General features: G+C 45.7%; 2 protein-coding genes across 2 annotated transcripts; both read left to right on the forward strand.

The window, feature by feature from the left end:
• Nucleotides 1–16,218: 16,218 nt before the first annotated feature.
• LOC132591733 (uncharacterized protein K02A2.6-like) lies at nt 16,219–20,109 on the forward strand. The gene has a single exon (XM_060271702.1). The coding sequence runs from the start codon at nt 16,588–16,590 to the stop codon at nt 18,913–18,915; it is 2,328 nt and encodes a 775-aa protein (XP_060127685.1). The 5' UTR covers nt 16,219–16,587; the 3' UTR covers nt 18,916–20,109.
• A 4,399-nt stretch (nt 20,110–24,508) lies between these two features.
• On the forward strand, nt 24,509–28,885 carry LOC132591734 (uncharacterized protein K02A2.6-like). Its single transcript, XM_060271703.1, has one exon. The coding sequence runs from the start codon at nt 24,598–24,600 to the stop codon at nt 27,730–27,732; it is 3,135 nt and encodes a 1,044-aa protein (XP_060127686.1). The 5' UTR covers nt 24,509–24,597; the 3' UTR covers nt 27,733–28,885.
• The last annotated feature ends 43,204 nt before the right edge of the window (nt 28,886–72,089 follow it).

Below are 72,089 nucleotides of genomic sequence, written 5' to 3' on the forward strand. Positions count from 1 at the left end.
AGGTAACTCGAGAACTTTCATGACCAGTGGAGGGAACGTAGATTGAGGAGGCACCCCTCTGTTCAATTGTTGTTTGGGCTCCTTGGCCCATAAACACTGCAGTTTCATCCATAGCAATCATGTTGCAAAGTTGGTATTTAGAAAAGTCGATGCCATCAACAAAGGACTTGAATGCAAGTGCTCGCTTAACAACTTCAGCATCTTCCAACCTAAACAGTGTTGTTGATTTTCTGAGAGACAGTTCATATCGCTGAAGGAAGCCATCCAGCCAGTGTTGTGATGCTTTGAATTCAGGGGATACTTCAAATTGTGATGCCATTGCTAGGGCAAATGCTTGAATATCAGCCCTGCGCACAACCAAAGCCTTTGCTCTCCTTTCAGCGATCCACTCACTGATCATGTCTTCCAGCTCAGGAACTGAAGGTTGCCGACCTGCACCACACTTACGCTTCTTAGCATTTCCTATGACCACCTGTAGACTGAGGTTATCGTATTCTGCCCGCCATTTTTGGACCATTCGGATATCCAAATTCTTCTCCTTGCAGAAAGCTGTAAGATTCTTGCCCTGGGAGTCCTCCACAATTCCTTTCTTGTACTCAACTGTATAGCTCCTTCTTTTTGCAGCCATATTGTCTGGGGGTTGTTTCTGGCTGGTTATGGGGGGATAGAGAAAAATGTTAAATGGCTGCTTTTAGGTGTCCAGAAATGGCTAAAAAGATTAAATTTTGGCACCTCAGGACAGGGGACTCAAGAGCATATTGCAATTTTAAGTTTGGCACAATTAAAGTGGATTAAAGAGCTGAGTTGTCCTAGTGCAACAAAACCACTTTGTTGTTTTTATTGGAACTTTGTGTTGTTTGGAAACTTGAAATCCACTGAGAACTGTGGGATGAACAAATTGTCAATGGAAAAACCTGCAAACACCCTCCACAAGCAAGTTGGAATGAATGCTTGCTCAATGAAGTCTGGATGATAAAGACTAAAAGCTTTGAGTTTGAATGCCAACAAACAGGTCATATGGAAAAGCCCTTGGTTGTTTTTTAAAATAAATGGAAGAGGGAGGGGAGGAGAGAAGCTTCCCTGTCCTCCTCCATAAAGATCTGTTTCCTTGGCAGATTTTTAAGGAATCACCCCTCCTTCAGCCACAAACACCAGTGGCTGGGCAGGGATAAGCAGGAGGAAATCTGCCTTCAGGCAAAGCTGCCTTGATAAACGCAAGGAGGGAGAGGGAAAAAAACTTCCCTGTCCTCCATAAGGATCGTTTCCTCGGCAGATTTTTAAGGAATCACCCCTCCTTCAGCCACAAACACCAGTGGCTGGGCAGGGATAAGCAGGAGGAAATCTGCCTTCAGGCAAAGCTGCCTTGATAAACGCAAGGAGGGAGAGGGAAAAAAACTTCCCTGTCCTCCATAAGGATCGTTTCCTCAGCAGATTTTTAAGGAATCACCCCTCCTTCAGCCACAAACACCAGTGGCTGGGCAGGGATAAGCAGGAGGAAATCTGCCTTGAGGCAAAGCTGCCTTGATAAACGCAAGGAGGGAGAGGGAAAAAACTTCCCTGTCCTCCATAAAGATCGTTTCCTCGGCAGATTTTTAAAGAATCACCCCTCCTTCAGCCACAAATCAGCTGGGCAAGGAGGAGCAGGAGCAAAGCGATCCTTGGGGCAATGCTACCTTAAAAAAACGGGAGGAGGGAAAGAAGGAGAGAAGCTTCAAAAGCGCCAAGTTCTCAACAGGGGTTCCTTACAGTTTTTATCTCCTGTATTTATCTCTTTGCACGGGACAGTGCTTCTCGCTCCTTCAGTCGTCTTTGTCGGCAAGTTTCCTCTGAGTCCCGGTGGCGGCAGGGCTCGGGCAAGAGGAGTCTTTTTTTTCCCCCACCTCTCGCTCTCTGGCTCCCTGCACGCTAGAAGCAGGCTGCAGAACTCCGGCAAGAGGCGCCTTTTTCTCCCGCGCCTCTCGCTGGTTTGCTGCTCCCGGCAGGAACAGGAAGTGGCGTCTTTTTTTTCGCGCCTCTCCCTTTTGTTCTCCCCGCGAGTCAGGAGCAGGCGGGGCAGAACTCCGGCAAGAGGCGTCTCCCCCCCCCCCCACGCCTCTACCGGTAGCTGCTTTGCTGGCGATGGGGACAATGGCGGCACTATGGCTTACTTTCAGGGTACGTCTTATTTCTCCTACTTCTAAAAAAACCCTGCTATGTCTTACTTTCTGACTACGTCTTAAAAAAGGGGAAACACGGTACACTTTAGAATTTGCCACCTTAGCTGCCTCACTCTGCCTCATGCAAGGGCCAGCCTTGTGCAAGTGCATGCATGCATGCATGCGTGCATGCATGCATGCACACCCACCCACCCACCCACCCACCCCTCAGTGGATATGAATGAATAAGCTGAGGAGAGGAGGCACTGAACAGGAGAGAGTCCCGCAGTGTGTGCCATAGGCTCTGGCTCCGAGGGGCCGCCCCCTGGCTCCTCACGATGACACGTCACATTGCACATGCGAGGTACGTCACATTGGGGCCCCTCAATCATCCTGAAAAGCTGGTGCCTCTGGTTTGTGCTAAGTCTTTGGGACTGTGCGTGCATAGGGGCTGCCTTCCAAAATGGGCAGGGTAAGTGCTTTCTGCCCAGATTATGCAGCACTAAGACCCTAGAAGGCTCCTTTAACTAGACAAAAGGCTATATCACTTATGCCCCCACCCCTGTCATTCATGCAATACTTGATGGGATAGATAGAGATCAGTGCTTCTAATACTGATCTTAAGGCTCAAGCAGGTTCACATGGGAGAAGGCAGTTCTAAAAGCTTCCAGATCATTGGGATCAAAACTAGCACTTAGCTTGGATACAAACTGATAACCAACTACTGATAACAGCGGCCTAGGATCCCACCTTTGTCACCAGTGAAGTATAGGTGGGTTAAAGCATAACCATAGCTGTCAAGTTCTCCCCCTTTTTAAGGGAAATTCCCTTATGCTGAATAGGCTTCCTCGCGAGAAAGGGGAAAACTTGACAGCTATGAATGACCTGAGGCCTAGCTCAATAGGATTCATTGAACCACCAGGAACAAGAATGACAAACAGGCACTCAACCCAGTATATATACCTTAAGTCTGCCCAGGCAACCGCTCCCCCTGCCGCCAGTGATACGTCACCTTAGGCTGCAACTAGCGAATCACAACACTGGCCTATCGCAGCAGGGATTGGCTGCCTGCCAGCTACCAGAAAATACCACTGGAGCGTTTTAGAATCCTTCCTGTTTTTTGCTATGCAACTGAAGCTCCTGAGCTGCAGGAGACATAATGGCCTAGGCCTGCAATGGCATGCATGCAGAATGGGTGTGGCCAACACTGCCTGCATACATAACATAACACAACACAACATGCTGTATTATTGACATAGTGTGGTTCCGTCTACAGCCCAAGTGCCTGTTTTTATGCTCTGACAGCCTTACAAGGACATTGCATGGAGTCGGTTGGGGTGGTTTAGTTGGAAGAGCATGAGAGTCTTAATCTCAGAGTCATGGGTTCAAGCCCCATGCTGGGCAAAAGATTCCTGCATTGCAAGAGGATGGATTAGATCAGGGATCCCCAAACTTCGGCCCTCCAGTTGTTTTGGCCTACAACTCCCATGATCCCTAGTTAACAGGACCAGTGGTCAGGAATGATGGGAATTGTAGTCCAAAACATCTGGAGGGCCGAAGTTTGGGGATGCCTGGACTAGATAGATGACCCCTGTGGTCCCTTTCAACTCTAAAATCCGAGGATTCCATGAAAAGGGAGCTGCCTCCATAGCTTGTATGGGTGGCAGTTATCTTTTTCTGTATTCAGTTCTCAGGAACGGACTGCGCATTATGATGAACAACCACTTCCTGAATCATATTTATTTATTTTTTCTATCTTTCTTTTACAGAGCAGCTATTACCTTCCCTAAGCCAGTGTTTCTCAACCTTTTTTGGGCCAAGGCACACTTTATTCCATGAAAAAAATCACGAGGCACACCACCATTAAAAAAGTTAAAAAATTTAACTCTGTGCCGCCCTATATTGACTATATAATTATGACTGTATGAAACACTTGCCAATTGCTGTGTTGGTTGCAATCTCCTGTAATAAGGCTTCACAAGCCGCTGATTTCTCTGCCAGCACAATCCTTTGCTCAGCAAGTTTCAGGTTGAGCTCATCCAGCCAGCTTATTTAAGTTTGTCTAAAACCACCCTCCCGTGGTGGTGGCTGTTGAGAGCTGCGCTCGCTCCGCGTCGTGACCCGGCCGGCTTCCTTTCCGGCGGGTCAGTGTTGTTTATTGGCGGCCACCAGGCACATGACAATGCAAATCGCCCTTCTCGTCGCCGCACGTCGCGGCACACCAGCCAGCGTCTCGCGGCACACTAGTGTGCCGCAGAACAGCGGTTGAGAAACGCTGCCCTAAGCAACTGAAAAAAGAACAAAGGTAGCCCTTGGATCACCTCATAAATACATTCATTTGTTTATGAAACAGAGTGAATTTTTAAGCATTTCCCCTAAAGAAAAAACCTGCCCCAAACAGATCCAATTTTCCAAACAATCTGCAAACAGGACAGAGATAGGTAGATACATCCATCTCTAACTTCATTATTGTGTTTCTGGGTATATGAACAATTCATAGGTCCCTACTTTACTGGTGCCTCATAATATTTTCAAGCCTGCCAGATTTTTCTTCTGGTAAATAATGCATTTGTGGTATTTAAACACACGCACAGAATCCAAATAGTACTAAAGGTTTAATAGGGTAAATGCCAGCAAAGGTCTGTCAGACAGAATGGAGGAGAAATCTGAGAAAGGTAAACTCCCCTATTGATCTGTCTGGGCACAATTCTCCTTCCATCTGAAACAGAGGGGAGGGGGGAAGCAGTTCTTTTGAAAATGCCCTGAAATATTCAGAAGTCCTGGTTTTTAGAGGGCAGGCAATAATGAATTTAGGAAGATGTTTCAACAGCAGCCCAATACCACTTCACAATTTTTTTTTAAAAAAAAATGGAGTACTTTGCAATAGATTTCCAATAAAAGGGGCAGATGTTTCCTGTACCACAGCCTGGTTTTTTTTTGCAGCCTTGATTGCCTGTTTAGCTCTTGTAGATCGGATGTAGTGCTTTAAAAAAAGAATACAAGTGTCAAAGGGAAATTGGTTGAGCCTTTCACTCAGCTATGGGTCTAATTTGCGTTTGTGTGTGTAAATTTGAAACAGGGAGATAGATTTAGGTTTCTGCTCCTGTCCTTGAATTCACCTTGGGCAAGCAGGGATAGCTCAGTTGGTAGAGCATGAGACTCTTAATCTCGGGGTCATGGGTTCCTGCATTGCAGGGGGTTGGACTAGCTCACCCTCGTGGTCCTTCCAACTCTACAATTCTATGAGTCTATGACTATATGACCTGTTTCGAAAGCAAAGCAAAGAAAAAAGATCCCAGTGTGCCTATGTAAATATTTTCATTCCTTCACACTGTATTCCTTAATATGTGTTAAAAGCTAAACTGTTATGATGCTGCACACGGCCATGTTTTCAGGAAGCATAATAAACTTAAGTCTTCTTTTTTGTTTGCTGATTCTGAACTCCGCAGCACAGTGTACTTGCAGCATTGTATATTGTTGTGGTTTTTAGTTATACTGCGAATCTGGTTTTATGTCTCTCTCTGCTGGGAATTTTTTTGATGCAATTTTTAAATGACATTTTCAATATTTATCTTTATTTATATTATTTTATGTTTGTGAGACGCCCAGAGATTTATGTTATTAAGAGGCCAGTATAAATACCAAACATACACAAAAGGCCTCAGATCTATGCTATCTAGCAGCTCAGATGAAGTTTATCTGAAGTACAGTGCAATCTCGTGCTTGTTTACTTAGACACACTCTGTTCAGCAAAAATCGTGTCCTCCCTCAAAGAGGGCACGTGTTGTAGTGCGACCTGGCAACTGAACCCTGTGTTTGTGGGTGGGTTCGATTCGATAGTCACAACACCCTATTGGTAGGTCCCTTGATGGTGGGTTGAATCAGGCCAATGGGACGCTAGCCAAACCAATGAAGGGACATGCTATCTCCTGAACCAGAGCCTATCAGCAACCTTACAAGTTGTGACAATTTGCTACGCTGCAGACGAAACCCAAATGGCACCAGCCAATCAGCCAAATGGGGGAAATTCCTGCCGTTCCCCTGTCCCAACAACAGATGACACACGACGGCATAGTAAGGTCAAGCGCACAAGCCCTAAAAATAGTGGGTAGGTGTTCCAATGCACTGACCAAAGGAGGAAGCTCTGAGTCACGCATAGGGGAATGCTCTCTCCATCCCTATGTGAAGGATATTCCATTAAAGGAATCCAGGGACTCAATGGTTTGGTCAACCCTATGAGGGGCTGTGCCCATGCCTGAGTCCAGGGGGACATCTGGGTGGTGGACATAGTATGTCCCTGGCTTTCCACCATTCCAGGTGTTCACCCTTGGCTGACCTAGGCTGGTACCCTGGGTCAGCGCTACCTGCAACGGTGCAAGGCATAGCTGCCAAGTTATCCCTTTTTTTAAGGGAAATTCCCTTCTGCTGAATAGGCTTCCTCGTGAGAAAAGGGAAAACTTGGCAGCTATGGTGCAAGGAGCTAGTCGAACCAGAGCCTATGTAACCACTCACCTGATGTAATCAATAAAGTTGTGGCCTAAATTCTGCCAAAAAACAAATAAGATTTGAGCCTTGTCTGAATTTATTTATAGGGTGAGGTTTAAAGGTCTAAACACGCAAGGGTTACTCCCTAGCAAGTGTGTTTTGGATTGCAGCGTTAATGAGCAAAAGAGCTTAGGCCTTGCTTTATCTTTGTTTTAAAATAAAAAGGTCAGCTGTGAACAGATTTTTTTTTAAGTATAGATGCTGCTGAAGTTTGTCATTTCTAGGTTTGGATGATAGATTATGACAACTCCTAGTAATTACCTCAGAGTGAGTAATATAGCCCCATCTGCTCCCTGGAATCTGAAGTCATGAAAAGGTTCAAATCACCATTTTATTTTATTTTGTTTGGCAGTCAGGGGGTGGGGGTGGGGGTGGAGAGTCATAATTAGTAAAGTTTAGTTTAGTAGACTAAATTTGTTCAACACTTCCAAAAGGAGCCTTGAAGTGACTTACAGAAATAAAGTAAAAACTCAGAAATGCTGTTTATAACAGAATATTGGTAACAAGTATACTAAAAGCATGCGACCACAAAGATAACCAAACTTGCCCAACACACACACAAACAAACAAAACAGTACTAGGAGCCAAACGGTTAATGCTGTTCAAACATATTTGCCTGGCACTAAAAGGATGACAATGTCAGTGCCAGGCAAGCTTCCCTGGGTGCAGCATTCAACAAGCTGGGCTCTACCACAAAGGGCTTTTGTCTTCTTACCACCTCCAAATGTCTCTAGGAGGCAGAGAAGGGTGTCAGGTGTTGATTTCAGGGTCCAAGCAGATTCATGTGAAAAAAGGCAATTGTTGGGGTATTAGGTTTTAAGCTATGTGTGCAAATTGATGCTTACTTTTAAATTCCTGCATGAAGGCCCCTTTTTTTCCCAGCTGGAACTCACCAGAACTCAGTTCTGGCACCTCTCAGGTGAGCACTGAGATGCCGCAACGGCACTTTCCCCCCCTGGCGCCATTGGGCCTGCCCTCACTTAAATAAAGTGCGCCCGCCTCTCAGAACACCACTTCCACGAATTCCCACAAACTACCCCAGATTATCTTGTGGGGGGACTTGTGTGAGGGAAAGCTTAATAATTTGGAGTCTGAGGCAGGATTTGATCAAATAAACAATAAAGATTTTATTTAACAAAGGAAGTTTATGACACAAGTGGGTAAAACATAGGATACTTCAGATTATAATGTTATTTCACTTCAGCACTTTCGGTTGTTGCACAGCTGTTGCCGCTTAATACTTAATACACACCCCTTTGACAACCCTACTCCTGAGGTACTGTAAGTAACAGACCCAAGGGATCTCCACTCCCCTCTTAGCCAGTTTGGGAGTCTTCTCTTTTTGTAGAAGAATCTCTCCCCTCCTGACCGGAATGAGTCCTAAGTAGACTGTATTCTCACAGCTTCTACTTCTCCTGGCTCAGCCTCAGCTTCCCAGTTAATTCCTGGCCTATGACTCTTACAGGACACCACACACTGTCCTTCACACTAAGCTCAGATACTTCTTTCTCTAGGTTGTGACCCATTGGGACTTAGCAGGGAGGCCCTCCTCTCTGTCCCACCTATGGTAGAAATGACATGCATCAGGACAAATAAGGCCTTCTCAGTGGCCACATCAATGTTATGGAACACCTTCCCCTATGAGGTTTAGATGACTCCTGCTTTGATCACTTTTTTGCTGTTTGGTGAAGGTTTGGTATACTTTTAATTAGTGATTGTTATATTGTGGGGTCATGTTTCCGTACTGTGATTTAATAGATGTAAGCTACTTTTTGCAATACATGTAATATTAGAAAGGCAGGACATATATTTTAAAATACAGACAATGACCAATTGACAGGCGGCCGCACCTGCAGTCATCTTTCTAACAACTGATTTTATTATTTTGCTGGTGCTCCAGCGAGGGGGAAGTAAATATCTTCATTTCCCCCTTTATCCTAGGAGAAAAAAGTAAGTAATGGAGTAGCTAATGTTGTTGAAGTACACCTCCCACCCTTACCTTCCAAGTCCCGGACTGCAGAATCCGGGACCGGCAGCCGTGTGACACCAGACGTTGCGTTGACGTAACTTCCAGTGTCGCATTGCCCTTCTATGGGCACCAAAAATGGCCGCCGCTGGCTTCAAAAGTAGCTCTACGCATGACCGGAAGTGCGTCGACGCAGCTTCCGGTGTCGGCCCGCCCATCTATGGGCACCAAAAATGGCCGCTGCCAACACCGGAAGTCGCGTCTACGCACTTCCGGTCATGCGTAGATGCAACTTTTGAAGCCGGCGGCGCCCATTTTTTGTGCCCATAGAAGGGCAAATCAGAAAAAAATGGCCGCCGGCAGGAGAAAATAACGGAGAAAAACGGGAGACGAAGTGATACGGGGGACCACCGGGAAAAGGTAAGTAAAAACGGGGGTTTCCCAGGGGAAACGGGATACTTGGCAGCTATTCTCCCACCAGTACATCCCAGCATGGTCAGTGGTCAAGGACAATGGGAGCTGTAGTCCAAAGACAACTGGAGACCACCACATTGGCTACCCCTGCCCTAGTGCTGGTCCAGTGTTGCTATGGCAGCAAACCAGGCACCAGGTACGCTGGGAAATGTAGTTTTCTCTGATGGACTGTGGATCCATCAGGAGACCAATTAACTCAGTTGGCTCAGAATAAGCTCCTCCTACTTTGGAGGAAATAGTTCTGTTCATTCCAAATAAATTGGAGGTAAACAAGGAGGAGAGGGCAGAATCACCATTAGGAAATTTCAGTGAAGATGAAATCCGTCAATGTATAGTCAAAGCTGGAGTGTAGGGTTCAAAATATAAAAAATGAAAGGCTGTTTTTCCTGTCTAGAGTTCAACAAGCACAGCATTTTCTGTTGGGGGCAAAAGAGTGACAGGCCTAGAGAATAAGCAGGCGACCACCATATTTAATTGTTTCAAAGTCTAAAAATAAACATGAGCAAACATCAAGGGAGTCTAAAATGTTTGTTAAGAAATTCAGGGCAACAAGTGGCATGCCATATAATCTCTGGTTACATTCTACTCTTCAGAGCAGAATGCCCCATTGTAAGAATAGTACAATGTGCTGTGATTCCCTTACAATGGGGGTGTTGTACAACTGTCAGTGAATATTCAGAAGTGTGTGGTTGGTTATCACATAGACATAACAAATATTCATACATATTTATTTAAATGTCCAGTCTGACTTTCCAGAGGGAACAAGCACACACACGTAAGAATGTACAGTATGGGCTGGGAGCAGCGACTGTCTTCAAGGTCTCAGGCAAAAAGGCTTCTCACCCCTGCAATTTGGGATTCCTTTTTGGTGGAGTTGTGTAAGTGCAATGTAGATGTTCAATTTCGTTGTTCTGCAATGGGACAATGACAATAAAGATTATCGTATCGTAGAGACTGAACCTGGGGATTTCCCACATGTGAAGCAGAAACACATCAAACGAACCACAACCTTTCCCCTTTATGTAAAATCTACAATATTATTTTATATCATTTTAAATCAGACTAAAATAAAAGATGTGCTTAAAACCCAGCCACTTACTTAACTCTAGGGCAGGCACCCCCAAACTTCGGCCCTCCAGATGTTTTGGACTACAATTCCCATCATCCCTGACCACTGGTCCGCTTAGCTAGGGATCATGGGAGTTGTAGGCCAAAACATCTGGAGGGCCGCAGTTTGGGGATGCCTGCTCTAGGGCTTACCCACACTTACTTTTGGCCCTGCTCTTTCCCCACTCTTTCCAGCCACAGGTCCATGCTTTAAAGCTGCATGTCCGAGCACCATTTTTCTTGAGGTTTCCCTACGAAAACCCGCTCTTTAGTGTTCAATCGGAGCAAACATGCCGATTGAGCTTTAAAGAGTGGGTTTTCATGGGGAAAGTTCTTGAGCAAAAAGAACTTTAAAGCGTGAACTGTGCCTGAAAATTGCGGAGGAAAGAGTGGATAAATCCCTAGTGACAGAGAACCAGCCAAAATAGAAGTTCAAGCACCATTTTATGGGAACAATAGATGCATTCCCTTTGCATTGTATTAATATTGAATTTCTCTTCTCTCTGCAGTGAATAGCTGGGGAGGGGGGGGGGAATCTGACAGCAGCAATGCTGAGACATAAGTATTATGTTTCCCGTATGCACAGGATAGCTATAGCAACGCTTGTTTCAAATGTCTCTTCTCAATTGTTCTGTTGATGGACAGTGGTACATCAGAGTATGCAAGCCTCTCCCAATGCCTTTGACATTCCCCCAGCGGCCAGTGCCACGAGAGGGAAACAAACACAGTCCTAATAACTTTACATTGGTGTGGATAACTGGCGGGGGGTGGGAGGGAAGGCAAAGGTCATGTTGCCAAAGTCACATTCATTTCATGTTGCGAGTCAGCCCTTTCTGTTGACACAATGGTTAAGCAGCTTGGAGATTAACTGTTTGCTCTGTCCCAAGGAGATGATCTCATCGGAGATAGATTTTGCTATTGTTCCTCCGAGGGATTGACTTCTTTCAAACAGGGAGTTTCAATGCGGCTTGTGCAGCAGAGATAGGCAGTACAAAGCAGGCCCCTGGCAGTTCAAACAGAGCTGGGAATGCTCAAGGCTTTCAAGCACAACGCTGTATGTTTTGGCCCGTGGCCAGATGCATGGAGAGTGTGCAGAATCGCTTGAGAGGAGGAAGGAGGGCAGAGTAAAACCATATGCCTTCAAAACGTCTGGAGTAGAATGTGACGGTGTCTAGAGCTCAGATAAGCAGGGTGGGCAGCAAATAAGACCGACGGTTCCTACATTGGAGCGAATCTTCTTTTAATGTAAGGACCAAAACCTGACACCATTGGCCCTTTCTTTTTGCTACACATGGGCTACTAGTTCACTCAGGCAGGACAATGAGTAGCCAGTACTCAACACATTCTACCTGCAGAAATAGGCAGCGGCTTGGTCCACTGTTATATTGCATCCACTGTATCTAACTATGTAGCTGCCTATAAGCAGTGCTGCACTTGGGTAATTTTAGACTCTGGATTTAATAATCTTTTGGGAGAGGGCTCTTCAAATAGTAGTGGGCATTATTTCAACGTGGCTAAGCCAGGCGTTCTATGTTGGGGTGCCCCATTGCTCCTTCTGCTGTGTGGGCCCTGGACAACTGCCCACAAGTTCTCCCTTGAAGGCCCCACTGCCTGTCAGGCATTCCTCTCCCTCTCTCACATGCAAACAAACAGGCCATATACCCTGGCATAGCAATATTGGTGGGCTTGGAGAAAGTGAAAGGATGCTCCCCTTTGAAATATGACTAAGAACAGCCAAAGAAAGCAGAACTAAGCTAGGACAAGGGGGAGGGGAGCAAAGAATCAGCGTCTCCACACTGCTTGTGCCAAAGGTGACAATGAGCTTTAGATGTCCTTGCACCAGAAATGCCTTTGCTTTGTGTGTTCGCCTTATTTGTGCTCCCTTCCACACGCAGGCCAAAGAACTGAGAGGCAGGATGCATTTCACACAGTAAAAGCCCGCCCCCCGCTTGCCTTCTCATTCTCTTAATAACTCCACACATGCACACCCGTAACCGAGCAACAGAGGATGTGGCACAGGGTGAGGTGTGAGGAAGAGTAAGTTACTTCATTTATTTATTTGTTTGTTTATTAAAGGGCATCCTGGTGCCAGCAGGTGGAGCAGGAAGGAACCGATTGAGATGCTATCTGATGCCCAGTGTTCCTTAAAGGACTCTTTGGCAGAGCAGGCTGTGGAAAGCACATAATGGAGCACATTCTCTCCTTGATGCTCTGTGTAGTGACTGATACGTTGGTGTGCTAATTCCTGGTCCCCTTCTAAACAGAAGCCCTTCAGTTCAAAGTGTTTGAGGGAGCTCTATAGCCATCTCATCTGCCACATCGATGCCAGCTAGTATCATAATCGCCCTGCTCCCTGCAAGGGAAAAATAGTTCTGCAGATTTCACTCTACCTTTTCTTTAGGCTTCAATACAATTTCCCCTTTCTATTGTTGTTGACTACATATTAAAGCAGAAAACAACCATTCAGTCAACAATAAGGTGGGCCTCAATTTAAGAAATGTGTAAGAAATGCATGCTATCTGCATTTTTGCGTGCTCTGCTTCTTTATTTATTTTCTGTTTCCTTTATCAAACACCCACAAAAGACACCCACCCACGCACCCATGAAACTTGTGATATATTCTGTCATAACATTTTGAATCTCAGCGTTATGGGTCAGAGAGTTCTTTAGCATATGCTTCCATTTTTATAACATACTAGCTGGCCCGGTCATGCATTGCTGTGGCTCATCCCTGTGACTCCCCCCACTCTGTCCCAACCCATGACCTATTCTGCCCCCTCCTCCCCCGACCCCCTGGTTCATCCCTGTGACTATCCCCACCCTGTCCCGACCCATGAGGTATCGCGACCCCTACGCCATCCCCCAACACATCCCTGTGACTGGCCCCACCCCCTCCCTGTACCCCCTTCCTCCCCCCACCCCTTGGCTCATCCCTGTGACTCCCCCCCAGCCCCCTCCCTGCACCCCCGGCTCATCCCTGTGACTCCCCCGGTGCCAGTGTATTTGCTTGTATGTCAGGTATTTGGCGTGGGGGGGGGGCAACGGTGGGTCGTGGGGTGGTTTTTGGTGCGGAGTCAGTGTCGGTGTGGTGCGCTCTGTCTGTGACGGTTGGACACGGGGGGCTAGGGCTAGGATCCCTGCGTCGGGCTTTGTGGAGGAATGGCCTTTGTGGCGGTTATAGAATGTTGGCTGGTGACGTCACAATCTTGCCTTGGCCTTGGAGATGCAGCTTCTGGCTTCTATTTCCCAGCATGCACTTTCGTCTGAGTTGTGAGTTCTGGAACACGTGGTTTGGGGGCTTTTACGTGGCCTAGGTGTGACATCTGTCTATGCGAACTGTATATGGTCACTCACATATTCACTTGGGACGTTGTGTCCAAATTTGAACGCAATTGGTCAAGCGGTTTCGGAGAAAAGTGGAGACACACACACATGGTCAGTTTACATTTTTATATATATCGATATCTTAGCCTGCTGTATTTTGCAGGTATTTTTCCTTTAAGATATGGTTATCTTCTGCCTATTCAAGTACATCTGTTAGTAATATAGCATCTGAGCATTACAGATTAATTAAATGTATTCACGAAAGTTCATGTCTGTTTAGTTTAGCTAATTTAAATGGCTTCATTCCAAAAATGGAGCTCTTTTCTGGTGTTTTCTTAGCTTTGTCAACAATGGCCTCATGGGTGTTTACTCATCAAAATGTCCAAACGTACCAGACAAATTTGCTGAATGAAATGATTGAACAGCCTGTGCCAAAGTACAAATTCTGATTTGATGCTTTCTATCTCATGGCCAAGTCCTGTGACGTCATTGTGCCTCAAATCACTAGGACACGAAGCAAGGCAAGTGCTGAGGCAAAACACTGCAGAGAGAAATTTCAGAACCCGCAGATTAGTCACAGGCCAAAAATAGGAGCATAGCTTGCAAATCTGTTTTGTTATAGCTCTACTGAGCCTGACCAGATAATATTTTGCTGAAAAGCAGGATTGATTCACACAGGCATTCTTGGACATCAAATCACCCAATGCCTCTTCACTGGTACTGTGAATTGTCTCATTTGTATTTTAGGTGATGTGATATTGTCTTCATCAAGGGTTAGAGATGCATTTGTGAATTCAGTCTGTGGGTAGTGTTGTGTATTGAGTCAAAGGATTTTATATCTGTATTATTATTGTCTGTATTTGCATTAGGATAAAGTAACTGCCTTTTGGTTCCAGAGGGTACAGCTACTATTGGTTCATTTAAGCTGCTGTATTTGGATCCTCTGTCTTATTGGTTTCCTCCAAAAGGCAGCACTGTGATTGCTTGATATTGTTCCCTCCAAAATGTATCCCTTCCTAGCTAGTCCCCTGTCCCTATAAATGTAGCTTTCCTCTCCTCAGTCTTCAGTCTTGTTCACTTTAATAAAGAGCTGTTACTAGAGAACTGTCTCCAGCATGTTTTGTCAAGAGAGCTGAAATCACAAACCCCACGTCACAACAACTGGCGACGAGGATGGGATCCGGAATGCTGAGGAGCGGTTAAACACAACCCTGCCTCAGAGTCCGGATTGCAGCTGAGAACAAGACTCACTGGCCAGCTGAGAAGACGACCCTGCCCGCTAGGACAATGGAGAGTCCAAGGGTATTGGAGCCCTTCCAGCCATCAGAGCCCCACACCTGGGAAGACTACGTCGAACGCTTCGAGTTCTTTGCAGTGGCTCAAGGGATCACCGATGCCAGCAAAAGAAGGGCCACATTCCTGAGCTACTGTGGGCCCGAGACCTTCAAGCTGGCCAAGGCATTACTTGCTCCAGCGAAGCTGAGTGAGACATCTCTCGAAGATATTCTTGCCTGCCTAACAAGCCACTTGGCGCCTACTGAGACCAAGATGGCCCGGCGGATGGAGTTCCATAAGAGGCAGCAGCATGCTGGGGAGTCTGTATCCACATTTCTGGCTGAACTCCGGAAGCTCGCTCAGCACTGCGGCTTCCAAAATCTGGAAGAGACTCTCCTGGATCGGTTTATTGGTGGTCTGAGCAGCAAGAAAGCCAGAAGACGCATCGTGGCTAAAGAAGAGGTTACCCTTGCTTCAGCCTTGAAAGAGGCCACCGCCACGGAGAATTACGAAAGAGAGGAGCTTGATGCCAGTCGCAAGGCCACTAAGCCACAGATAGAAGTTGCGCATGCCATGGACGAGCTAGAGGCTACTCCGAGCCAGAGCCCAGTCCGTGGGGTCGAGTCGGTGCGTCAGGCCTGCACAGTGCACAGAGATCGCCGAGGCAGTTGCCCAGGTTGTGGCGGAAACCATGAAAGGAAGAGTTGTCGTTTCAGGGATGCTATCTGCCTGACGTGCGGAAAGACGGGTCACATCGCCAGGGTCTGTAGATCGGCGGCGTCGGGAGCGACAGGAGCACCTAGACTGGAGCATCGCAGACCGCCCACAGCAACTCGTTTTCTAAAGGACTGCCACTACGTAACGGAGATCAACGGGAGGGCCGTGCAGTTTCCAGCGCAAGGCAAGGCACACGTCAAGGTGAAGATTGAGGGTCAGCAGTGCGACATGGAGGTGGACTCCGGATCCGCATTCACCATCGTGTCGGACCAGACCGCGAAGACATTCTTCCCCAGGGGTAAGTTGCCCCCTCTGGAGCCCTTTCCGGCAACCTTGCAGTCGTACTCAGCAGGCCGCATCCATGTTATGGGAATGTGTGCCGTGAGAGTACAGTTCCGGGACAAACAGGCTGTACTCAAACTGGTGATTGCGAAGGGCAGTCGCCCCAGTCTCCTGGGCACTGACTGGTTCCCTGCCCTGGGACTGAGTATCTCAGGGCTTAATTCAATCCAAACCTGCCCTGAGATGAGTGAGGTATTATGCAAGGAATTTGCTGGTCTCTTTAATGGAAAACTGGGTTGTTATAAAGGGCCCCCAGTTGACTTCGAGTTGGACCCCGGGGTGGCTCCAATCCGACTCAAACCAAGGCGAGTGCCATTTGCACTGCAACCCAAGATCGAGGCAGAGCTGGATAAATTGGTCAAGCAGGGAGTTCTCTCACCCGTGGACTCTGCTAAGTGGGAGACTCCAATCGTCACACCCCTTAAAGCAAATGGGGAAGTCAGGATATGTGCAGATTACAAATGTACTATCAATAAGGCACTCAGGGGAAACTCATACCCCATTCCAGTCGTATCACATCTGTTGGCTAAACTGGCTGGGGGCAAGGTGTTCGCCAAAATTGACCTGGCACAAGCTTACCAACAGCTGCCAGTAACCCCACAATCAGCGGAAGCACAGACTATTGTCACACATAAAGGGGCGTTCAGAGTTAACAGATTACAGTTCGGAGTTTGTGTGGCCCCAGGGATTTTTCAAGGGCTCATGGAACGCCTGTTAAGAGGTCTGCCGGGGGTCTTGCCATTTTTTGATGATGTTTTGATTGCTGGAAAAGACCCACAGGAACTGGTTGCGCGTGTCCGTGCAGTGTTGCTCAAGTTCAAGGAGGTGGGGTTGCAACTGAAAAAAGAAAAATGCAGTTTTGGGGTGCCAACTGTGGATTTCTTGGGGTTTAAAATTGATGCATCAGGCATCCACCCCACAGATGCTAAGATTAAGGCCATCATCGAGGCACCACGACCACAGAACAAGACGGAGTTGCAGTCATTCCTGGGACTTATTAACTTTTATCATTCGTTCTTACCCCAGAAAGCTTCGGTAGCTGAACCATTACATAGACTATTGCAGAAAAAGAATGTGTGGCGATGGGGGCGGGAGCAGCAGAAGGCTTTTGACTCCTTGCGAGGAATGCTGAGTAGCAGGAGCGTCCTTGCTCATTATGATGAGTCAAAGCCGCTGGTCCTGGCATGTGATGCCTCTCAATACGGTCTGGGGGCTGTGCTGAGTCATAGGGAACCGGATGGGTCGGAAAAGCCCATCTCTTTCTATTCCCGTACGTTGTCGCCCACAGAGCGCAACTATGCTCAAATTGATAAAGAGGCACTGGCTATTGTGTCCGGAATCAAAAGGTTCTATGATTATTTGTACGGTCGCCATTTCTCCATTGAAACGGACCACAAACCACTGTTAGGGTTGTTCAACCCAAACAAACAAACGCCACAAATTCTCTCCCCCAGAATGTTGCGTTGGTCAATATTCCTGAATGGGTTCCAGTACACCTTGACCCATGTGCCGGGGAAACAGTTGTGCCATGCTGATGCGCTGAGTCGATTGCCCCTTCCTGGCGGGAGCAATGAGGATCCTGCTCCGGCGGAGCACATTATGATGCTAGAAACACTTCCGGGGGCTCCTGTAACAGCTACGGATATAGCTGAGAAAACTAGGAAAGATGCTGTTCTCTCCCGTGTGCTCACTTGGGTGGGGAGGGGGTGGCCAGGTGGTCCGCATGAAGAAAAATTCAGGCCTTATGCGACAAGGCAGCACGAATTGTCCATGCATAAGGGTTGTCTCCTATGGGGAGATAGGGTGATAATCCCAGCACCACTGAGAAACAGGGTTCTTGAGACGCTTCACATGGGACACCCGGGAATGGTCAGGATGAAGTCGCTAGCCCGATGTTATGTGTGGTGGCCTGGAATGGACCAGAACATAGAACAATGGGTACGAACATGCAAGGCATGCCAAGAGGTGCGGCCAGAAGTGGCCAGAGCACCAGTCCACTGGTGGGAGCAGTCCAGGACTCCCTGGAGCCGGCTGCACATAGATTTTGCTGGGCCATTCCAAGGGAAGGTCTTTTTGGTTATCGTTGATGCATATTCCAAATGGTTAGAAGTGGCGATGGTCCCTAGCATGGCATCAGCTGCCGTAATCAAGGTGTTGAGGCAGCTGTTTGCTACCCACGGGTTACCTGAGACCATTGTATCAGATAATGGGGCAGCTTTTGTATCCCAAGAATTCAGGGCATTCTTGGCTGATAACTTTATAAGAGGGGTCACATCCGCGCCCTTTCACCCATCCTCCAATGGGCAGGCTGAGCGCATGGTAAGAACAGCCAAAGAATCCATTGCGCGCTTAATGGAGGGTAACTGGTCGGCTCGCATTGCGCGAATGTTATTTTTGCAGCATGCGACGCCGTGTACTGCGACGGGCAAGTCGCCAGCCGAGCTGCTCTTAGGTAGAAGACTGGTAACGGTGCTGGATTATGTCCACCCAGATAAAATGCCAAACCGTAATTCAAGAGCAACCCCCCAGGCTGAGACTGACACAACAAGGTATCTCGCCCCTGAAGATCTGGTCTGGGTGAGGAACTATTCACGAGGTCCGCGGTGGGTGGCCGGTGTGATCACCCGGGCTAGTGGACCTGTGTCCTATTATGTGACCTTGGAAAATGGGCAAGTTTGGAAGAGACATATAGATCAGCTGAGGCGCCGGGCGCTCAGCAGGGAGGAGTCAGATAATTCATCCCTGGCTAATGACGCACAGCTGCAAGACCAGAGTGAAAATGGTCCAGAGGTACAGTCACCAGGGGCTTCAGCAAATGAACCAGGGTCTGCTAGTCCTCATGATGACGAGGTACAGGTCGGGGACCCTGAGATGTCTGGGACTCCATCTGTTCCTGATGAAACCCCTATAGCAGCCCCTCCACCACAGGTAACACCCAATCCAGAACCTGCAACACCTGTTGTCAGGAGATCAGGTAGAAGTTGTAGGACCCCACAGTACCTGAGGGATTACGTCTGCTGTGCTCACTAGGGGGGGAGGGGTGTTGTGTATTGAGTCAAAGGATTTTATATCTGTATTATTATTGTCTGTATTTGCATTAGGATAAAGTAACTGCCTTTTGGTTCCAGAGGGTACAGCTACTATTGGTTCATTTAAGCTGCTGTATTTGGATCCTCTGTCTTATTGGTTTCCTCCAAAAGGCAGCACTGTGATTGCTTGATATTGTTCCCTCCAAAATGTATCCCTTCCTAGCTAGTCCCCTGTCCCTATAAATGTAGCTTTCCTCTCCTCAGTCTTCAGTCTTGTTCACTTTAATAAAGAGCTGTTACTAGAGAACTGTCTCCAGCATGTTTTGTCAAGAGAGCTGAAATCACAAACCCCACGTCACAACAGGTAGAATAAAAGTACCATAGAAGTACAGATTTATAATGGACTTCAAATGCCCCATTGTCAGTGATCTCTAAAGGTAAATCCTTAACAGAAGTTTACCTGACATAACATTCTGTGCACTTATCCACTAAAATATGAAACAAGTTGCCTTGCTGCAGAAGCTGAATAATCGATTTTGGCTTGATTTTAGGTTTGCAAAACTGCTAATTCTCAGCAGTGCAGATCAGTTCTCTTCTTAGTTCTAATACAGTGGCAGGATATTGGGTTGAAGCTAGCAGATCTGGGTGGTAGATTATAATTCTCAGTTTCCTATAAGTAAAATGGGAACATTACTTTCCTATTTTCTGCATACATATTTTTACATCCATGCAAGCAGCATCAGTGTACAAAAGCTCAGCCCCCAAAGGTTCTACCCTACAGAACTCTCAGTTTGACAACAGGGAGATAACAGAAGGAAGAAAGGTTTGGGAAAGGCAATACATCATCCTCAGGTGATCAAAATAATAGGAATTCTGCTTTTTCTATAGCAGCATCTTCATAAAGACCAAATGTCTGTAATATGACATCAGAACTCAAATTTCTTTGTGTGTTTTTGCATCAGGCTGCAATTCTAGACCCAGATACTGGTAGTAATCCTCACTGAACTCAGTAGGGCTGACTTCTGAGTAGACATGTTTAGAATTGTGCTGTGATTCCCTGAAAGATGTTACAGGTAGGTAGCCATGTTGGTCTGACGTTTTCGAAACAAACAAACAAATAAATTCCTTCCAGTAGCACCTTAGAGACCAACTAAGTTTGTCATAGGTATGAGCTTTCGTGAAGTGTGCATGCACATGAAAGCACATACCTATGACAAATTTAGTTGGTCTCTAAGGTGCTACTGGAAGGATTCCCCCCCCCCCCCGAAAGATGTAAGGGGTAAGGGGTGGGTAGGTCGCAAGAGACTCTGATTTCTTCTATGTTAGCTCCTCCACCACTGAGCAGACTATACTCCTTCCCAGATCACCCCAACATTGCAGCAGCAAGAGCATGGAAAGCCTAGGTGTGTACTTCTTGACACTGTGGTGCAGGAGACAAGCATAAGAGCCGTAAAATTAAATTGTCATTAAATTAAAAACAGACTGCATATGCATCGAGCTAACGCCAGAGCCCAAAGATCTGCAAGCCAGATCCCATAGGAAACTAAATATGCCTCGGTATAATTAGCGATTACTGCTTTGTGAATCTATAATAGATTATGTGGCCATACATGATTTATGCAGCACGGAGAAGAGCTTTGTATGCAGCTGTGACGTGACGTCGGTCTCTTTATGTGCCTCCATTGCGAGTGCAGGGGCTTAATGAGGAGGTTGTTCATATCCTGGCTGTGCTCGCGATTCTGCCGTTTTAGATGTACTGTATACATAGCCACATGCTCATTAATATGCCATTCAAACAAAACACAAAGCCCTTCAAGCTGGAGGAAGAAGGTCTCCTAGACAAGCAAACCCAAGCGGCCTAGCATTACAAACTCAAATGAAGAAAGCAGCTAGTGAATGAACCATGGAGGAACGGCTATTCAGAGTTCAGTGGGAGAAGGAAAAAGGCAGAGGAAGGGGAGGTGCAAAGGTTGGAACAACCAAAGATCGCTAGTTTCTGGAACGCACATCAGTATATACAAACTCTTGGTTGATAGGGAATCGGTGCTGTCAGGAATTACTTTTTTATGATGTATCAGCAGTAGAAGATTGATCAGACTCTGTTATTTAAATATCATGTTTGTATCCCACAACACAATTCAAAGTGTTGGTGCTGACCTTTAAAACCCTAAACGGCCTCGGCCCAGTATACCTGAAGGAGCGTCTCCACCCCCATCGTCCAGCTCCAAGGGCCTTCTGGAGGTTCCCTCACTGCGAGATGTGAGGTTGCAGGTAACCAGGCAGAGGGTTTTTTCGGTAGTGGCGCCCGCCCTGTGGAACGCCCTTCCATCAGATGTCAAGGAAATAAACAACTACCTGACTTTTAGAAGATATTTGAAGGCAGCCCTGTTTAGGGAAGCTTTTAATGTTTGATATATTTATCATCTTTTTAATATTCTATTGGTAGCCACCCAGAGTGGCTGGGGAAACCCAGCCAGATGAGCAGGATATTAATATTTATTATTATTATTATTATTATTATTATTATTATTATTATTATTATTATTTCTTTTTCAGCAGAAAAAACTCAAGGCAACAAAATATGAATAGGTCAAGGCAAGTCAATGGAAGGCCTCACAGTACCGCCCGCCCTCTTCCATCTAACATGGCTGGCCACTGATGGAATGCCAGGTTGGCCAATGAACATGAGTGCAGATTCCTAGGGGCTGAGGCAGTTCCCCCCCCCATGTATTTTTTTAAGGAGGCTGGGCCCCATCAATTTTCAGAGGGCATTCAACTCTGCCCCTGGCTCCTCCTCACTTGTGACATCAGGACGTTGTGCGACGTCGCACCAGACCCCCCAGTTAGCTGGAGAAGGGGGAGGGCAAAGTAACAGTTGGGCTTGCCTACACACACACACACACACACACACACACACACACACACTGCTATGGTTCCTCAGTGTGATTTGCTGACAGTTCAGCACTTGCTGTTCCACCTCTTCACCTATTGGTACGCTGTATTGCTTAAATGTTTATGTCTGTTAAATGAACTTAATGGTTGATTATTGATTTTTTTTTTTTTAAGTTTTGTGCCTTCGCGATGTTTTTATGTCTTGTTTTGTATTACTGCGTTTGGACTTTGATTTTTTTATGTGAACTGCTTAGAAAACAGATTTACTTGGGGGAAATGTCATGCACGCACATGCACACACTGCTGTCACATTACAGTACATGCATCCACTACCTGCCTGAGTGGCCAAAGATGAAAATGAGTCTTGGACACAAATATTTTGGCATGGCAGAGCATAATGAAAAATAACCTACAAAGTACCTTTCTGAATTAGACAGCAGTCCACATAGTCCAGCATCAACCAGGTGACAGAAGGGACATAGCTCAATGGTAGAGCAACTGTTTAGCATACAGAAGGTCTCTGGTTTAATTCCTGGCTTCTGCAGGTAGGGCTGGGAGAGATGCCTGCCTGAAATTCTGGAGATCTTCTGCCAGTCGGCGTAGACAACGTTGAGCAATATGGACCAATGGTCTGATCCAGTATAAAATGGCTTCCTATGCTCAGATGCCCCTGTAAGGTCAAAAACAAAGCATGACTGTGAAGGCAACCAGCCCCTGTTTTTTTTCTTCTTCCGGCATTAGGGATTTAGAAGTTTACTGCCTCTATTTATGAAAGTTCAATTTTGTTATCATGGCTAACAACTCTTGGCAGACATAGCAATCCTAATTGTTCACTGCGATCGCTAGCATGTGAGCCAGTCACACTTGTCACTCACTAAGCCCAGTACACATGGCAAACTATTTCAGCACAACTGCAAAAAGGCTCTTTCCAACATCAAACAGCTTGCAGTGGAGTAATGGAAAGCACTAGATGTGCAAGGTAGCCACTTCACCAAAATGGTTTTAATAGAATCTGGCCTAATATCTGGCTATGGATGTGGTTAAAATTCAACTTGGTTCACATTTTAATGAGAACCTAACACATGCTTCCCGAAAAATACATGAACTGAAACACAGCTATCCTTTGAGATTTGGCATTTCTCTGAATTTTATAATGCAGTTATCAAACCAGGGAAGGTGTAGAAAAAGTTGCATAGTAGGGAAATGTACTGATTAAAGTGTTCATAAAAATAGCATTCAAAAATACATCATATTAAGAAAAATCCTTGCAAAAAGGCATAATTGCATAAAATATACATATCAAGAGAAATGTGCACAAAAATGCTGATTTTAAAAAAAATTCAAAGTACAGTGTTATGTACTGAGCTGAATCCTAGAACAATAGGATTCAGAATCAGCGGGAGCTACCCAATCCAACTCCAGGTGGAAGTGAATCCGCAACCTGATTGGCCTGCTGGAGCAGCCAATCAGGCGGCTGGCAGAAGTGAATCTGCTACCTGATTGGCCTGTAGGAGCAGCCAATCAGGCTGCAGGCAGAAGTCAATCCACAATATAATTGGCCCACAGGTGTAGCCCTGAAGTAGCCAATCACGCAAGGCCCATTGTGTAAATAATGTATATAAGTAGATGGTTTTGGGAAAAGAGCCATTCTTCTTCTCCTCTTCTCCTTGATGACTATGAGCTGAATAAAGAGCATGAAATTCACTCTCGACTCCGAGTACATTTCACTGGCGACGAAGGTGGGATCCTGCTGAGCTGACCGCCACCACGCACTGCACCGCAGCACCGCCACCTGCTGCACCGCTGCATCGCACCGTTCATCCAGGCTTCAGCTCCAGGACCCAAGGAACCCAGAATGGCAACCGACAGCAGCTTCTCGCCATTCAAACCAGCATCAGGAGACTGGGAAGGGTACGCCGCCCGTTTCAACTTCCTCCTGCAAGCGAAAGAAGTCACCAACGATGCCATGAAGAGGGCGACATTCTTCAGCGTCTGTGGAGAGGAGACGTTTGAAATCGCCCGGGCTCTCCTTGCACCTAGAGATGTCGCTACCGTCTCTTACAAAACAATAATGGAACGGCTGAAGGAGCACTTCTCACCACAGCCCTCGGTGGTAGCTTGCCGAAATGCCTTCTACGCAAAGCGGCAAGCCCCGGGGGAAACCATAACTGGGTTTGTGACCTCCCTCCGCCAAGCCGCCCGGCTATGCAACTTCTCAGAGTTGGAGAACATGCTTCCTGACCGCCTCGTTGGTGGCCTGAGGGACGATATGTTGCAACGACGCCTCTACGCCAAAAAAGACCTCACGTTCCAGATTGCTCTGGAGGAAGCCCTGGCAACCGAAGCCGCCGAGAGGTCAATGCAAGAGGCACGACCGGCCCCGCCATCCCAACCGAGGGTCTACCACGAAGACCTCACCGACGAATCCGAATCTGACAGGGAGGAAGTACACCGAGTACAGCGGCGCACTCAAGCAGCACACACACCACAGCAGCCTCGACGAGAAGGAGGGAACTGTGCAAGCTGCGGGGAGAACCACGAGAGGAGGACCTGTCGTTTCCGCAACGCAGAGTGCAGGCAGTGCAGAAAATTGGGACACATCACCCGGGTGTGTCGGGCTCGACTCACCCGTCGACAAGCATCAGATGACCGACCCAGGAGCCCCAGGTCACACGGCACCATGCACCAAGGCAACTCGATGGAGATCACGGACTACCAGGTATTCCAGTTGCCCCATCCCAGCACAGAGAAAATTTATATAGAGGTACAGATAGAGGGAGCCCCATGCCGCATGGAGCTGGACACGGGTTCAACTCTATCCATAATCTCGGCCCGAACATTAAGGGAACTGTGCCCTAATGGGGGTCCCAAACTAAGGCCGGCCCCATTCACCCTCCGGGACTTCCAGAAACGTAAGGTCCCTACAATGGGGGTGGGGACCTTCAGGGTGCAATATCGAGGGCGAAAGCAACAATTGGACTTGCTGGTAGTTAAGGGCCCCTACGTTAGCTTACTGGGACTGGCATGGTTTGGACCTCTGGGGCTAGCCGTTACCGGGGTGAACCGCACTAGCTTACAAGTGGACGTGGACGCCATATGCAAAGAGTTTCCAGGGGTTTTCGATGGGGCATTGGGACGATATACAGGACCCCCCATTGCCCTACAGCTAGACCCCGCTGTACGACCCATCAGGCACAAGGCCCGCCGGGTCCCGTTCGCCCTGAAACCCCGCATAGACGAGGAATTGGACTGGCTCGTGGAGCAAGGAGTGCTGGAGCCGGTGCCCAACGCCCCCTGGGAAACTCCAATTGTCACACCCGTCAAGCCTAACGGTTCGGTCCGCATCTGTGCAGACTACAAATGCACCATAAACAAGGCTCTCACGGCCCATGCATACCCAGTGCCAGTGGTCAGCCATGTCCTCGCCACCCTGGCTGGGTCAAAAATCTTTGGCAAACTGGACTTGGCCCAAGCGTATCAACAGTTGCCTGTGGACGAAGCCACAGCAGAGGCTCAGACGATTGTGACGCACAGAGGGGCATTCAGAGTAAAGCGGCTGCAATTTGGCGTTAGCGTGGCACCAGGCATATTCCAGAATCTAATGGACTCTCTCCTTAAAGGGATTCCTGGCGTCACCCCCTTCTTTGATGATGTACTGATCGCCGGGCCCACACCAGAGGAATTTGAGGACCGCCTCCGCTCCGTCCTGCACCGTTTCCAGATGGCGGGCCTCAAGGTGAAGCGGGAAAAGTGTTTACTGGGAGTGCCGCAGGTGGACTTTCTGGGATTTAAGGTGGACGCAGAAGGGGTCCATCCAACCGGTGACAAGGTACGGGCCATTTGTGAGGCCCCAGCGCCCAAGAGCAAGCCCGAACTTCAGTCATTCTTGGGACTATTGAACTTTTACCATGCCTTCCTTCCCCATAAGGCAGCGGTAGCGGAGCCCCTACACAGACTCCTAGATAAAAGGGCCCCTTGGGTGTGGGGCCAGCGACAAAGGGCCGCATTCCAGGCAGTCAAGGACTTGCTCGTCTCGAACTCGGTCTTGGCACACTTCGACGAGAGGCTGCCAGTGGTGCTGGCATGCGACGCCTCTCCCTATGGCATCGGCGCTGTCCTGGGACACCAACTCCCGGATGGAAGAGAGGTGCCGGTGGCATACTTCTCCCAGACGCTTGCTGCAGCCGAACGAAACTACTCACAGATTGACAAGGAGGGTCTGGCAATCGTGAAGGGCGTAAAAAAATTCCATGATTTCTTGTACGGGCGGCCCTTTACCATAGTGACTGACCACAAGCCGTTGCTTGGCCTGTTTGCCCCCGAGAAGCAGACCCCCCAAGTGTTGTCTCCACGTGTCCTCAGGTGGTCAATTTTCCTTGCCGGCTACCAGTATGCACTAATCCACCGCCCTGGGAAGGCGATGGGCCACGCAGACGCCCTCAGCAGGCTACCACTACCAGAAACAGGCCCCGACCCAGCGCCTGCGCAAGAGGTTATGACCCTGGAGCTGCTTCCCGACCGACCCATTCAGGCACAAGAAGTTGCGCACCATTCCACAAAAGATAGGGTCATCTCCCGGGTCCTGGACTGGGTGTGGCGAGGATGGCCCAGCAGCAGCCCCGGGCCAGAATTCGCTGGCTACACAAACCGCAAACATGAACTGTCGGCCCACAAGGGGTGCCTGTTATGGGGAAGCAGGGTTGTTGTTCCCCAGCCCCTCCGCAAAAGGGTCCTCACAGCCCTACACGAGACACACCCAGGGGTAGTGAGGATGAAGGCCCTTGCCAGGAGTTATGTGTGGTGGCCAGGGATTGACAGAGAGATAGAGGCCTGGGTACAACACTGCCAGACCTGCCAAGAATCCCGCCCGGATCCCCCAAGGGCCCCAGTCCAGCCCTGGGAGTCCGCCCGACATCCATGGTCACGCTTGCACGTGGACTTCGCTGGCCCCTTCCAGGGAAAAACATTCTTCATAGTGGTGGATTCCTACACCAAATGGCTGGAGGTCGCACTGGTACCGTCCACTTCTACGGCGGCAGCCATCCGGGTACTACGTAAGCTTTTTGCAACCCACGGGCTCCCTGACACCCTCGTCTCGGACAATGGAACCGCATTCACGTCAGAGGAGTTCCAGACCTTCACAGCGCAGAACGCCATCCGCCACATCCGCTCAGCACCATTCCACCCTGCCACCAATGGCCAAGCGGAGCGCATGGTGCGGACCACCAAGGACAGCCTCCGCCGCATGACACAAGGGGACTGGGAATACCGCCTTGCCGCATTTCTTCTAGCACAGCACAGCACCCCAAGCACAACGACGGGCCGGAGCCCAGCTGAACTACTAATGGGCCGGCGCCTTGCAACTAGACTGGATCGACTTCACCCCGACAGAGCTCAGGATGAGGTAGTGGTGGGGAAAGGCAGGAACCCCCGGACATTTGTGGCCCAGGACGCAGTGTACGCAAAGAATTTTGGGGCAGGCCCAGCATGGGTACCCGCCACAGTCACCAAGGTGACCGGTCCCGTGTCGTACGAGGTACTAACGGAAGGGGGGCAATGTTGGCGCCGCCACTGCGACCAGCTACGGCGGCGATTCCCAGGAGGAACCCGGGAGGAGAGCGGGACAGAGGGGTCCCAAGGGGACAGCAGGGCAGTGAGGCCTGTAGAGCGAGAGGGGTGGGCAGGGGAAGCAGAAGCAGTAGGCACAGAGGGGCGCCCCGAGGCTGGAAGGACACTGGAACCAGAGCCACAACCTAGTGGTTCAGTGGCGCCAGACCAGACAGCCCCGGCACAGCCAGCAGCCTCGGAACACGAGCCAGAACCAGAACCCCTGACCAAGGAACACCCCAGGCCACAACGCACACGGAGGCGGCCAGCAGACCTTGGGGACTACGAATGCAACTTCCCGGGCAGGACTGGAACTTAGAGGGGAGGGGTGTTATGTACTGAGCTGAATCCTAGAACAATAGGATTCAGAATCAGCGGGAGCTACCCAATCCAACTCCAGGTGGAAGTGAATCCGCAACCTGATTGGCCTGCTGGAGCAGCCAATCAGGCGGCTGGCAGAAGTGAATCTGCTACCTGATTGGCCTGTAGGAGCAGCCAATCAGGCTGCAGGCAGAAGTCAATCCACAATATAATTGGCCCACAGGTGTAGCCCTGAAGTAGCCAATCACGCAAGGCCCATTGTGTAAATAATGTATATAAGTAGATGGTTTTGGGAAAAGAGCCATTCTTCTTCTCCTCTTCTCCTTGATGACTATGAGCTGAATAAAGAGCATGAAATTCACTCTCGACTCCGAGTACATTTCATACAGTATTGCAGAAGTGTAGCAAATTGAACTTATGATTTGCAAAATAGGAAACTCAGAGAAACTGAAATCGCCAGACTTGCTCAGCCCTACCCCCAGGAGTCATTAATGTCTGAAATTTGCTAGACTGTGAAACAGGCCTAAAAGAACTAGCAGCAGAGAAATGCATTAGCCACTTTGTGACTTTGCATTTACCATCTTCATGGTTCTGATCCGTCGTGAACTTGATCAAATAGATTTTAAAAGCTTGTGTAAATTGTGAGATGAAAGCATGAGACTAGCCGACAGAGGAGGAATATGACCGCATAAGTAGGGCAAAACTCTGTTGCTCGAAAGTGGGACTTGGTGTTGTTGTGCACGCTGGGTTGGTAAAGCAACCCTCGGAGTGACTCATGTGAGCAAGCCAGAAGCTTTAATTACAAATACCAAATGCTCAGCCTGCCCTTTGCATAGAGGGTGTTTGTTTTAATGTCAGCTGATTGCTGACAGTGCCAGCTTGCAGGGAGCCCGTCTTCCTCTGCCTCCCACTCTCACACAGCTACACACCCTCCAGTGGATCAGTGGTGGAGTGCAGCATTTGTTCCATGAGAGCTGATTTATTAGCCTTGCCTCAGAAAGAAAAGGACAAGAGGAGGAAGCAGGCGACGGGAATAGATTCTCTCTTGCCTGAAATGAGATTACCTGAGCTGAGGGCAAGTTTTCTGTAATATCCTAAACAACAGCACCCCGTTCTAATTTTAGTTTTGTGCATCTGTCTCAGCTGTACAGATCCAGGTTCTGCACTCCTATAGAATCATACAATTTTAGGGTTGGAAGGGACCCAAGGGTCATCTAGTCCAACCCTCTCCAAAGCAGAAGCGTCCATGACAGATGGCCATCCAACCTCTGCTTAAAAACCTCCAAGGAAGGGGTCCATCACCTCCTGTGAGAGTCCGTTCCACTGTTGGACAGCTCTTACTGTCACTGACAACTGGGGAAAAGTGGCCTGCGAGCGCTCCAGTTGGAGAACAGCCTTTATGGAAGACAATCTTACTTGGCTACGAGTGATCGCCAAAGAAGAAGAAGAAAGACTGTCAGAAAGTTCTTCCTGATGTTTAGTCAGAATCTCCTTTCTTGCAACTTGAAGCCATTGGTTTGGGTCCTACCCTCCAGAACAGGAGAAAACAAGCATGCTCCATCCTCCATGTGACAGCCCTAAAGATATTTGAAGATTACTATCATAGCTCCTCTCAGTCTCCTCTTTTCCTGGCTAAACATACCCAGTTCCTTCAAGCTCTCCTCATAAGGATTAATTTCCAGACCCTTGATCATCCTGCTTGGCCTCCTCTGTGCATGTTCCAGCTTGTCAACATCCTTCTTAAAATGCGGTGCCCAGAATTGGACACAGTATTCCAAGTGTCGTCTGACTAAAGCAGAATAGAGTGGTACTATTACTTCCCTTGATCTGGACACCATGCTTCTGTTGATGCAGCCTAGAAAAGTGTTGGCTTTTTTTGCTGCTGCATCACACTGTTGATTCTTATTAAGCTTGTGGTCCACCAAGACCGTTAGATCTTTTTCACATGTACTGCTAGTAAGCCAGGTGTCCCCCATCCTATATTTGTGCATCTGGTTCTTCCTGCCTAAGTGCAGAACCTTACATTTGTCCCTATTGAAATTCATTTTGTTAGCTTGCACCCAGTTCTCCAATCTGTTAAGGTCATTTTGAATTTTGATTCTGTCTTCTGCGGCATTAGCTACCCCTCCCGGTTTGGTGTCATCTGCAAATTGGATGAGCATCCCCTCAATTCCTTCATCCAAGTCCTTGCAGAAGCTTATCCAAAACAGAGAAATTAAGCATGCTCCTTAAGCCTTTTCCAGTGCGAATATCATAAATGCAATACAGTACAGTACAAGCTTGTGTATTCTTTCTCATTCTCTCCAGACGTAATCCCCCAAAATTCTTAATACACAACATTGTATATATTGCAGCAGTGTAGTTCCTTTTGGTGCAGAACTACACATTGCTTACTGGGAAGGGTAAGGCGGCAGGAAGGTTGGTGCAGTGCAAACACGCTAGTGGAGCCAATCTGGTACTGCTGCTGGTGTGTTTGCAAGTGCCAAGCGCCAAACTGTATATTAGCAATTGACATAGATCAGGATATATACAGGGGCGCTATAGGAAAAAAAGAAGTAGCAATGCTCAACTGTATGCGCTAATTTGTTAAAAGATATGTTCATTTAAAAATAGCTCATTGACTAGCATTAAAGCTGGCTGGCCTCTTTTTCTTTCTTTTTTAAAAGGGGGAGGATGCAAGGGTAGACTTTGGTCTTCAAATTTCAGTGGTGCCTTGTGTAAGGCCAAAATTCACCACCCAGGCCTCTCACCTTCCTTTATGTGTGTACATGATATCATAGTTGTGATGCCCTGTGGGCACCCCTCTCAGCCCAGCGCCCGGTGCAGGGGAACCAGTCACACTGCCCTAAATCCACCTCTGCTAGATGCGGCTGTTTTAATCAAGGATTAGGAAATGTTTTAGGTGTGGTACATGCAAGAGAGAAAATGGGGAAGAAACATTTGTACTGTGGACAAGCATTCTGGCCTGCGTTGGCTTTACAAACCCAGCTGAAGCCAGAACTGATTTGAGAGCATAGTTACACTACAAAACATATCAGTCAAGGTTGCCTCAAAGAACCCTAGAAGCAAACTGGTGAGGGAGTGGCAGATTCTCTGTTAGGGGTCTCCTTAGTCTTCTCACTTAATTGCAGGGTTTTCTGGGAGAAGAGAACTACAATCTGATGTGGAGATATGCTACCTAAGCCTAATGTGTAAAAATACCCTTATTGGTCTCATGCCTGTCTCACTTGATCTATTGTTCCTACGCTGTGATCTGGTTTAACCTCAATACTGGGTGTTCCCTTCGTCATTGTCCTTGGGCTAGATGAAATTGTCTGAAACAGAACTGGGAAAGCGTTTTACCCAATATTTATACATGAGTTTTAATTCAAAACACATAAATACAACAAGATTTTGGACAGCGCAGCAAAGGCAATATTGAGTAATCCTGATCAAGTTGAACACTGTGTGTTCTCTTTACTGATTCTCTCTGTTGTTTTGTCAGCTCTTACAGTGCTTGTTTTTTCCTCTTAAAGACTCATGTCCCAGAGTTATGTGATTTATATTAGCATCTCAGACACAGCCAACCCAATATGTTTTTGCTCCTGAGGCAGAAAATCCAAATGGCATCCCCATCCCCCACGGTGTGCACCTGGTCCTCCCCAAAATTAACGATGCACACAGAATTTCCATATGTTGTCACTGCAGTGACAAAGTGTATTGTTAAAGTCATTTGCTTATCTTGCATTCCCTCTCCATCATCTTAACCCACAAATAATTTTCATTCCAAATCATTATGTTTTACAGAAGAAAATGTAAGGACATCTTCTTAAGCATGCAGTGCAATCATAAGCATACTTACTTAAAAATAAGTCCCAGTGAGTTTGATAGAATTTACTCCCTAGGAGAAAAAAATGATTACCGAACTAAGATTGCAGTCATAGGCTCTGTAGACAGCACCAGCTTAAAATACAGCTAATTTGTTCTTTTCCCCCTCAATTTGGATTGAAGCTGGTTTGGCTAGAAACACATCAAAACATGGTATTTAATAAGAAACAGGATAGATACAGGATAGATATCAATTGTAGCTAATGTGTGTCCACCACTTCCCCAGTCAGTGATGGAAGTGAACTGGATGCAGAGTAAACAGGAGTATGCAGGCTTCGTTTTTGTGCTTTTAAAATCCTTCCTTCTACATCCTGACCCACATAGTGGTAATCTTCTTCTTTTTCATCGTCCCAGTCGTTACTTAGGATATCATCTAATATTCCAAGCTTCTTTCTGTGTCTAATGCTGTTTCAGAACTTCCTGGTTGTGCCTGAGGAATTACGCTCCAGAAGGGCCTTACTTCCATAGCTGCCAAGTTCTCCCTTTTTTTTAAGGGAAATTCCCTTATGCTGAATAGGCTTCCTCGTGAGAAAAGGGAAAACTTGGCAGCTATGCTTACTTTCCCTATAGCTGCAGCCCTGGATTCAAGCAGAAATCAAGCATCTCTCTCTGGGTTCCAGCTCCTAACTTCTAGCTCACATCACTCAACTCTCCACTCTGTGTTTGTCCTTCTAACTACCTACAAGTTGAGGGAGGGCCCCCCACTCGTTTGTCATCTTGCACAGAGCCCCTTCCTTTCTTCCCATTAATGCCCCATCACCCCAGAAGCTAGTCTGCCTATTCCAAGAATGAGAAGGGAGCCCAGGCAGTCAGTCAAACCACCTCACTCAACAACTCATAACACTAGGTAATTGGAATGCTTGCCCATGCATTTCTATTTTGTTTGCTTTAGAATAATATTAATACACCATCAATATACTTAGTTCCTAAACGAGTTGCATCAATAAAAGACAATCCCCTGCCCTGAGGAGTTTACAATCAGCAGAAGCATTTATATAAACAGCCATGCCTGCATTTCTTTGGGGCTTCCATCTGTGGTAGAAACAGAAGAATAATCATCTATCCAATTTCACTACTTTTCTTCTCCCTTGCAAACATTCTCCATGCCCTTCTGGTATCATAACCTGGCTTAGTGTTTAGTCTTCTGACGGTATAAAGGGCAGATTCTCCTTCAGATTTTCAGACATTGTAGCTTGATAGAATGCCAAAGAGTTGCTTTTAAACTGTATTGCGTTTAGAATAATCATTAAATGTGTATTTTGAATGTAGGAGACAGTGCACAAATGTTCCCTATTCTGTTTTTGATTACGCTGGGGGTGGAGAGGGGTGGGACATTTGCTGTCCTCTTCAGGAAAGAAGGGAGATTTGTTAAATAAAGGCCTCCATGAGTGAGCTCTGGTGGCCCTGTAGCTTCTTGCTCTTCTTTAACAGAAGGGGAAGGCAGCCACTTTGCCAGCAGATGCCCATGAGCGGAAACACTGGAGCACAAAATTAACACCCTGGCTCATCAGGAAATGTTAATGCGGCTGAGATGGGGGAATTGCTTCATATTATAGGCAAACAAGCTGTGCAAAGCGGATAAGCAGAAGAGGAACTTGGTTTGAAGGCTGGGCAGTTTTTCCCAGAGATCTCCCCTCCTCCCACCCTTCAGCCTGATGGATAAGGCTGGAAAGGAAATAAAAAGTGTCTGACCCTGCCATTAAAAAACAGAGAACAAAAAATAATCCTATGCAAAGCAGCATCGCAAGCTGAGAGCAGCACTTGCTATTTCTGTAGAAGCTACCTGCTTAAGGCAAGAAAGCAGAAGCAATCTGGAAGCACCTTCGCTGCTTCCCACCCAAACATACCTATTCCAGGGGTGGAAAAAGCAGTTTTGCAAGTTTACCCAGAAGATGGATGTAAAGGACACCGATCGGTTGCCTTCCATAGTCTTTCCACCAATTCCTGGAACAGTGATTCTCAGTACTTCTTTTCAACAGTTTCCTTTATTTTAATGAACAAGGCAACAATGGATACATGTCTAGATGTTCATGGGGCGCTTAGGCATATATATTTTAATCAATCAACATTCCTGAAGCATAGAGGGAGTGGGAAAACTAAGCCAGTGTTTGATTTGCTGTAGGCCCTTCCAACACTTCATTTGCAAAGCCTGGCTTATTCTGCAGCTAGGAAGTATGCTGGGACCTCCCCTGCCTTTCCCGACTGAATCTACCTTCACCCTTGAAGTATAGAGCTGCATACACACAGTTTGCATCATAAAAATGTAGTTTTTCTCAGTCTGGAACCATTCATGCTCATCTTCCTCATGCTTTCAATCTAGATTCTAGATCTGCCACCCACAAAGATGGGTGTGGTTACTTGATAAACATTTGAAAACCTTACTCTTGATTAGGTTATCCATGCCTTTTTCTCCCTGCATATACCTCTAGTAAACAAAGAAGGATACTGTGAGTCATGCCCCCCTCCCAATTGTTTGGACCACCTACATCTGTTTTCAAATTGGCCCACTGTGCAATAATTCAGACTCAATCTGCAATGAGCTTTTATTTTTGAAATGAAAACAGTTTCACAGGAAGCACTTATCGGGGCAAAAAAGATACAATAGATCTAGACTGTGTGTGTACTATGTAGAGAAAGCAAGTACCCAGTTCCCATTGAATCTAGAATAAAATGTGCGTACACAGCCTCCATTATGTCCACTGTTATCCCTTCATGATACATTAGACGGGCACTTTGATACAAAGCGTAAATTGTATGAGAATGGTAATTATTTACAAAAAAATAATGGAAAAACAATTTTTATGTTGAGAGATCATAATCCGCCTTACAATTTGTTACTTAAAATCTAAATTGTGTATCAAAACTAACAGTGTTTCACACATATCATAGATTTTATGGCAGGTTTTCTTAACAAAACATCAAAACTTATATTAATCTTTCCTCAAACCTATCCATTTTTAAAAAAACTTTGGAAAAACTTTAAAAGTATAAGAACTCACATTAGGTGGTCAAAAAAAGTAATTTAAACAAAATGCTTATGAAAATAAGATAACTACTTAACATTTAGCTTCTATTGCACACTTAAGTCAATAGAAAAAGTATAAAGAGATGATGTTTGAGATTTGCCCTTTGGGAAATTTGGTTTTGGCAACGGCTAAACAACATCCTTGAAATCAACGCTTGCCTTATCTTCTACAATGGGGAAGACAAACATACAAGATCCTGGTTTTTTTCCTGAGATATGACACTTGATAATCGGTCATATTATATTTAGAAATGACTTTGGCCACGTAGTAAACAACAGGTTTTCTTTTCTTTTCAAATTTAATGAGTTTAGAGATTTCATGCAAACCTGTATATTGGGGCACTATTGTACACTAGCGGGACAGTTTTATATGTATCAATGTGCCCCGTGTATTGGTGTATCAAAGTGCCCCAATGGACATTTTTTTAAAAAAACACCTAACAACTATTAATAAAACCGCTGAACTTATTTTAAAATCACATGTAATCCCGACTAACTGGCGGGCGGCATGGTCGTGACTGTTGTACTCACACATTTACAGTATATACACGTTTTAGTGATGTCGCAACACAAATAACATTTCTTGATATTGAAATATTGTTGGTATATCAATGTGCCCCACTTTCCCCCTACTGTTCCATGACAAATACTCCCAAAAGAATGTGTCCCTTGATTGGGGGGGGGGAGGTTGTCTAAAAGGTACCCACTATGTGCAAACACTCAGTCAATAGTAGTGCTGACAGTGGATTGCATATGTAGATCAGATTTCACTGACAACCAGCATTTATGGCTTGGTTGCTGGTAGAATTGTATGCAATCCATCCAGAGTTAAGCACTTTTAAATCCTATTAAATGGGATCTCTTACACCAAAATGAGTGGGGTTTAAAATTGCTTGAAGATGTCTGGACCTGATGTTCTTCCAGCAATGTGAGCTCAATCCTACCTGAAAAAGAGAGATCTGGAAGTGTCAGGTATATCCAGAGACTAAAGGATGGTAAGGATGGAATCTTCATTTTTTAATTTTTTTTAAAAAACCATTATGTCTCTAAACAGCATTTTAGGCATTAACAAAAGAAAATTAAGCGGCCACAGCATGGCCCGAGCTGTTTGCCACACAATGGTGTAAAACAAGCATGAAGGCCTGGATTATATATATATATATATATATATATATATATATATATATATATAATGCAGAGCAGCCTTCATCCAGGCAGGCTAACACCCGCAAACGTTTGCCCTTTAAAATAAATAAATAAAGAAGTATTTAAATAAATATGCACTCATTATTCGAACTCATCTCCCTCCATAATAGCCTCTTTAAAACCTAAACATAATCTTCTAATGAACTCATTTCCACTACAAACACAGGCTTCTCTTTTATCTGTTAGCTTCTCCAGAACGTCAGGCGCATGTTCCTTTTCCCAGGGCGCCTGCCCCCTCCTCTCAGGCTCCCCTCCTAACCACTTGCGCTTCCTAACAGATTACGGGGAGCCTAGTTGACTGGGGGGGGGGACCAGACCCTGATCTAACGCAATACATGTAAAGGTGTCTGAGGCAGAGGCAACCCCTGCTGCCGTTACCCCGATGGCTTTGGCATTTTGAAAAGGCTATTGGGAGAGCCAGCGTCGTTTCTCCATTATTATTACAGTTAGCCCCTGCAGGACAAAAACATTATTTGCTGGGAATAGAGCAGGAAGCTGCCTTGTGCTGAGGAGGCTTATTGATCCATCTGGTCAAGCACTGTCTGTCTGATTGGCAGCATCTCTCCAACGATTCTCCAAAGTACTTCTTCCCCTGTCGTGTGAACCAACATGCTTATTTACCTAGAGTGCCTGGGGATTGAACCTGGGCCAACATTCCTCAGATGAAAATAAGGACACCCTATTCTACATCAGTGTGCGCACCTCCTTCCGTGCCCCCTGTATATGCGCACTGCCGATGGAATACAGGAAAAGGGCAGGACTGGCTGAACCAATGGCTGTTACCAAGAGGACTATGTAACACAATACCGTCCCGGCAACTGCCTTGGTTATATGTGGGAGCCTTAGATGATACATGGTAAAGCTGTGAGGTTTCCATCAGCCCACCTTGGGCATCAGAGGAAGCATCCACACAGGATGTTTACAAGGTGGCACTTCCATGCCACCAACCTAGTCTCTATGGTCAGCTCTATGGCCGCCCAAGGGCCCCTGTGCACTTGCGCGAGCCGGGCCCCCTTAGGTCGCTCCTGCCGCCACCATCGCCATAGTTGGATGTGTTGAGTGGTACTGGCACCCCTCCCCACAGGCCTCCTTCGCCTCCCACTGCTCCCACCCTTCCCTGCTTGCAGAATTCGGGACTCTGCATGACATAGTGAGAAGCTGCGGTGGCTTAAGGGTTTTTGTGATGGCCTCAGCATTTCCCCGGCAATTGGCGGCTATGACACGCCCATGTCTCAGTGCTGTGGTACAATGGCTGCGATTTGATGTGCGCATAGAAATGTTGTGAACTTGTAGGTCTTCTCTTTGCTATCCTACAAGGAGTGGAACCCTGCACAGGCAGGATTGTGTTTGCCTTCGGAGAAGGGACCGTCTTGGCTGTGAGTCCCAGAAGCTCCGCTCCCTGCCTTGCAGGCCTTTTCCCGCCAGGCCTGGGAGGACAGGGGCCTGACTGACTCCAGCTGGGAGGGGATGTTTCGGGGTGTGTGTGTTGCTGTTTCTGTTTGTTTTTGCAGTTATTGATATTAACTTTTTGTATCTTTACTTTTAGATATTATTATGATGTATGCTGAGATTGTTCAATCTGGTTACGTACTGTTTGTTGCGTTTTGTTTGACTACTTTGTTACGTTTGTAATTATGTAAGTATTTTCATGTTGTAAGCTGCATTGAGCATGAAAAGGCTGTCTGCAATTAAAAAGAATGAACAAACAGCATGTCTCTCAGTGTGTGGGGCCCCGTTGTGCCCAGTAAACATTGGCTCAGTGCTTTTTTCTGGGGGGACGCATACGCCTAAACATTTTGTGAATCTTTGTACTTTCGTCCATTTACTGTATTTATTTTCCCCGATTTGAACTATAAAATGGTGATTTTCTTGAGTCAAAATGAGAGTACCCCTAAACATTTTTAAAGGAAAAAAAGCACTGCATAGGCTTATACCAGACCGGCGGCCATTCCAGTCCAATACTAGGATGAATTAACACCAGTACCCCTACTGAAATCCTCCAGGTTTTGTTGACTCCTTCCCCCACCCCACCCCCCAAAAACAAAACATTCCCTCTTTGACGTTGTTCTGAAAAAGTACAGGAACCCTGTGCTTCCTTGCATCTGGCTACTTTAAGCAAAACAGCAACGAAAAAGAGCAAACAGCTCTCTGTAAACCTACTGCCAGGAGCCACACTCCTTCTCAGTTGCTATAGCAACCTGCCTGACTGGCCAGATCCCAAAAATAGGGCAGCTATGAAAGGCAGAAGTAACAGCTCTGGGTTCTTACCACCCTGATGGGCATGTGCAGTTTTGGCACTTGATAACTTTTTTCTTTGCCCTATCCGTTAATTGTGCAATAACTAGGCATTTCTTTATTGTCTACCTGTCCTTTCTCTCCCCACTCCCTATGTTCCTTTGGTGTGGATAGCACATTTTCTGAGTGCTCGGGGCACAATATTTGGATGGGGCCAAGCTGCTGCTTGACACCTGATGATGGAAAGTCATATCCGTGAATTTATTTATTTACTAAATTATTTTAGACCACTTTTCAGGGTAAACTACCTTCACAGGTATATACTGGTCTTAAGTCATTATTTCTAAGTGCCCATTTCAATTCCAGGTCAGGGCCATGCCCCAAATGATCCAGAACAATGAGAACCCTGCAAAGAAGAATTACATGAACAATGCAGACAAATTTGAAGCCCCCTCAATGAAGCACGGTCAGCTTCATAGCTGTGTACAGTTGAGGGCGAACAGATAGTCCTTTGACTTCCTTGGGGTTTCATGGAGTATAAAATTGCCTGGGACTATAGGGAACGAAAGCTCTTGATTGCACCATATGGCCTCTTGCTGGCCCCTGCAATATTCCTATTCTCTTTGTTCATCTGCAAGATATTAACATAACATCCCTTCGACACACCATTAAATGGAGTCACACACACAGCAGAATGTAATTTTATGGCCAGATCCTGCTCTTAGGAGCGATGACGACCAAATTAGCTAATCAAATCAGCGCAAATTTGCAAACACCATCTCAGCAGCTGTGACTGTAAATATCAGCGGCAGAATGTGAATAATCCTGTCCGCAGGATGACTTGAGTAATGGGTTCCCAATGGGCGTTCCAGCCATCAGTTTGCTGCCTGGCAACCCAAGGGGGACTCTGATTTTGATGAGCCTAAAACAGCAGATGCCGTTATCATGATGTAGCAGCTATAGCCGGTTTCCCAGGAAAAAAATAAAAAAATAAAAACTTATTTAGACAAATGGAAGGGGAGATAGAATGCATTGCATCCTGCCTTTTGTGACTGTTGATGTGTGCTTCTTTAGTGGGCCTACATGTCTGTCTGTCTGTCTGTCTGTCTGTCTGTCTGTCTGTCTGTCTGTCTGTCTTTCTCTCTAGCATTCCCTTTGGCATTTTCAGAGCAGCTGCAGCAGACTGCAGTTTTGGGTAATCTTTCAAACAGCAAACCATCTGCATCTTTTGAACAGTGGGGGCTGGGGGGGGGCATAGATTTGCAAGCAACATATATGTTCCAGAGTTTGGGTACAATTCTGTATTCATGCCAGTTTCTGCAGGTGTAAACTAAAGCTTCCAGCAGCCCAGAGGAGAAAAACACGATGGTGCTTCCTCTCAATTCACAACAGATCCTATTGGGTGAGATTCACCTCATAAGTCGCACCATCGGAGGCCCGGCAGAAGGACTTCTGCTTGCACAAAAAGACACCCCCCCTTCTCCTTCCCAACAAATTGGCCCAGTGGGGGCAACAGAACCCACCCGCCCCCAGAACAGCACATGTATGTTTCCGAGTACAATTCAAAGTGTTGATGCTGACCTATAAAGCGCTAAATGACTTAGGCCCTGTATACTTGATGGAGTGTCTCCACCGCCATCATTCAGCCTAGACCATAGCTGCCAAGTTATCCCTTTTTTACAGGGATTTTCCCTTATGCTGAATAGGCTTCCTCGCGAGAAAAGGGAAAACTTGGCAGCTATGGCCTAGACACTGAGATCTAGCTCGGAGGGACTTCCGGCAGGTCCCTTACAGCAAGAACTGAAGTTGCAGGGAACCAGGCAGAGGGCCTTCTCAGTAGTGGCACCCACCCTGTGGAACGTCCTCCCATCTGATGTCAAGGAGATAAATAACCATACAACTTTCAGAAGACATCTGAAGGCAGTCTTGTAGAGGGAAGTTTTTAAGGTTTGAGATGTTTCATTATGCTTTTATATTTGTTGGAAGCTGCCCAGAGTGGCTGGGGAGACCCAGTCAGATGGGCGAGGTACAAATAATTTTTATAACTATTAATGGGTGTGTGTGGATTTTTTCTGTTTGGCAAGCTAAAATGCTTGCACAGACGAAATGTTAGCCATAGTGTAATGCTAATTCCACCCATAGTGGTACCTGGGTTTTTTCCTAGGTAAGTGGGGTATCCTGTTAAAACCCGCATCCACAGACAAGCCATTTTACATTTCTTGAATTTATTTAGGTTTACCATGGTTGTTGATGGGCTTCACATTCTATGGGTTTGTCTAAGCCATTGTGGCAGATGATATATGTATATTCATCAGATTGGTGAGCAGATGTTTCTGTTTTGCTTTTGGTACATTTCATAAAGCTGGTTGCCTGGAGATAACAGGGGATAAGTAAAGTGGAAACTAATTGAGGGTGAGGCAGTTCTGAGCAGTCTTGACAACTGATACCAGAGGGATCAGAATGTGGGGACAGTAGGGGCAGTTAGGCCCAACTGTAGTGATTGTAGTAATTTAGAGACATGTCCTTAAAAGAAACACTGGGATGGGTGTTTAGAGATTATCCCTGGAGGACAGTGTGCGGAAGTGGTGCCTGACTGGCTGAAAGAGGTCCAGCAGAAAACTAATTAATTAAAGACACTATGTTAAGCCTTGTCTCAAGATATAGAACCCAAACATATTACATTTATCCTTTGCCTTGTGGCAATGACTCCCCTATGTATATTTTTGATTGTGACATTGTCCTACCGGTTGTTCACACCATTGGGTGATATTTTTGTTCTTGAACTTTTTCAAAAAAAAAAACCCCTGAATATTTTGCTGTTCATTTTATCGAACAACAAACCACTTCTATGACTATTTAGAGGACTCCGTTCATAATGAATCCTTGCAACTCCTTTGCTCAACTTGTCATTCATTTTTTAAAGAAGGCTCAGTGAGAATTCCTGTGTCCGCTCCCAGAGGTGAAACATTAAACGGGTAAATATAAACAAGGTAAAACTTAAAACACGCTCCCATCCTCCTTCAAAGGGTCATGGGAAAAATGTGATGTCATCACAGGAAGTTCCTGTTAACATCCCATAATGGTACATGGGAAGCTGACAACAAGTACAAGATAAATGACATATATATTTTCACACACTGAAGATTAACAACCCTTTTTCTCCCAGGACATCAGGCTAATGTGGGGGAGAGATCTCCTTCAAATTTCCCAGCTCCTGAAGCCAAGGGGAGAGGAGGCATATCAATTACACATGTGGGTAATGTGGGCATGCTTATTTGCTGGCCGAGTCACTGTCATTGAGCAGAGATGTAGCCTTGGTTACATCCTGTTCGGATTAATGTAACACACTCTAATTGGGGCTTTCTTTGAAATGTACTCAGAAACTTCCAACTGGTTTAAAGAGCTGCAGCCAGATTGTTGACCGGGGCTGGATATAGGGATCATATTGTTGGCAAGGTAGCTAAATTGCAGCTAGAAAGCCAGACAATGTGCAATACTGATGCTTTTCTTGAAATTAAAACAATGTCCAAATACTTGTTAAACTATTCAGAAGCATTTACTTGCAGAATCTATAGCTAAAGAAGAATATATGCAAAGTACTTATATGCACAGGTTCATCAGTTACCCACTCTCTTAGCAATCCCGCTCCTGATTAGTATTCTAATAAGTATAACAAATCCAGGGGATCTCCTCACCCCTTGTTACTGGTTTGGGAGTCTTCTTTACCTAGAAGAACTCTCCACTCCTGGCTAGAAGGAGACCTGGGCCATCTGTATTCCCACAGCTTCTACCTCTCCTGGCTCAGCCAACTCCTGCCTGTATACCTTCCCCACACAACCAACCTGCTTTTCCTATCTAAGCTGTGAGGCTCTTTCCTCATGCTTTAGATAGTCTCCTCGGTGTGGATGTTCCACTCAAATCAGAACCCATTCTCCCACAGTCAAATCCTATCCTAATCCTTATCTTCCACCTCAAATCAAGCCTTATCTAACTCTCTCCCTGGAGAGCCAGTGTGCTGTAGTGGTTAAGAGCGGTAGACTTGTAATCTGGTGAACCGGGTTCGTGTCTCCGCTCCTCCACATGCAGCTGCTGGGTGACCTTGGGCTAGTCACACTTCTCTGAAGTCTCTCAGCCTTACTCACCTCACAGAGTGTTTGTTGTGGGAGAGGAAGGGAAAGGAGAATGTTAGCCGCTTTGAGACTCCTTTGGGTAGTGATAAAGCGGGATAGCCAATCTAAACTCCTCCTCCTCCTATCCCTCAGAAACTGCCCCTTTTATTCTCCCTCCCAAAGTGCTGCTCCACCCCGCTATGGCTTGCGGTGTTGGGAGCCAATCAGAGAGAGGCTCCATCACTTGGGTGGAATTTCTGAGGGACTGCATCACCCGACTCTGGTCTGGCCCTTCTGTACATCAGAACCCCCTTGCTAGAACAGCTCCACTGGCTACCAGTCTGTTTCCAGGCACAATTAAAGTGCTGGTTATCACCTACAAAACCCTACATGGCTTAAATCTGGAAGACCACATTCCTTCATACAAATCTGCCCTAGTTTTGAGATATTCAGGGGAAGCCCTTCACTCAGTCCCTTGGTAGGAACATGGGAGATAGTGTATGCTTCAGCAGAAGGAGGTTTGCTCACCACAACATGACTTTCCTCCCCTCTTCCACTGTTCTTCCTCTAACTTGTTTCCCCTCAACCCTCCAGAATAAATTTAGGGGGCACATGGAGAGGAGGGGGGAAGTCCTGTTAAATGAGTCGACCTTGATCTGCTTGGGCAGCAGCTTAGCTGAATCCCACCATTGGTGGGTTGTTGTTGTTTTTTAAAAAAAGAACAAAACACGTTGAAGTATAGGTGGCAAAGCTAGGTGGCTATTAAAGAGGGTTTCATTGTGCATTCATTTCTGTGTGGCTTCTCACTTGAAACATGAATGATATTCACCAGACTGCAGTAGAGGGAAATATGGAAGGCAGGGTCTCAATCAATCTTGCTGAGAAACCAGCCCCATCATAACAGAGTACAGGATACATTGGCATTTTGGATAAAAACCTAGTACTGGAAACACAGTGTGTGCACAGTAAACAGGAGTGTGAACACAGCCTTAGGCTGCTTTTGGGTTAGATGTTGAGCCATGACTCTTCCACAGTTTGGGAGCTGGCAAGTAGGCAAGATTTGAGGGTTCGTCAAAAGTCAAACTCAGATCTTTGCCCAAACACCTGAAGATGATAATATGAGAAAGAATCACTGAGAAGATGAGAGACTGGGACGCAGCATCAAAATTCAAACTGGTATCTCTTGATCCAAACGTCTGCAAATCTCAAGGAAACATTGGATCCAAAGAACAGGTGCAGAGATAACAGAATAACCCCTTCTGAACTGCTGCCTCATACCTTTGAACTAATCAACAGAGATCAGGATTTTTACAGAACAGGGTGTAACTCTGAAAGTGGAACAAGATCGCCTCTCAATACAGTGGTACCTCGACTTACGAATGACTTGACAACCAAATTTTTCAACTTACGAATGGGGGTAATGGCCGCGCGCTTACAAATGTCTTGACATCCAGGGGGGAAACCGCGGCGGTTTTAGATAGGGATTTTTCGACTTGCGAATTTTCAGATAGGGTTGCTTCGACTTACGATTTTTTCTGTTTCCAATGCATTCCTATGGGAAATCGCGTTCCCAATGGCATTTTTCGACGTACGAATTTTTCGACTTACGAAGGTGCCTTCAGAACGGATTAAATTCGTAAGTCGAGGCACCACTGTAATTGATTCAAGTATTGCAGCAGCTGATGCATACCTAGCAGTCACCATCTCTAGCACAACAAACATCAAGTCAAACACTTTCCTCCCTGGCCAGCAATGATTATCCTACCAATGACAAACCACCTAGAAGGGAGAACTTTAATGCTCTTTCATCTCAGTCAAATGCCTACCACCTCATCAATAAGGTCAGGAATGAATCCCAAGTCATTAAACCCTGGGCATAGGCTGTAAGTGGGTAGGTAAGACATCTCCAGCTGCTGTGAGGCCATGCGAGGGAGCCACTATGCCATAAATGTAAAATGTTGCCATGGGCCTGGAAGGAAGCAGCTCTCATTAGTTTGATACTAAAGTATGCAGTCATCTAGGCTTCATAAACTGGTCATTGGTGGGTTAATCCATTGGCCATGGAAATTGTTTACAGAACAGTACACAAAATCAGATAAGTAACATGACTGATAGCCTTGAACCTTCCCTCCCCAGAGTGAGACTATGGGGGCAAGCTCTGTACAGCTAAATATGAGAAGGAGCAACACATTTAACCAAGATTTTAGATAATGGGGGGCACATTTCAACATAATCTGTCTTCCAGGCATGTGACAAAGTGATTCCCATTTTAGGTCATGGTGGGTGTAGTAAATAAGAGCATCCCAATGTCATTTCAAGCAATGACAAGGACATTTCAAGCGAACCTTTGCATCAGTGCTATGGATGGAGCCTGCGAAGTGCATAAAGAAAACCCAGGAAAATGGGCTTGCTTTGAATAAAAGAGACTGACAGTCAAACCCTACACAGCCACGATGCTCATTTTAGAACCTTATATGCTTAGCAGCCACATCCAAGTGCACAGCTCTCTTTCTGCTGTGACAGCAAGTCACTTTTTATGGCTAGAACCTGGATGGTGACCAGCATCCCAAAGCTGATTCACCTTCGCCTCTCAGGTGCCATGGGTGGGGTGTTCAGAGTATACGTAAGAATATGCAAGCATGGACATACTAACATGTGAGGCTATACATAGACAGGATAATAAAACCAGGATCATCTTGGGAAGCTGATCACAAAAAACCTCTATTCAGTTAGAAATATATTGAAGTAACAGGTGTATAGTCTGGGGTACTCCCAGAGCCATCACTGTGACTGGATGTCTGAATAACCACGAAGGCTAGGAGCGTTGTTTACCGTTTTTGGCTGGTATGCCATTTATTTCCAATCCAGGATCAGATTAACTTGGCTGCAGTGGCCCGTGGGTTGCTAAACTCAAATGTGGGTTGCTGTAACATGCTTTATGTTCGCAAAGTCACTTAAATAACACAGAAGGACTCCTGGGAGAAAAGTATTGAAATTATTTTACTGGAGAAACTGAACATAAAACTGTACAGTTGAAGGAGAAATAAACAGTGAGGCCTTGTATGTAGCAGGACAACATTCAACAAAATATTCAGAGAGAAAACTCCCTCAGAACTAGAGCATGTGCCACCTCAGTAAACATCGTGCCATTTTGTGTGGTTGCCAAGCTACACACCGCTACCTGTCCCCCTCTTGGCTAGTAGATTTTAACACTAGAATTACTGTAATCCCTCATAGACAAACTGACTGATCCCTGCTGCTCTATGTCCAACGCTCTATGCAGGGCTGCCCTTATGCTTGTGCAGAAGCTGCAACTAGTTCGCAATGCTGCAGCTGGACTGCTACATGCATGCAACATCTCTCCTGAAGGAGCTGCAGTACTTGTTAATATGCTACCAAGCCCAGATAAAGGTTTTGTTATTGACTTATAAGGCTCTAAACAACATGAGAGGATGTCTTTTGTCACATGAATCTGCCTGCACTCTAAGATCTTCACAGGAGTTCCTTCTGGTGGTGTCCTGGCCGGGCATCTGTCCATCTAGCGGCAACCAGAACGAGGACATTCCTTGAAGTGGATTTTGTGTTATGAAATAGTCTCCTTTCCCAAATATGGTGGGCACTTTGGATGTTATGTTTCTACCAGCAGTTAAAAACTTTATTTTTAGGCAAACGTTTACTTGCCTTCTATATAGACTTAACTGTCCTCTGCTTAATGTTGTGTTTTGTTTACTGTGTATTTATCCTGTTTGATGTGATGTGATTTTTATTTTATCCTTGTATACCACTTTGGTTTTTTATTTTATTCTTGTACACCGAAAAGCAGTAAATAAATATTTTAAATAACTCCATTTATAATTACATTAGTGATACTGGCATAACCATACCCATATCTTCCATAATTATTCCAGCATCTCGTTGATGGCCCCCTGAGGACTATGGAAACATGATCTGAACCATTACTGCAGAATACATTAGTGGTTTTATGACCATATATGTGTCTGCACATGTAATGTCTGTCACCATTCACAAAGAAATACAACCTACTTTGCTGTCCTGCACGTAAAACACCTCTGTGTTCATTTCTAATGTGCACAGTCTCTTCTTTCTAGTTGCTTAAACCTACATAGGTTATATTCAGGCTATTACTAAAATCAACTCACAATAATCCCAAAAGCATTAAAACAAACAAACAAACATTGCACTCACTATAATACCAAACACAACAGCGAACAACAACAAATTCATCCAAACAATACCATTCAATGAAGTCAAAGTAATGCAAGGATACTTTCTAATCGCACAAACTCTTACTCCACAACAACAACAAAATGGATTAGCTGCAGACTGCCCAAGTGTCCTGAATTAATTGGGACATCACGAATTGACAGAAGCTCCCCCAGCTTTTATTCCCAATTCTGAATGCCCTGCCTTTGCTGCCCTGCGCTGGTGGCGCCAGCAAGGGACCAGAAAATGGGCATGGTGAGACTTGGCGTAGGCTGGGGTGGACTTCCGGCAGGCTGCAACAGTCTGTGCCACATTGGGAAACTTGGCGCAAACCGGGGCAGCCTTCCACTAGGCTGCGCTAAGCCGGGCCACTTCTCCCGATGCCGTGCAGGCTGGGGCAGCCTTCTGGCAGGCTGTTCAGATCTCTGCCACGTCTCACAACGTGGTACAAGCAGGGGCAGCCTTCTGCTAGGCCACTCCTTTTTCCGATGCTCCCCGGAGGCTGGACAAAGGGAGGAGGTGAGCGGGAAGGCGAGGAAGGGGTCAATGGCAGGGAGGAGGTGAGTGATAGAGTTCCAGGCCCTATATATAGCAGCTGGTCAACTTTAAGGGGGATTTTCATGACTGTTTTCATTGGCATAAATCCAAAGGGAGAGAGGAGCTGCCACTTCTACCCAGCAAGCTACTATCCCTCAGTGGAAAACACTGACAAAATTATCTCACTGGGCCTTCCTCTTTGCGCTGAAGAGGTCACTGTCACCTCAACCTGAAGGTGACTTGTTTACCGTGGTGAAATGGAGATGTCAGTCAAATGTCAGGAAAATGCTAATGAATGGGAGCAGCTCATGTCAGGCTGAATGTACACTTTGCTCCTGAATACTGAAGCATGATGGCACACAAATGACTAAGCAGCCTTGATAAGGATTCAATAGGCCAATGTCAGCTCACTTTGATTAAACAGTCCTCTTGTATTGGTGTCAAGGCATTGAAAGGTACATTGGGTTTTCTCCTCTTCCTCTAGCTCATGGGTAGGCAAACTACGGCCCGGGGGCCAGATCCGGCCCAATTGCCTTCTAAATCCGGCCCACGGATGGTCCGGGAATCAGCACGTTTTTACATGAGTAGAATGTGTGCTTTTATTTAAAATGCATCTCTGGGTTATTTGTGGGGCATAGAAATTCATTCATTTTTTTAAAAAATCAAAATATAGTCTGGCCCACCACATGGTCTGAGGGGCAGTGGACCAGCCCCCTGCTGAAAAAGTTTGCTGACCCCTGCTCTAGCTCCTCTTCAGCACTGAAGCTATGGAAACAACCTTAATAGCCAGCCTAATAAAACAGGCACTCAGTCAGAGGCCCCATATGGCATAGCTGCCAAGTTATCCCTTTTTTACAGGGATTTTCCCTTATGCTGAATAGGCTTCCTCGCGAGAAAAGGGAAAACTTGGCAGCTATGCCATATGCACAAGGACCAAAAATCACTAGTAGTACAGAAATAGCTATGGTTGCCCTCTTGCAACCCAAAGATGCTACCTATATTTTACCATATTAATGCAGCAAAAGAGGTTGCCATTTCTGCGTCTTCTAGTCCATACTTGTGGTCTATGGCTGTGTACACACATCACCTTTGAAATGCACAGGGGTCATTTTTTCATAGTGCACTTTTGTACATAGTGGTTCAGCTGCACACACCTTTGCACAATAACATCATCTAAAATGGCAGCTGCTGTCCATGTGGTCTGTATACAGAGGTGGGCATTTTTCAATCTAGTGTGCAACAGTGTTCTCTACTCCCCTCTCCTAAATTAGTGTTTCTACATACCTTTTTTGTTTTTGCTTAATGCAGTCTTTCAAAAGAGAGGGAATGGAAACTGGTGTGATTATATATGCAGAGGATATATATTGGTATAAGTTGGCAAGGTAAAGTTACTGTATTGCTTCCTATTCTGCCTATTTCATTCATAGACAAGTTCAACATGGGGGGGGGGCCAGTGGGACAGCCCTGCCACATCAATAGATCTGCCCCACAGGAGGTGACATGGGAGAGAACTCTTTGCGTACACTTGTATGAAGCAAGAGCATTCTTGGCACAAAATGGATTACAACCCTTTCATCAGAATGTGGTTTCGATTGGCAAAAAGTGTGGGGCAGAGACGACATGGGGATGATGTGTATACAGTACAGCACATTAGCACACAGTGTGTGCACGCCCTACAGCAGATAGGGGAGAAGGGTGGGAGGTGCAAACAGTGGCAACGTCTTACACTGTGTCGGTAAAGGTAGGTGATCTGTGCTGCCATATTGCAACTCCAGAAGTAGCACCAGTGCTTTCCCCCACCTTCAATGATCTTCTGTATCATTCCACAGAAGGTCCAGGTTTAGTCTTCAGAAAAGGCTAGGTCAAGTCCTGCCAGAAACCGTGGAGAGCCACTGCTAATCAATACAGACAATATGCAAGATTGGCAGCCGAACTTCATATAATCAAAGTTGTTCTCAACTTCAGTACACCCACTAATCATGTCCCTACATCCATGCAAAGGTGAGACAACAGTGTACTATCTTTTATTTGCGAACAAGAGCCAATGCTGATCAAAGCACACCCTCAAGCCATTGTGGAAAGCAAAATGTAAGCAGATGTGTATACCGTTCCAAGTCAAGCAGAATTTGAAGCTGTAACTGAACATGAGTGGATATATCCAAACGATACATCTACCGAAGGTTTGTGCCAGCTGAATTGCCATGGCTTCACCAAGTCATGTTTGGTGATGAGCGTGCTGAAACTCCTCTGTTAGAGATCACAGGCCTTTTCACACAGAACGACAGCTTTGAGTGTTGCCTGTGGGGAAAGGAATAACAGTTAACTCAGGTTGTCAGAAGTGAAGGACAAGATGGTGCCTCTTCCCCATTCTACGTAAATAGGTTGACTGAACTGTGGACTCTTACTTCAAAACTGGTGATGGGACTGTGTCCTCCACCATGCTTGAGGTAACAACCCAGATGAGGGAGTCCAGGACCAGCTGTGTGGCAACACAGGGGAATGACTGGGAAGGGTTCAGAAAGAAAAGCTGGGAGCTGCTACTGCTGCCCTAGAACATGTGGCGCCTGAGGCACTCACCTCTTTGCCTAATGGTAGAGCAGGCCCTGTGTAGATATGCCCTGTGTGGCTACTATCACAAAAGCAAAAGTTGCCTTGAATATTGTGACGGGGGGAGGGGGCAGGTGTCACAATACTGGTAAGCGTAGATGTGGAGTTAGCCAGTGAGAAGCTTGATTCAAACATCAGTCAATTCTGTGCTGCCATTCTGTGTCGCTCTAGCCTCTCCTGTACAAATCCTACACAATCAGATGTTTTGCTTTGAAAAAATGAGCCCCTCGCCCTCCATTTTTTAGGTGACTTGGGCAGACCTAGGATTAAGCAAACAGGCCTGCTGCAGTCACATGCAGTTTGAGCTACGGGGCCTGTGCTATAATTGAGCTTGCCAGACTGTTTTCTGTTTTATTCCCCCAGAGAACGTGCATCTGAACTGATTTGCATTTCCAAACAGGGCCAAAAAATAAGCAAGGATGTGAACTGGAGCAAACTGATAGTGTTGCCTGTGGAAAGATGCTTATATCTATAGTGGACTTTGTCTGAAAACAGTAAAAATGTTCCCTGGTGCTGCATTCACAAGGGAGGCTGCAGCGCAGTGATGACAAAACATAGGATGCCTAGCTGTGCGCAAAGAGCTTTGTATGGATTCCAAAGAACAGAATGGAACGTGTCATGAAACAAAGCTGGAAAGGAAGTTGCCTCTGGCCCACTCTTCCATTGTCAATAAACCCCAGTTCTCAGTGAAGGAGTGAGCCTGTGTCCATATTAGGATTATGAGAATCTGCCTTGTACCAACTCAGACCATTGGTCCGTGTAGTCCAGACTTGTCTCTCCAATGACCAGAAGCATCTCCCCAGTTTTTCAGATGGGGTCCCCTCCCAACTCTGGAGATGCCTGGGATTAAATCTGGGATCATATGCATGCAAAGCATAGCCTCTAGCCAATCCCTCTAATCTTTCTCCCAGGTGCGGACTCAGCTGATGAAATGCTCCTCCATTTATTTATTTTTAAATTCCCTCCGCATTAAAAATTAAATATCAGGGAGAATGAGTGTAGCGTTCTCCTTGACATGCTAATTTTCTATGGTGAGGGGCCAAGGGTTAAACTAGGTGGCTGCTTGTATCTCCTGCAGGTTTCCTAAAAAAATAAATAAAATAAAACAAGCTATGGAGCTCCTGAATCAGATCAGGGCCACAGCACCAGATGACAATTTCTTCATTAAAAATTTCCTTTTGGAGCTGTTATTGGCCCTTCAGATTTAAGGACAGGTACTTTGGACAAAACAAGATGAGCTAGCAAAAGAAGGACAATCGGCTCCCCTACAGTCGGGAACCTCTGGAATCTTGCATTGCTCGTAGATTGTGGTGGCACGCAACAATACAGAATTGTATTATATTAGGGAAATTACTGTGCATATTTTTGTAAAAACAATATACAAAAATGTGCTTATGAGGAGAAATTCACACTAGAATATTGAAGGGTTTTCGTGAGGTTTTTAAAAAGAAAAATCTGCAAATTGCTGCAGGAGAACCGAATTTAAGAAGGGGAAAATGAGAACCTGAGCATGCAAATTTGTCAAAGAATTCCAATGATTAGGGAGATGCTGCATTTTATGCTGCTAGAAATATTTCCCAATACGGAAAATAAATAACCTTGAAATATTGGATTCCATAGCCTCTGTCAATCGGATCTTCTCTTCTGTAAGCAGCAAGACAGTTTGACTGGCTAATCTATGGGTGCCTACTCTGGGTGGCTACCCCTCATTCACAGCATTTACGTTGATCCATTTTCCTGGGAACTGAGCATCAGCTGCTGCCTATTTCAGCTTTATCATCTCTCTGTCACTGTCCTGTTCCTGCCCTGAATGCACCTGATCACGAGGCCCCCTAGCTCCTGCGCTGTGCATTCAGATTCAGTACTTTTTCCTGCTTGCTTCAGCAGTTTTTTTGCAAAGTTCAGTGGCGTTCTCTGGCTTTGAAACATAATTCCCTGACTGCAGCAATGACTCCAGCTTGTGGAAGCAAAAGGGGGAGGGGAGAAATAACCAAGTGGGTGGAGACACAGCTTTGATGAATACATCAGAGGCCGTGTTTTAGGTTTCCCCCGCCCCCAGGGATGGGGAGTATCTATTTTTAGCAATGAGCGAGAACTAAAAGGAAAATTAGGAAACAAACAATAGCTATTAGATAACATTAAAGCACACACATATGCAGGCTCACGGCCAGCTGAAAGCTTCAGAGAATCATTTACTCATTCTTAATTCTATTAATAATTGAGATTCATATGCCAACACCCACAAATTTGCCACTGAAGCTTAGGTATTTATATTTCTCTCTGTGTGTGTGTGAATTTAATTCCCTGTTGACACCTCTGCGCTTGGATTTCATCTCACAGGCATGTCTGCAAAGCTCAATGGAGATGTACCAGAGCTCCACGGAAACTGATTCTGTGTAGTGGTTTTTCCAAAGCAAATGCATCATATGAAGTAGATAGATATCTAGCTGTATGATTGGCCTGTCAGATGTGTCTGTTTGTCAGATTGCCTCTGTGCTCAAGTTTGCCAGCCATAATAACCCAATTTCCTAGAAAATCAAACTGTACGCTCCTTTCTGCTGTGTGTATATTACTGCTGTCAACACCAGCTACTGTGGATAGAGAAGAAACAGCACTCCTAACTCCAGAGGGGATTACTGTCTATAGTTTCAGGAGACAGGAGGATGCCTGGGAGGGAAGGGTGATTTAATATTTGGCTGAATTTTCACAAACTTGTTTAGCTCTCCTTGTTGAGCAACCAGGGCGGTAACAACTGGATTAAGAAAGTCAAAATGGCATCTTGTGAAAGATGTCTATATGCAGGCCATTATACAGCCACCTGGCTGTAGGTAAGTTTGTTTGGGTCTATGCATTCCTTCCTTTTTTTTATTCCAGTCTCGCCATCTACTTTCTTTAAAACTATTATTTATATCATTTGATGCTTGTGGACCTGGGCCAGAGTTTCGAGATCCGCGAAGCAAAACCTAGAAATCTTCTTCAATAACAACAAAGAAGATGGGAGGAAAACAAGATACACGTTCAATGACATTAGAAAAGGAATAAAAAGCAAAATGTCACCTCACCAATGCATTGTCCTAAATTAAGAGCTGGCGTCTAAAAGACAGAGCAAGAAACTTAGAATTACAAGAATTCTTTCTACTCAACACATTTTTTGGGGGGGGGACCCAAGCCTTTTGGTAAGGCCAGGAGCGGTGGACCTGTGGCCCAGGAGCCAAGTGTGGTTATGTACACACACACCCCACACATACTGTCAAGAGGCAGGGCTGGCTGGAGAAGGAAGAGTGGGACGAGAACCTAGAGGCAGACCCAGGGGAGGGGAGGGGAGGGGTCCAGTGGTTTAGGAAACTCTGAGCAAAATGCTTAGGAATGGCTGAGTAGATTGTCAGAAGAAAACCCTGCCTCAATTCCAGTTGACATTCCTGACACCAAGAAGGAGGAGCCACCTGCCCCAGCTGTGGCTCCACCTCTGGATGGTGAAGTGCTTTCTGCCCCTGGGGAAGGGCCCAGTTTGGGCCAAGCCCACCCCTGACTCATGTGATGCTGGTTGCACCAGTGGAGACAGACCCAGCCTATTGGCAGGAATGTCTGCTTGCTTGCCCACTCGCATGGCTGAGAAAGACAACCGTGTGAACAACTGTGCCTGGCCCACTCTTGAAAAAGTATATACCCAGGGGGGCATACGCCTAGCCATGAACCTTAGAGCTCTGAGGTTGCCCATGAGGAAATGTAGCCCTCAGCTGAAAAGGGTGCAGCACTCCTGTGTTGTGCCATGTTCATGGAAATCAAGGTTCATCTAAGCATTTTGGGAAATTGTTGCCCATTGCCCTATTGCCTATTGATGCCATTGGTGCCCATTGCCCTATTGGTGGCAATGAAAACATGACTATATGGGGTGGGGAGGGAGACTGCCTCTGGCTTGGGGAATCTGATGTGAATTGATGAGTGCCATTCCGTTGTGGAGTAGGTGCGTAGATTATTTATTTTATTTTATTTACTGTATTTATTTATTTATTGGAAAGCATATATAAACGGCTTAATATTTCAAAAATCTCAGATTAGTGTACAGTCTAAAAACAACAACAATGAAGCCAATGAAATAGCGGTATAAAAGCACACAAAAGATATAAAAGTGACTAAAACCGAAAACCCAAGGATTCGAACATGCAATGTATGTCCAATCCCAGGCTGAGGTTCAATATAAGCTGGGGCCTTGTTACATACTCCTTCCTTGGCTGTTTTAGGCCTGCTTTCCTGACTTCATCATCCTGACCCTGCAACCTTGATCCTGAAGACCCAGTTTAACAGACCAGTTCAGTGGCACCCAGACTGCCCTTTGTTGCAAGAATGGTGGTCTTTAGAGGAGGCATTTTGATAAGCTGATTTGCAGACCCCAGCTTCACTTGGCTTGAGGCATGCTTCAAATCTCCACCAGCTATAAAGGTCAGGAATATTGTCGCCGCATCATTTAAACCCACAGAACACAGTGGGGCCACAACAGCAGCAGCAACAGCAATCCGTTCAGCCAGGCATCTGGCTCCATTTCTGTAGCCTTTCCGTGTAGCTAACGATCTTGAGTTCAGGTAAATATATTGTCTAGGATTTGGCTTGCTTTAATATCCCTTATCTGTGATGCGCCATGCCAATAACACATTGCAAGACGGTATGCAAGCGGGGTAGAGGAAAGGTACAGAGAGAGGGGTGTGTGGCGGGTGTGTTGTCTGTTCCATTAGCTCTTGATGAAACAAAGGAGCTCTCCAATGACATCCCATTTTATAAAGCAATGAGATATAAACTCCATTCAAATGGAATCCAGGTTGCCAAGGGATCAGTTAGAAAGAAATTGCATCGCCTGGCATTAAAAAAAAAAAAAAGCGGAAGCGGTCCCTCCATCCTTTTCTCTCTCTTTAAGACACACACACACCCCAACTAGATGCATATGGACTGACTACTTAGCATACCTGAAGTTTTGCACTCTATCTGCTGCAGACATGTAAACGAAAGCGCTTGCATCTCACTTACCAAGGCAAGGAAGGCATCGGTCCAAGCTGAAGCGAAATGGATGAGCTTCCTATGGCACTGTAATGTGGTGACCATTTGGCAGCACCAGAAGCTAGGCAAGCCCTCTTGGCAGTTGCCTTTTGCAGATGTTATTTTAATATGGCCAGAGTGGCTTTAAGTGGCGGGGATTCAAAAGCCATTGAATGGCGAGGCTGCGATGTGACTCAAGGCCCAGCTCATGCTACACCGAAGAGGATTAATTGGATTGGAAACATTCATGACATCATGTTTGACTCGTTTGTTTTGAAAACCTTCCACTGACGTAGGTCTCCCAACCTCTTATACTAACTTCTTGTTCCACTGCCCAGCCACTCTCTAAATCAAAAAGGGTTTCATAATTCCGAAGTTTAGATAGCCAGGCACTTGTATAAAAGGGAGTGCTACGCACAGGATTACAATGACCCAGGCCAAAAATCATTTCTTTAATTCTGTTTCTATCTCACTCCTTCCCTGGGGCTTGGGGTGTGTAATAAGTACAGTCCATAATAAAACAACACGGGCAGAACAGAAACAAAATGTCCCATTAAAATTCACCCATGCCTCCTTAACCTTGGCTGTCCAGTGCCAGCCCAAAGAGGAAAGTTTTATGGCTCTTCTGGAAAGTATTCAAGCTCAGCTGGAGCACACAGTGCATATTCAGACAACTTAAAAAAATAAAAATAAAAATCTTCCACTCTGAGACTAATCTTATTGCATTTCTGTCCCCATTTGAGTGGTTATAGTGAAACATTGATCTTGGCCTCTTTTATTACAATATTTTATACATTTGGAATCTAATCTAATGTCCCCAGGTCCTTTCTTCTGGAGAATGCTGGGTTTATTCAATCTTTCTCGCTTTATCATCTTTCCAGCTTTCCAAGATTATTATTTTTTAAAAAAATACAAAGCACCCTGTCCAAGATCTAATCTTTTCTGAGTAATGCAGAGTAAAACATTGCATTTGGCTTTGTTTGGTCCTCATTGGAGTTCTTCTGTGTCCCTCTGAGTTCAGTAGGTGTGTTTAGGACTACAGCTTAATTTAGCTGAAATAATTTCGTGTAGCTGGGGGAATGGTCAGGAGATTAGCTTTAGACTGACTGGAGAAAAAGCTCAGTGGTAGAGCACAGGGGGTCTCAGATTCAGGTCATAGGGTAGCTGTGTGTCCTATTTGATTTGATGGTGTCCTGTATCTGAGGGCTATTTAGTCCAAGTCTAGTTTAAGGATAAGGAACCATAAAAAGGGATAGCAAGAGCATTGAAGATGCCCATCCACACACAAGTCACCTGGCATCTTCATTGTGAGATGTTATACTTCTGTTTAAATTATAGCAGTTATTTCTAAATTAACATCTAAATTACAATATGCATCTTCCACAAATTCAGGTGCTCTTTTGTCTTCTTTTTTGGCAATATGTAACTGACCACTCTGACTCTGGCATCTCAAGTTAGAAAGATCACGTCATAGCAAGTGATGAGGAAGTCCTCTCTGCTTGGGAGCCTACAGAGACGCTGCTGCCAATAAGAGTTAACAATAGGAGGCTAGATGGACAAATAACCTTATCTAGTCAGTATAAGACAGCTTCCTAGGCTCCTTGCTAAATATATCATCTGTTTCAAACAAGATGACTTCTTTGTACAGCAAAGAACCCCTCAGAGCCAGTCAAGAGGTCTGCTTCCTTCCTTACAGGACAGTAATTTGCAAGTGATGCTCAGTAAAATCCTGGGGTTCTTTAGAACCTTATCAAAGTTCCTTGGTAATATATATTAATTGTGGGCAAGCCTCTTCAAACAATATGTTGCTCTCAATCTTCCCTTGCAATTGGTGCTCTGGAGCTCAGTCCTGGTTCACACAGGGCATTGGTGTGGCCTTACTCCAATGGACTGAGTGTGTGCCCTGGCTTCAACATGCCCCAGAGTTTTCAGCTATGCCTGGGGTTCCGTGGAAGACGCATAGATACTGGTAGGTGTTCCCTAACAGGCAAGTAGAATGTGGAAAGCATTCGCTAAAGGCAACTTGACAAACCACCGTAGCCCACAAACAATTTGGGCTGGCCTGAATGCTCTTAAATGGTTATCAGCAACATACTACGGTATGTGCCAAACCATAGGTAGGGTGCAGAATATGTGACTGGATCTCAGGGAAAGGCTATAACTGAGTGGTAAAGAGAAGACATAATTTTGCATGCAGAAAGTCCTAGGTTCAATCCCTAGTGTCTCCAGGTTGTTTGGTGTGTGTGTGGGGGGGGGGACCCAAGGCTTTCACCTCCTGCAACTAGCAGTCACGTGGGGGAAGGAGCATTGATTACAATCCAAAGAGCAGTAGGGATAAAGGGTTACAGCCCCCCTCCTGCTTGCTAGCAGTGCCGGATTTATGTACAGGCTAAGTAGGCTGAAGCCTAGGGCCTCTAAATCTTGGGGGCCTCGCCAGACCGCCCGCTCCGCAGCGGGCAGTCTCTCCTCCCAAAATTGCAAACCCAAGACTTCGGTCCAGTATACCTGAAGGAGCATCTCCACCTCCATCGTTCTGCCCAGACACTGAGGTCCAACACCAAGGGCCTTCTGGTGGTTCCCTCATTGCGAGAAGCCAAGTTGCAGGGAACTAGGCAGAGGGCCTTCTCGGTGGTGGTGCCTGCCCTGTGGAACACCCTCCCATCAGATGTCAAAGAGAAAAACAACTACCAGACTTTTAGAAGACATCTGAAGGCAGCCCTGTTTAGGGAGGCTTTTAATGTTTAATAGATCACTGTGTTTTATTTTTCTGTTGGAAGCCGCCCAGAGTGGCTGGGGAAACCCAGCCAGATGGGCGGGGTATAAATAACATATTATTATTATTATTATTATTATTATTATTATTATTATTATTAATGCAAGGGAGGGCAACTCGGGCCCAGCAGCTATGAGACTCAGGGCTAGCCATTGGGGCCCAATTTGCAGCAGTGGGGCCCAACTTGATTTTTTTTTGTAGGGCCCCAGTTCACTGCCAAAGTCTGCAAAGTGGCACTAATAAAGAAAAGTTCCAGGATGGCAACAGAAAGCAAACTAAAAATGCTTTTGCAGTTCATCAGAACTCTCCAGCAATATCAAGTTACAGTATAGGAAAACTGGTGCTATTAACAATAACCCTTGTAGCAACTTCCATGCACATGACACGTGATGCTAATCCCCCCTCCCCCCCAAAAAAGAGTTTGTTGCAAATGGCAACAAAATATCTACGAAAGGAAGAGGAGCAGGTTTGCTCAAGTGTGTTGCAGGTAGAAATACTGTTTGTAATGAAGTGAGAGCAGTAGTTTACTTGCTCAAATTAACAAATAAGAAAGTTTTGAGAATTTACATGCTAGATTAAAAATGATTAATTCATTGAGAAGGGGATTGTAAGAAAAACACTGGGGCCTAATTTGAATAGTAGGGTGCCTCGTATCTGGTGGGCAATCTCCTACTTTATTTCCACACTGTTGACTGTAGACCAAATCACCTGTCAGGAGAGCTATGAGATTCAGGTGAGGGTCAGATGCCTTGTCAATCCCAGCAGGTATATAACAGGAAGACCATCCTGGCCAGGCCTGCATCCTGGGTCTCCAAAAAGTAGGAGGTGGAGCAAGCGATTAGAACAACGACCAGCAGAAGCCGGGGGAGGACGTGGCATATATCTGGCCTGGGGGTGGGGCTGGAAACCAGTCAAGTCAACTGACTCTGACAATGAGGAATGAGTTGTGGAAGCTTGGGCTGCTGAAATCCTGTTATTGCAAAATAAACCTCAACTAGTAAAACTGCCAGCGTTCCGTGCCTTGTGACAAACTTAGACAAACAAATTTTGATGAACTTTTGGATGATTTTTCTATGAGGAAGGCTAGGGAAAAAAACATTTTAGCCTTACTGTATTTGATGGTTGTAGTTTACGTCTTAATATGTATTTTAAAACTGACTTATTAATGACAACATAAAGTAGATTCTAAAAGTGCTACACTGTCAAGTAATCATGATCATATTATTTACACTTCCCAAGCAATATAATTTGTAAACTCAAGGTGTTTGTTTTTTTAAGAATAGCATTACAATTTCATTTTCCTAAAAAAATAATGCTTATTTCAGAAAAGGTTTACAAAGTTCAGTTATTGCAAAAGTTTTTCAGTGTTATTTTTTGCATTTAAAAAAAAATCACCATAGTATTTAACAACAAGATCTTATATCCTTTAGAGGAGAAATTGTGAATTGCAGAATTTTAAATACCCATCACCATCCTTGGCTTCACTCAGTTTTTTTTAATAACACTCTTCCATTTTCTTCTAGTCATGAGGGTGGGGGGTGGGGGTGGGGAAGGGCCTCACAAGTGGAGTAGCCTAGGGCCTCTCTTCATCTAAATCCGGCCCTGCTTGCCAGGGTCTCATTGTGGTCTCTTCTCCCCTAAGGTTAGGGGGGGGGAAACAGCTGCACAGGACCCAATTGCATTGTGTCTAGTTTGGCCCTACGTTGCTTTGAGAAAATATAAAGTGCAGTGTTGCAATTTCATTTTTCATTCCCACTGGGCGGGGTGTGTGTGTGTGTGTGGAGGTTTAGAATTGCTGTGTGAGATAATTCAACCAAACCAATATTACCAGGCAGTTATGATTATGATGATGCAGCCAGTCCTTTTAATGCCCAGTTCATTTTGCCCCACTCATATCATGTTCGCAAATGGCTGGACTGCCCTCAGTTTGCTAAATTCATGTCTATCAGGACTGCAAGGCTATGCATGCTTCCCTGGGAGTTAGTCACATTGAACTCAATGGTAATCACTTCTGGATGAGATCTGTGTATACTTGTGCTTTTAAGTGCTTAATGGAGGGGGGGGGTGACACCCAGTGATGTTATGGTAAATACAAGAAAGCTTCGTCTAGAGGCAAAGCAGAAGTAGAGACAATGTGGCAGGGCTAAGGGAGAGAGGGAGACATTATAAGCTTGAGCAGAGAGAGTTGACAAGGCAGAGAGACACACAGGGAAGGAGTATTGCATAAAATGGATTAAGCCAAAAAAGCAGAAAGCATTAGAAAGAAGGGCTCGGGTTAGGAGGAGGGCACTCAAGGACACTGCAGCAGAATGTTCCAGCACTGGGTATCTGCAGTGAACTTTACATTTCTAGCAGCGTTCATTAAACTCTGCTTGGGGAGGGGGGGGCACTTGCTGAGGTAAAACATGCCTTAAGACTCTGCATGCTCTTGGTTGTGGGACACCAGTATCACAATATTTACGGTATGTAGCCATATGACAGTGGTGTCATACAACCAAGCGCATCACCACCACCGTGGTCTGGGATTGAGGAGCCTTAACACAGCCGTATAGCACCAGAGCGGGAGACACTTTTAATCTCTCCACTGGGGTTTGCTGATGTCAATTGGACTGCCCAAGAGACATTTCACCTTGGGAGGAATTTGAATGCTTCCTTTTCATCTCCAAAGTGTCCCAGGTTCTGCCGTCTGCATGTCAAAAGCATGAAAGGTGGCTTTTTTGCTAGGCCTGAGCACTCTTTCTTTTTGAGCAATTAGCCGCTGACAATCTTGATACTGTCTCTTTCTAAATGACAGTATCAGCAACTGTTTAATTATGGGCCTATGCGGCTCTGACAGAGAATTAATTGCACACACACACAAAATCACATCAAGGTGTTGCCAGTACCATGACTGTGTCATGTTCCAAAGGTCGGCTGGCAATGAGAGAGTTGCGTTGAATGGTAAATTCCTCGGGTGGCTTAGAGGGAGAGTGAGCCATATACAATGGTACCTCTGGTTAAGAACTTAATTCGTTCCGGAGGCATAGCTGTCAACCCTCCCCTTTTTTTGCTGGAAATTCCCTTATTCCAGCACCGTTTCCTGCTGCTATCCTGGATTGTTAGATATACTATAGACCAGGCATAGGCAACCTTGGCTCTCCAGATGTTTTGGAACTACTACCCCCCTGACCCCTAGCTAACAGGGCCAGTGGTCAGGGATCATGGGAGTTGTAGTTCCAAAACATCTGGAGAGCCAAGGTTGCCTATGCCTGCCGTGAGGCTGCTGATCCCTTATTTTCAAATCTGAAAGTTGACAGCTATGTCTGGAGGTCTGTTCTTAATCTGAAACTATTCTTAACCTGAGACACCACTTTATCTAATGGGGCCTCTTGCTGCTGCCGCGCTGCTGGAGCACGATTTCTATTCTCATCCTGAAGCAAAGTTCTTAACCCAAGGTACTATTTCTGGGCATACCTGTCAAGTTCTCCCTTTTTTAAAAGGGAAATTCCCTTATGCTGAATAGGCTTCCTCGTGAGAAAAGGAAAAACTTGACAGCTATAACCTACCTGTAACCTTGACAGCTATGTTTCTGGGTTAGTGGAGTCTGTAATCTGAAGCGTTTGTAACCTGAGGTACCAATGTATTGTCCTTTCCAGAGGTTAGAAGGCACTCTCTTTTTGAAGGGCTATGTGGTCCAAATCCTATTTAAAGATAAAGAACGCTAAGAAGAGAGAGTGAGGGTCTTAAAGTAACAATCTGCACCTTAACAGCACGCTGATCAGGCACCCAAGTCACATGTCTCTCCCCCCCCCCCGCTGTGCTGAGATGTATTGCATTTCTATTTATATTATAGTAATTAATTCTAAGTGTGCATCTCTACAAATAAATTAGTATATGCAAATTTTATGAAGATCTGTGCGCTTTTGGGTGCTATGAAACATCTCCCTTTTTTTGGTGATGTGCAAGTTGCCATTCTGCTAGTAGAAGCCAAGATTCAGTCATGCTAGCCAGAGGAGCAAAGGGCAACCTGCGAACGGCTGGCAGAGATGACATGTCGGAAGGGGACATGCAAACATGCGAAGCTGCCTTACACTTAATCAGACCACTGGTCCATCCAGCCTAGTGTCCTCTATTCTGATTGGCTCTCCAAAGCCTCATGCAGAGGTTTCCCAGCTAGAAATGTGAGAAGACAGTTGTTTGCCAGAATCAGCACCATTTCCAGTGGCAGCACACACATATGTAAGCAATCATAGGAGAGAGGCTATTTGTTTAGGGCCCACAACATGGGGAGAGCTTTAAAAAAAATAAATCTTCCCCCTTCCCATTCCCCAAAGCTTGCTATTTGGCCTGCAGGGGAAAACATACATTGTTTCCCCTTGAAGGGCAAATAATAGTTTGGTGAGGGAAGTACCTTGTCTATTACAGTGGTACCTCTGGATACGAATGGGATCCGTTCCGGAGCCCCGTACACATCCAGAGCAGTACTTACCCTAAAGCGCCGAATCTGCACATGCTCCCCGCGCGATTCGGCGCTTCTGTGCACGCGCGTTATGTCATTCAGCGCGTCTGCGCATGCGCGAATCGCCAAACCCGGAAGTAACCTGTTCCGTTACTCCGGGTTCGCTGCGTACGTATCCTGTGTCATACGCAACCTGAAGCATACGTAACTAGAGGTATGACTGTACTGTCTGTCCTGAAGAAAGACTTACTTGTGCCTCTACAGGTTGTGCTGAAGAACTAGAGGTTTCTAGGGGCTGTTACCTCTCCCTCCTCCCTTCCGGTCATTAATTAATTAGCTTCTCAGTCCCCGTTAGCATGTATTCAAGTGTATCAACTTCCCAGCTCTGATATCACTAGAATTCATTGAATTAAAATTCAGCAGGATTGGGTTACTTGCCTGTTGGATAGCGTCATTCCATAGCAACGGGCATTGTGTCACGGCCAAAAGGCCGGAGGAGGATCACAAAGAACACCAGTTCCCTGAGACCTGCCAAGCGAGCCCACAAGGCCATGACGACAACAGCAACAACAAAACGTTTGTGCCGTTTCAGAGCATGACAAAATGTACATGGCTCTCAACCACTGAAAGGCCTGAGACTTTGCTGATTGACTAACAAGACCAAAACCGATCCCCAGGGACAGTCCCAGGTCTTAGTAATTCTTACATACCTGTATTTAAAGGCCTTGTGAATGAATGAAGTTGCTTACAGTAATAAGAAAAACAGAGATCCTTGCTTTTACTATGTAAAGAACACAGCTACCTGCAGCACATAAATTGTCTGGGTGAAGCTGTTCCTGGCAGGAAGATAAGCGGAGAAAGTAGCTTCTTTTGGCTAAAATTGGTGTGTCAGAGTGGAACTAGACATTTGATGGGTTGTTGAGTTTAGAAGGCAGGGAGGCCAGTTCTGCGCAGGGCTATACTGCCCTGGAAGGAACAGGTGCTTAGTTTAGGGATGCTCCTTGAGCCATGTATGCCTTCGAGGCATAGAGGCGTTAACCTGTCCAGATATTAAGATGAGCAAGGCTGACTGGGAGTGCTTAATTTCAGCTTTGATTGTCCCACCAGCCTTTCCTGGACAGGGATAGCTTGGCCACAGTGATTCACATGTTGGTAACTTCCAGATTGAACCATTGCAATGGACTCTACCTGGAGTGAGAAGGTTTGGGAAATGCAACTAGTGCTGAAGATTGCAGCAGCAAAACTGCTGGTGGGCATTTCTGGGCAAACACATCTTATACCAGTCTTGAAAGATCTACACTAGTTGCCAATTCACTACCGAGCTCACTGAAACGTGTTAACACGGACAAATAAAGCCCTAAATGACATTGGTCCCAAATCTCTAACACCTGCAGTGTGCATGCACACGAAAGCTCATACCAAAATAAAAACTTAGTTGGTCTTTAAGGTGCTACTGAAGGAATTTTTTTATTTTGTTTCAACTCAGACCAACACGGCTACCTACCTGTAACCTGCTCAGGTGTTAAGATCAGCAGGGGAGCCTATTTTGGTATTGGTGCTATCTGTCATGGATGTTTCAGCGGAAATTCCTGTACTGCATGCGCTTGGACCAGATGACCCTCAGTTCCCTTCTAACTCTACAATTCTATGATTCCATGACACCTGAAGGGCTACGGGTTCCCCGTCCGTGCCTTAGCATATTATAAGAATTTTTCCTTGCCTCATACCTTACCGAAAAGGGAAAAATCAGGGTCATTTTTGACTGTCTTTAAAGAAACAAAACCCAACAGGCCTCATCCCTACAAACACTGAAGCAAATTAGGTCACATTCCTGCATTCATTCATTCATGGGGTAGCCAATAGGGAAACATATGGAACTACTCAGATCAAGAAAGCTAAACACATGCATAAGCTGAGAAGATTCTGAAATGCTTTGGAAGGGTTCAGCATTGTATATACTGCAAAAGACATGCAGAGAGCATATCCCACAATGTGAGTGACAAATGTACCAAGGGAGAAACATAACACTGTTTCCTCCAGCTATGAATCTTAATAGAGGCAGGCAGGGTCAACTGAAGCTCTACATTCTTTGGGAGAGAATTATGGACTGGGCAAACATTCCTTCAGCTTCTCAACTGTTGCAGTGATTTGCCACCTCTTTGACCAAGCTGCTCACTCTGTAAATCTCCAGGTTCTTGAAAACTCCGCTGCTTCCTCCAGTTGCCAAGGAAAGCTAAGTATGGTTTTGACCCCAGCCTCTCGGAAATTGAAACACATGTTACTTTAACCAGAGAGATATATGGCTTGAAGATTAAATAGCATTCACACACCATGGAGAACAATGTTGGGTGATGTACTGGTAAAAAAATTGTCTAGGGTGGGCAACTCAAAAAGAGCTGCTACATCTTGAGTACAAGCCACAATTTCTTTAAAAGTAGCTTCTCATGCAAACTACACTGGCTGAAATTCCATCTTCAACTTGGCTATTAAAGGCACAGGAGCCCTGGACTCTTTTTCACCTGGACATCCCATTGTTTTCTGCCCTAGCAGTTAACTGAGCACCTCTGTTCTCAGGCTGGCAAATGTTTAACAACTTTCTGCTCCTGTACCATTAATTGCTGCTTGATCAGAACATGTTCGGGGTGATTTTATCCCACGCTGCGAAGCTTCACCTGCTGATTCCTGCATATCAAGCCGCTCTTAAAGGTACATGAGCAGGCCAGGGAGCTGCTTTTCTGGCCAGTTGGCAGTTTTGTATGGTAGTGGCTGCAATCTCTGGTTTTAAAGCAGCTAATCAACATACTTCCTCCTTATAAAAGCATAAAGTGCACTCATGTTAGATCACAAGTTCTCTTGTTCAAGGGCCCTGGAAGCTACAGTCAGGATGGTGTGTGCATGTGTTACTGAGCACAAGACTATACTTCCTGAGAGTCTCAGCCTTCTCTTCAAAACAACAAAGCAGGCTTTATAGCCTTGTGGCTATAAAAATGTGCACCTTGCATTTACGTAGGGCTTGCAAAAACCAGAAAAATACACAAAACAATAAGGAATACTGTACAGTACAAGGTATGAACAAAAGGCAACAGCAGTAGCAGCATACTTTGCATAATTTATTTGGGCTGCAGCATTCCGGTTTCCTTGGCATGGAATCCGATTGCCTGGGCGCAGACTTTCAACTTCAAAATGTCTGATAGATGCAACCATAACTTGCAGACCAGGCTGGCCTGAGACATTTTGGCACTGGAGGCGAAACACAAGGGAAGAAGGGGAGAGTGAAGTTCTACATCAGGAAGAAGGGGGGGGAATGAAGATCTACATTGGGAACAAAGGGATGAATCAAATCAACCTTACCCAGTGGTTGAAGTAGGATTCAAAGGCCTTTTTTGTGGGGGGGAGGAAGGGGCCTGCTCTGAATCATGTCAGGCATTTGCAGTGCCCAGGAAACCCCAGGAGACAGCCCCCATTTCCTCCCTAGGGGTGGGAGGAGAAGAGTGATGCTTCCTATTCACTGAGAGGCTACTGTAGCAGCGGCATTGGTGAGAGGCTGCCGAAGAGGAGGCAGATCCAGCTTCCAAGAAGCATGCCACGGCCATTGCTATTACAGCAGCTGCAGAAGCCATGGGTGATGCATTCCTTGGAGGCTGGATCTGCTGCCCCTGTGAATCCTGCCGCCTGAGGCCAATGCCTCACCTTGCCTCATGATTGCAGAAGTGCATTTCTGGGTATAAATCTGAAGGGAGAGTGACATACATGCTTAGCTTCCATACACTGAACCTATCTTAGAACTTTAACCCTCAGAACAGCATCTCTCCTAACCACAGGTAAAGCAAACTCCAAAAACCGGTTGGAGAAAGTAAGTGCCGAATCTTTTAAATAAGTATGGCTGCAGAAAATAAGGTGCAGTTGGAGTGCATGCCCTTGTTGCACCGGAGACGTGTGAACTCACCTAAATGTGCCAAACAATGATTTGTCGTGCGGCAAAAGTGGGAACGGATGGGTAGTAGCCTCAAGGTAACTGTTGCAGCCCACAACTGGCAAACAGATGCCAACTGATGCAGTATGATTCATACCCTGGCTCGGTCTCATCCACACTATGATTCTATTCACCTTTGTTAGGAGTAAAAATTGCAGTTTCAAGTTCCCATGCCGCAGCACAAGGCAATGCTTGGCTTGCAAACACTGCTCATTTGTCAACAACAAAGAGCTCTCTGGGATGACCTCATTTGCACCCCTCCTTCCCTAGCCCCTATGAGGCTCTATACGGATGTAATACAACCAAGGAATACAAACATTCCATCAACGGTCTCTCTCTCTCTTCCTTCTTTTCTTAAGCTCTTTCCCTTCATGCCCTCCCCACCAATAGAGCAAAGAAGCTGCAAAGAGTTTCTTTCAGAGGTATCCCTTGCTGGAAAAAATGCCTTCTTATCTCATTGGTGTTTCCCCTGTAGGGTTGCCAAACTGCCCACGGTCCAGGTTTCTCTGCCTTTTATGTGTAGTAGGGAGACTGGCTGGAGGTTTGGCTTTTCATATCATCACAGGGCAGCAAGGAGAGAAGCCTCATCTGCCGACGTTCCCAATCGTATTAAAATTCCAGGAGCAGGGTGCCTTATAGAATCTGCCAATATAATGCTAAATGTAGCTCCCAAACGGTGGGTGGGTGTTTGATGGGATGCAATTGCCTCCAGTTGTTTGCTTAGGGTCAGGGCCATCTTATCCATAGGTGCTAGGGGTGTGGGGCACCTGGGCGCGGGGCTCTCAGGGGTGTCAGGCCGAGAGTCCGGGGCCCGAGAGTTGAGTCCGGGGAAGAGCCCGCCTGTCTGTGCCGCGAGTTTGGGGACAACCGAGCCAGCGAGACGCTGAGGCAGGCAGCCGGCTCTGCCCTCCTGCGCACCTGGGACTGGGCAACCATGGGAGGATCTTTGCACCCTGGTGCCATATATGCTTAAGACAGCCCTGCTAAGGGTGCTGGGAATTGTAGTTCTGTGAAGGGGAAACTACAGTGCCCAGGAATCTTTGAGGGAAATCATGTGCTGTAAATGTGAGAGGTCCTATGACGCTGACTATTTATTGATGAGCGTTTGTTCTTATTTGTTTGTGGTGAGGTTGGATGGTGTGGAAATCACTTGTTATTCCACACTTTACAGTGCATATTCCTGCCTTTTTCACAACCGCAAAAAGTCCAATGGCTGGAGTGGAGGCGGGGGGTGGGTGCTGTTTTTGCACAAGAGTGCTAAATCCACTTTAATTGTACAACCTGAATTTGTGATTGAATCCCACCCGCAGAACAGCAAGAGCCTAGAAGCATCCTGGGGCTATTTCTCTGCTTTGGGGGTGTCTTGAGTTTTTTCCTTTCAAAGCTGGCCTTCACGGTTGCAGTCTGCAGTATTGAAAAGTAACCATCTTATAAATCATTCAAAGGCATGCGGTGGTGGTCTTTCAAAATCTTAGATTTGCAAGCAACTTAAAGGAAAGCTTGCAAGATCTATTTAGAACATGGCTTGGCTGTTTGCTCTTAAACCTGCAGTGGTGAAACAGACGTAACACAGCAGCAAAGGCCTGGTATGTTTTCAGTAGAATGATTTCAACTAGTGCTGATTTACAAAATGGAAGAAGACATGGAAGCATTACAAGAATTTGATCTTCCTAGCGAAGCTGATCATAGAGCGGTCTCACACACATCACAAAAAAAGAGGAAAAGTGCCACTGGAAAGAGGGAACATTTGCATAAAATTTGCCTGTGTTAATTTATAGAGAGATGTGCGTTTAGAAATCACTGCTATAATTTAAATAGAAATGAAATATATCTTTGCACACAGTGGGGGTAGATGGGGATCAGGTGACTTGTGGGCATGCTCAGTCAGCTAACCAGATGCTGACTGCTGATGCGCAACTACAAGGCCCTTCACTTTTCACACGGACACAGCACACTCCCCCACACCCCATATCAAGAAAATGATAACGATATAGCAGCACCAGATTATGTAAACCATTTTCATTGCTTCAGCTTAACCCAAAATTTACAATATGAATCCTGGGTTGCATTACAGCCTCTCTCTCAGCCACAACTCCTCAAACCAGCAACATGAGGATAACAGGCTCTGTTGCCATTGGAATTTTTAGATGTTTTTAGATGTTTAGAAACTATGTTTGCTGGGGCTGGTTTTACTTTGTCTTATATTTCATGTTTGTGTTTTCTTTGTATGGTTTTAAATTTTACCCTAAACCGCACAGAGAATCTTTGTAATTGGGCAGCAAAAACTGCAAATAGAGTAAATAATGAATAATAAAATAAAATAAAAGCCTTTCAGAGGAAAAACACACTTATTCTAGATTAATTGCTTCAAAGATTAACCCCATCCAGCACTGTTTCCCCTTACAAATAGGGTTTAGAGTCAACACTTGGAAGCAAATTTTCCATAATTTCTCAAAAAGTAGTGAGCACATTTTGAGCAGTCTTTTATTCATCAAAGCCATGTGGATAAAAAATGAAATTCCTTGCCTCTTTCAATGCATGCTTGTAGTAGTATTTTGGTAATCGAGGGTGTCTTTGTGCTTGGGTTTAATTAACCTGGAGGGTTCTTGCAATCATGAATTAGAATTGCCACTCCACATCAGGAACAGTGAAAAATATCTAGCCGTTCAACCCATCAGTTCCACCACACCACACACACACACACACACACACACCTGCTTAACCACTTTAATTTTGGAACTGAAGTGTGGTCATATTACTAATTAAAATTGTCAGGGCTGTTGGGCTTCCTCTCTTCACACAATCACCACGAGAGTCTCCTGATGTTTTTATAGTCTTTATTTACAGTATTTACAAGCGGTCATTAGCACATAATGATCATTCATCAGAGTCACTCAGTTCAGATCTCTGCTGAGGTCTGCGTTTGCCCTGCCAGCAAGCCAGAAAATGGTGTACCCCTCTTTCACCTCTCCTCTTCTCTACTTAACCACCCCCCCCCCGATTCTAAACTGGAACTTAACCCTTGTTGCTCCTGTGAACTTCATGGCTCTATATCCCTCCCTGCCTGCTCCTCCAGACCAGGCACCCCCAAACTACGGCCCTCCAGATGTTTTGGCCTACAACTCCCATGATCCCTAGCTAACAGGACCAGTGGTCAGGGATGATGGGAATTGTAGTCCAAAACATCTGGAGGGCCGAAGTTTGAGGATGCCTGCTCCAGACTGACTTCAATAACTCTCTCCTCCTCATCCCCCTCGGGCACACCTCCTCCTCCTTCCATCCCTATGTCTCCCCTCCCTCTGGGAAACTTGAAACCTCTGGCTCATCCCTAACAAACAATCTATCACTATTAAGCTGTATTTGAGAATAGCCCCTCTCCAGTGACTGAACTCTGGCTGTCTCTGCCTTTGCCACCTGCATGTAAATGAACAAGTAAACAAAAGAATTACATAGATTTCCCTGTGTCAGAGTAACATATAAAGTTACCCATAGCTGACAGAGAAGAGGCAAAGGAACAATCTGGAAAAGTGGTTGTTTCAAAGCCCTCCAATGAGGAATAGCCATGGGACATAAGGAAGCTGCCTTATGCTATTGGTCCATCTAGCTCAGCAACAATGGCTGGTAGTGGATCTGCAGGATTTCAGGCAGAGAGAGTCTTTCTCAGCCCAGCTAGGAGATGCTGGTGATTGAACCTTGTGGTATGAAAAGTTAGGCCGCCCAGATCTATAGATGGCGTCTACAGAACAAGGCATTGCATTATGGGTAAATTAAAATGCTGAGCAGCCACCACAGATGGGAGGCAAGTGGGGCTCCTATTCAAAAGCAGCATGGCTGCCTATCCACTGATAAAATCCCACCCGCAGGATCAGCAGAGAGGGCAATGAGTGGCGTTGCTGCTTCTGCTGCTATGAGTACAAAAGTGGTTGTGGCTGTGTGAGCAGGTCAGCTGGGCAGGCGATGGGAGCACCATTGGTAATACCATGCCAAGAGTTTGTTGGAGTCTGAAGCTGACCCTGACAGCACAACTGATCCCCTTTCCTCTGTTGCTATTTCTCCTTATCTATATTGAATAAACATGGGCATTACTCCAGAACTGCTCAAAGCAGTCATCAGCCAGGAAGATCAACTCACAAGTAGTAACAGATCCATTTTAGGATTGCTGTATCTCTGCTGTCAGTTTCCCCTCCTCACACACCTAGTTCATTTAGAATACCTTTTCTTCGAGAGTCCACAGCCTTTGTTGTTGTTCAGCTTTTTATTGCTGTGCAGCTCTTGCTAGCACCTTTGCGGTACAGAAGGTGACTGATACCTTCACAAAATAAGTAAATAATGCCTGCAGCACAAAAGAGGAAATGTTAAGATTGCAGCTTCACAGCCCCACCTGTCAGCACAATCCTCCTCCTCCTCCTCCCAGCTACAGTGCCAGAGGAATGTGTCGATTGAAATTGCCAGAGTTCGATAATTGTGTGTGACTGAGTGTGTTTGTGTGGGTGCATTACGGGCAGAGTTGCAGACACAACCTTCCCTCTTCTGCAACGATTTCCTATTGACATTCAGTCTGCATCTCAGCAGATACTATGCCTGGCTAAAGCCACCTATTCCAGATTTCTCTGTCTAATCATTGGCAAGGACAAAGCCTTTTGAAAGTCAGTAACTGACTTTTCAATTTCATGGCCAGAGGTTGTCAAGACAGTTTAGGAAAACCTGCCAATTATTTCTCCTGGGCACACAATTTTACTACCAATGTGAGGCGCAGCAGTTCAAAAAGGTCTCCTTCCTTCTTAAAAATAAAATAAAATAAAAAGCACATCTTTTAACACGAAAGTTTCCTCCATGCAGTTTCTGTGACTGAACCCTTTTTAGTTCCCAGATTCCCAGTAAAAGGAACAAACCCAACACCATACTCTGGAGAAATGGCTTTGTTGTTGAGCCAGACACCAGTCCTGTCCATGGGAAATGATTACAGAAGGAAAATCCCCAAAGGATAATTTTGCCTCAGCCACAAATGCCTTGCACAAGCAAGCAAGTCTCCTTCTCCTTCTTGTTCAGGAAATCATTGATGAAAAAAGACCTTCAAGCTTTCAAAGAACAGTGGTTAGGTTAGCAGTGGGCTCAGGGCTGAGAGGAGTGATGCAACTCTCATTTCTAGAAGTTACATGGCATGCTCACTCACCACTGCCATCAACACTTCTCCTTTTCATGGCTGGGAAACTTCTGCAGCCAGATCTAGCTGAGCCCATCTAGGGACGTGAGGATCTGTCAATTTCGGTTCTCTCCATTTCTCATTTTTCCAAACTTAAATTCATTTCTCCACATTTCTGCATTAATTTTTTTGAAAAACCACCATGGAAATTCTTCAGCATTTTAGTGTGAATTTATCCCAACAAACACATTTTTGTTTATAATTTTGGCTAATATACAGGTGAAACTCAGAAAATTAGAATATCGTCGAAAAGTGCATTTATTTCAGTAATGCAACTTATTATTATTATTTTCTTTTAATTTTTACAAATGCTTTCTTTTGGAAATTCCACAGTAATAAAACAAATAGTTACAAAAAATAATAATAAACATCGCTATTACATTTCATTAATTACATTCCATTTAGAATGACCCACCTAACGACAAATCATTACAATGACAACAAATAAAGGCTTGACATATCTTGCTTTGCATGTCATGCATCTATCTCATATATTGGTTTCACCTGTTAAGTTGCGTTACTGAAATAAATGCACTTTCCGACGATATTCTAATTTTCTGAGTTTCACCTGTATATGCACTTGATAGATAACTCGGTAGATTGGGCTTTAAATGTGAACTGAACCAAATCTACCCTCTGTCCCTAAGCCCATCATGCAGCCATTGTCAGAGGAAAGAGGGGGGAACTTGATAAGAGATTGCCCATTTTGATGCCATCACCCATGATTCCAATCACATCAAGTTCTGGCTACAGGAGACGTCAGGACGGCGGCTGACATATATCCCACTCCCAATTTAGTCCCCTAGTGCACAGCTGGAAGTTCAGGAAGGAATATTGTTGGGAAAGGAGTGCCACTTGCCAATTTCAGGGGTTTCTTTATCTTTCTGTTGTGTGAACTGTGTCCTCAAGTCTCAGTTGAAGCCATGGATGCTTCTGTTTGGACTTCTAAAGGATTGGCACTGAGTTGGCACAGATATGGTGCAACCTGGGGAGGTCAAATGCACAGAATCAGCCTGCAGGACCGCTCCCCGCCCCACATGCAAGCCAACGCAAACCCTTGTGCAAAGATCACATTAGAAGGCCCGTAGTGTGGGACCCTTTGAAATGCCAAGTGAAGATGGCAGTTTAGT

Source organism: Zootoca vivipara, chromosome 2 (genome assembly GCF_963506605.1).
Source record: "Zootoca vivipara chromosome 2, rZooViv1.1, whole genome shotgun sequence".
NCBI classification, from domain to species: domain Eukaryota; kingdom Metazoa; phylum Chordata; class Lepidosauria; order Squamata; family Lacertidae; genus Zootoca; species Zootoca vivipara.

Coding starts and splice junctions, on each gene's coding strand:
- LOC132591734 (XM_060271703.1), top strand. CDS start 24,598: ATGGAGCTGGACACGGGTTCAACTCTATCCATAATCTCGGCCCGAACA.
- LOC132591733 (XM_060271702.1), top strand. CDS start 16,588: ATGGAACGCCTGTTAAGAGGTCTGCCGGGGGTCTTGCCATTTTTTGAT.